The sequence below is a fragment of the Phytophthora infestans genome, genomic scaffold, assembly GCF_000142945.1.
Source record: "Phytophthora infestans T30-4 supercont1.5 genomic scaffold, whole genome shotgun sequence".
NCBI lineage: Eukaryota > Oomycota > Peronosporomycetes > Peronosporales > Peronosporaceae > Phytophthora > Phytophthora infestans.
In genome coordinates this window covers 3591012-3662073 of record NW_003303754.1, presented here as the reverse complement: position 1 = coordinate 3662073, position 71062 = coordinate 3591012, and the positions used below count along the sequence as shown (strand labels likewise).

Sequence of the window (71062 nt, the reverse complement as noted above, 5' to 3'; positions counted from 1 at the left end):
GATCTCGTTATATACTCTAGCACCCAAAATATTTATTAGGCGTTGCTTCACCAGACAGATTGCTGTAGCTTCAATGTCTACGAGCGTACCGAATATTGACGTGGCACTCTTCAGAACATGGTTTTTTAACCTGCTAGCAATTGGTAGCAACAGCTGAGGGCGTAAGCGATTAAATAGCTTCTTCCAAAGCCACGCTTTACAGCGAGCAGATGACGACATGCAAGCGGAGCTCGCGCTTGTCCACGGATACAGCTCCGCAACCAAGTGTCGATGGTGTGTGGCTTGCGTTACTGCAGCTCACTGTACGCGAGGGTGTTGCCACCCCGTGTGGAAGGAAATGGTCTATCCTAAACTGGCCTACATTTTGTTTTGATTTTACCACGGTTGACATAGGCAAGCATGTGCCGGCCAAGCGTGTCCAAACCCTCATCGCGGCAATCTTTTCTGGATATCTGCAGGAATGTCTTGGCGGGATTCGACTTCTTCGTGAATCTGGACGACGATATCCTCGAGATACACTTATTTGTCTTGGGTTTTACATCCTTGATTGAAAATTCCTTTGTCCTAAATTTATTGAATTAATCGCTGTCAAGGGAGTATCAACGACGCTCTGCGTTCTAGGCTTCCGAGCTCGCTAAGGTTGTGTGGCGCTTTGACGCTTTAGTACAAAAATACATCTTTCACTTGTGGGACTAGGATATGAGTTGCTTTCTTAAAAATACAAAATAATCGACTTGATTGATGTGAATAAAAGAAGATTACAATATCAGAATAAAAGGGCACTTCCTGGCGCTAGTCGCCATTTCTAGCTCCAATGATGGACATTAAGGGAGCTATTAAGCACAAAGGAGGCTTCGCCCGCACTTTGCAGCAGCTCAAACACATGTCCGCCTCGTAGCGTGCACTCACCATGCGGTTCGTCGAAGAAAACACAAGTCACTGCGAGCAATGAGTCACTAATCAAGTAATTTCTCACCGACGTTTGCCCACTTGCCACCTTCACTCTCACTCTTTAGGCCAGGAAATGCCATATCCAGCATCTTTTCTGTGATCATGAAACTACCTACCATGGATGCGACTACCGTGCTTCCCACTCCACGCTCTCTATAATAGCTCGATCGAATGGTCCTGCAGTTGCAGTGAGATGAGGCTCCAATCCTCCAATACCGTTTCGATACCGTATCCATTGCTCAAGAAATCGGGCACCGCAACAGTCTTGAAAAACGGCGTTTGTACATACGGAGGATTATTCTGAAGCGACGAAGCAGGGTTGCACCGCTCTGCAATGGGCGCATCTGGGTAAAAACCATTGCGAAACAGTCGAAAGTACTCCACCACCACCTTCAACGCGGCAGTCTTCGTCGGAACGTTCAACGGGATGGCATTTCTCTTTTTGTTGAAGTTGTTTGGCATCTTCCCGAAGCTGGATGACCTCGTTCTCGAGCGTTAACTGTTTTGCTCTGAATATTCTTCCGGTATCGCTGTTGCGCTCGTCGCCGACGTTGTCGGTGGAGGATCGCTGATCGCTCTGCAAAATATAAGACGTACCACGATTCCTGAGACACCGAAGAGGTTGTGTGGCGCTTTGGCTCTCTACGTGTCGTCGTGCGAGATGTGGGGATGCCCTGAAGGTGTTGATGCTCACTCAGTGTCTAACAGCGTGGCCTTAGAGCACCCTTAAGGTGCTTCCGCACCATTAGCACTGATCAGCGCCCTTAATTGTGGAAATAAATTGCCAACAGAGGCAGCCGACAGAGGCGAAGCTTCACGATAGTGCCGTCCATATTGTCAGCTTTTCATTTCATCACATTTAATTGCCACATTTGATTGTCTTGTTGTAGTAGCTCATCCATCAACAGCTTGTTTTTTTTCTGAAGCACCAGGTATTTAATAGTACCAGGTACATGTACGTGGTGCACGAGCTACGCTCTTGAGATGAGCGCGAGAGGCTCGACGTAGCGTTTGCATTTTAAGGAGAGACAATAAAGGACTTGCACGTGAAGCGAGCGAGGCAATGGCGCTACGCAACGCCCAATGTAGAAGTGAATTGTCAAACGTAGGCGGAAATGCTAAACACACATGTGGTTTGTTATATTGATCAGGAACAAAGTAGTAGCGCGCTCCTGAATGTAGCATGATGTTTATGCTGATGCGGAGAACCTGCTGATTTCTTCATCCGTCTTCTGCATTTCAGCTAAATTCTCGGTGCTTGTCGGTACCCGCTTTGTTGTACACAGCAACATCCATGCGAGTCTCAATCGCATAAGCCGTAAATATGCGTCAGTGACACGATGACGCCCAAATGTGCGAGCGTTGAGCATATATGAGTAAGCCATTCCGATGATCATCACTCCACAGCAGATACCATCGAGCTGAGTCGGCTTACGGATCCAGCTCGTAATTACTTCTTTTGGAAACGATTCTTTTGAACCACTATCAGTATGCCACTTGGCAAGTACGGCAGTAACTCATTTTTCCATGCGCTCAAAACTTCTTTGCGATAGCATTGCTGATGAAGCGGCTCGTAAAAGTTCACTCTTAGCGTTGTTGGGGACAAAACTTCCACGACGATAACTCCCCAGTGATTCGTACTCAAGTGAAGCGGCAGAATCACAAAATGCGTCTGAGATAACCATTGTTCTGGTGGCTTTGGAATCGCAATGCCAGAGTCAGCGATGAAAAGGCAACACATCCTCGTGCACTCTCTGCTATTAAAGTGATTGCCATGTCGATGGCAGCGTCGTTTAACCTGCCGCATGCAATATCGTTGAACTTTACAACGCAGGTTCCCGACTTAGTCTTCAGCTCTGTCATCAGCGATAGTGTCAAAAACTTCTTGATTACATCGTCGGACAGTGCTTCGTGCATTTTTGCAGATTCGGGATGTAACAACCCATTCGTTTTGGTCTCCATAGCAAATAAATTAACTGGGTGGGCTTGAACAAAGCGCCATTCCTGTTTCACCCGCTTCAGGCATTTAAGGAAACCCTTCGATTTCGCCTTTATGTCGTAAAAACTCTTCATTCTGTACAAGAAAGAGATACATAGACATCACCAGTGTTAGTAGCAAGCACATTACTTAAGTAACTGTGCTGTGGCGCCCTTAGTACTCGTCGAGCATCCTTACTACTCTTGTAGCACCCTTGGTACTGCAGAGAAGAAACTGTTGACGTACCTGTGCAGAGCGATCTCCCTTGAGCCGAATGATATCATGAGACCCCATGGTGCGTCTTCCTTATTGGCAGCAAGACGGGCCCTCTTGTTCACCATCGGAGCCTCCGCTTTTTTTCAAAAGGGAGTCTGGAATAACAAATGAATGTTTCTTGTGGCTGTTCGCGCTGGTTTCCGTTGCAATTTCACATCTAACGGGACGAGCTTGGATGAATTTGTCAGACATCCGCACTGAGTACTGGTCGAGCACATTCAAGACCTTCTTTGTGTTTGGATGATAGTTAGACCACTGAATAATTTCTGTCATCGTTGTCGTCACCTTAGAAGAAAGCAAAAAAGAGCAAACTTCGGTTGTGGGGTGCTCCATCCTTGCTTCTTCTTTTTCTTGTTCGATGTTTGGGGAAAGGGAGCTAAAGAAATTTTAGATCTCGAGCTTTGGGAAGAATGTCCGATGACACGGTAGCCTCAACAGGCAGGACTTTGGCTTGGTTTGTTTTGATGTCAGGTGTATCCACGTCCTCGTCGTCTGGAGAGAGTTGTAATGCAGGTTGTTCAGAAGGATGCGCAGGTTGTGTCGGTTCTACAACCAATTTATCGGACGGCACTGTATCTTTTTTCTGAAAGAGAAACGTCGTGCATCGAAATGCTCCTCTTTCGAGCGAGGTCAGCTAGAGATTCAGCCTTCATGGCCTGTTCTTGCTTAACTTCCATTTCGGCCATCACATCTACGTAATCAAGTTGGTCCAGGTAGCTTCCCGTATCACTCTCGAAGCTATCGTCAATGGATCCACAGTCACCCCCTACTTCTTCCTCGAGCACTGTCTCCCACTTGCTCATCTGCTGGTAAAAGTCAAGTGTCCGTAATGCACCAAGGTTTTCAATGATTGGTTCAAACATTGCTTGAGTTCTTGCATATTTCTCAGCGTCGGATAAGACAGCCATATTTGCCTGTTCTTTTCGTCGTAGACGCACGTACTTAACAGAACGTTTTCCCATGCTCAGCGCCACAGCAGAAATATTCTTTAAGGGTGCTGCAACGACTTGGGGTGCCATAGCCGGAGGTGGTCGTGCCTTCACCATGTTAGCCACTTCATGAAGCGGGAGCAGCCCATTTTTTCAAACGTCGCGTACAATTCTTCAGTCTTTGTCATGCTTCATCGAGCTGGTACTGATTCTGCCGGAAGTGATTCGAATCCATGAATTTTGCTGGCAACAATCATTAGAGAACCGGCTGCGTGCTCTGAAGCGCACGTATGTACGTGATCTATCAAGATTTCCACCGTGTTTTTTCTCCACGTCGACGCCAATATTATCTCACAAGCAGCATCTTCGTCTTCTGGAGCCGAGTCAAGCCGAAAGCGCTATCCGCGATATCTTCAGCAACGTTTCGGCCGCGGACGTTCGTCAACAAGCGGGAAAGACGGTGACACAGACTGTGTAAAACTGCCAATTTTTAAAGACTATGGGCGCAATTATCTGTCGATTGGGCGTACATGTATCTATCTATCAATCGCTCTACCGTAATCGACAGTTTCCTTCCTATCCATTCGACAAGCTGAGAACGCAGGTGAGATGCTGCCTGCCGCTATATCAAGCGTGATTCAAATGATTTGAGCTGTGCATCGAGACGACGTCTTTCTTGACATTGGTGCTGGCCTGGAAAATGTTGCGGCGCAGTTTGCGATTCAGACGATAGCACGCCAATGCTTGGGAATCAAGAAACGACCGGAGGTTTTTCTTCGAGGTGTTCACTGTTTGCGAGAGCATGCACCAAGGCTGCTATTACTCCACAAAGTGTTTTTGAGCCAAGGAGACGTTCTTGATACGCCACTTTCGTCGCGTTTACCATTTCAGCGTGCATCAATAGTTTTTCTAAACGATTTCCTGTTTGATGAATAGCAAAGCTGGCCGCACAAGAGCATCTGTATATGATGCCGAGAGTACGTTTGATCGTTTCTACGTCTCGCTATTGTCCTCGCCATCGCGATTCCTGCCGAAGAAGATTTTGCTCCAAGTGGAGGCTCGCATAAATCACGTATGGACGGGGTAGCTGGAAGTCTCCTTCAATCCCAATTTACATGTACACGACTGTCCAGTGACTGGAGATTATAGTGCGTTGATGCTGAGACGGTCATTGAGGCAAGTATCACGGGGACAAGGCAGGCAAGTGGCCGAAGACGAGCGAGGGCGTGGTCTTCTTCACGATGTCGGTCAAGTTTAACAAGGCACTGGACAACAAGGGCAAGGACATGTTCCTGTCGTATCTAGCCTAGCATGAGAAGAAGGTGTCCTATGGCAGCTCGTACGTGAACCCGATTTCTGCGAACGTGGGCAACGTGTATCCCAAGCTGCCACCCGCGCGCGTGGACCACGCGTACACCTAGCGGCTGCCTGCGGCGAGTCGCCGTAGGTGGTCACGTTCGAGCTGGTCATCCGCGGCAGCAACAAGCGCCTGCACTCGCTCGTGCTCAGGAAGGTCAGCGCGCACGTGTTCAAGACCGACGACAAGAGAGTCAATGAATGAGTGCCAGTCAAGCAAGGCCTAACGGAGAAGCAAGTCAAGAACCTCACCCAGCTCGAGGCCAACGACAGGGTGGACGCCAGACCCGCAGGACAAGAAGCCCGCGGACTACGACGACACCCCAAGGCCATCTCGGCACCACGCCACGACGATATCATTGGGGAGCGAAATATCACAGAAGTTGTCATAATACAGAGTATCTAGAACAGAGACAACGGCGGCAATAGTTTAATCAAGATATATTCACGTTTACGCAAAATTTTGCCGTGTGACTCTACCCTGTTGGTTCGGTGGGCTCTGCTGAGGTTGTTATCTGCTTTCACTTTGTTGCCCTGGTGACCAGTGCTAATACAGGGTATTTAGTACAGAGACAACGGCGGCAATAGTTTAATCAAGATATATACACGTTTACTCGAAAATTCGTCGTGCGACTCTAGTCTGTTGGATCGGTGGGCTCTGCTGAGGTTGTTGTCTGCTTTCACTTTGTTGCCCTGGTGAACGGTTCTCATCTAATAGGCTGCGTTGACTCGCTAGATCGTCTCCGACTAGTTGGGTAACGCATTTGCATTGAACCTTGAGCTTGGCCAACGTTGAGGACCTACGCAGATTCCATTTTTCGTTGAAAAGGCCACTTTGAAAAAAGAAGCGGTGAAACTTGTCCCAGCAGGTCCAAGTGCTCTGTGGGCAGGTGAATGGAGTTTCAGCGTCACCGTGCACAACTCGGCAAAGACACGCGGTGTGAGTTAGACAGTAATCGGTTACCTCAGTCGCGTATCTTCCTTCATAGCGACCGACAACGCACTCGCGCTTTCTCCTGCTCTTATTCTTGTACATTTGCTTTGACGATATCGCCTCACACTGCGCCGACTGAGTCGGTGTCGGGACCATCGATAGGCCTGTGCTTGGAGGGGTAGCACTGGGGGTGGCTGTTGCTTCTGTGGCAACGCTGCCGCCGAACGGCATTCGTTTGTCACTGGGCGCTTCTCGCCAACGACCCGAAATGAGCTCTGATACTAAATCCGTAACAAACGTCCTGTGGGGGTCCCGATCTCTTGACGTATCGATTGCCATCCGCCGAGTCAAGTACGCGTTGGAACGTGCGATATCCACGAGTGCTAAGACCAATTTTTTGTGCCAACGTTTGTAGGAATGACCATCAGCGATTGAGAATCTAGCACGTATCTGGTCCAAACGGTCAACACCTTGCATGTGTCGATTGTATTTTAAAATACAGGTGGGGGCAGGAAATGCACAAACTTGAAGCTCCAATTCGTCGTGTCACCATAGTGGTGGTAGATGGATCAGCATTGGTGACCATGGTGACAATGTTGCCGTCGCACCATGACGCCGCCAGCATGTTATGTTCGACAGCCACTGACTGCTGATAATCACCTCGAGAGCACTCCTCTATGTTATGTTCGACAGCTACTGACTGCTGATAATCACCCCGAGAGCACTCCTCTTTCTGCAGAACGGTGTGCTTAGGATAATGTTTGCTTCTGCCTCGCCCTGTTCCTCGCGCGTACAATCCCTTCAGCTCTAAATCCAGCAGCAGTTGGACGCTTGTGTAGTAGTTATCCATGTTGATAATCCGTCGAGAAAAAAAGTATGGCCGCACCACTTCAAGTACATGTTTGCGTACTTGATGGGCATCCTCTAGCTCTTCACGGAGCTGTTGCATCTCCTCTTGGCTCACCACGTTCTGCAAACGATCGGCAATATCGCTATTGCTGCAATGCAGACGGTAATTTAAAGCAATCCATGTGGTCGAGCAGCAAACTGCATACATTCGAAAGTGATACTTTCCACCAGGCTTCTGTGGATTGAACACAATGAGGTGACGGCCGTGGCGTGACCGGCAATCAATACTGGCTTCATCCAATGCAAGTCCACGGCCTACTTCGACGTAGCGGCCTCCGGTACACTTAAGCAAATTCAGCAAGGGTCGGATACGGGCGGCTGGATCTCTATCCACGGGCGACCCCGGCTCAGCGCGAAAGCTAAAACACCGACGAATCAACTTGTACCGACGTAAGCTCATCACGTTGTCCAAACTTGTAGATGCTCCGCCAAAAATCGCGTCTTCAGTCTGGGCTCCCCAATAGTTAGAGTATTCACCTTTGTCCGTGAGCGTCATGTAGAACATGATGCCCAAAAAGACCATGAGCTCGTCCATAGTGATGGGTGTGGTGATCAGAATCTCCTTGACAGCGGCATACCTGTTTGACTCCAGGACTACTTGTTTCCAAAAGTAGACGGGAATGTAGGCAAAGAAGCTCGAACTAGCGGAATGGGCAAACAGATGATCATAAGCTGGCAATAATCGTGTCTCAGCAGTACTTTCATCTGGGTGCTCGTACAGATCAGCCGGTGCTTCCATTTCCGTGTCGGGCTCGAAACGCATATTCTTCACTGCTTCCACCTCTGCAAGACTCACTGGCAAAACCTGCTCGGGATCGTACGACTCGTACTCTCCTTCGGCCGACGCCACTTCAAGTTCATCAAGTGGTGCGTCCAAATTCAACTTCTCTTCAGTCCCCTTGTCGGTCAAATCTTGCCATGCCGGCTGATTAGGTACACGCACTAGAGCTTGATGGTTCTCGATACCCCGTTGCACAGCCGCCACAGTGACGGCTTCCACCGCGTTTTGAAACTGACTATCAAGCCACATCAATTGGAGAATAGCTCCATTTTTTGGTTTCTTGATACGACGGCATACTCGACCAACGATGTAGGCCGTTCCTACACATCTGTATACCTTATCTGTCATCCACGGCTCTTTCGACGGCGAAAAGGCCACCAATTTCTTGACATAAAGCTGCTCAACCGTAGGTGTACCTAGGGTACGACTGCGGGAAGTGCTGGTTCTTGAGGTGTTGGTGCCTTCTTCCGGAGTCGCGATACTTTGATTGATGCGGCCGAGATCCTGCCGACTTGATTCATCAGCTACACGGCTTAGGCGGGCAAGACGCGCAGGGGATCGTCGCCGTTTGCCACCTCCACTGCCCGATCCACCGTCTTGGCTACTCACAATGTCCACAGCATCAGCGCTGCCAGGCTGTCGTCTTTGTGGAGTGGCAATCTGCCCACGTCCACCACAACCTTCTGTGACTGCAACGCCACCATTGCCTTCACCACAGCTTGCTTCCACATCCACACCACACCTTACCACGCCACAACCATCGTGATCTGCAGCTTGGCGGTGGCCAACACCAGCTCCAGGAGCAGATAGTTCAGCGACAGAGTACTGCATGGTAGTAACGGCTTGGTTGAGGTCACGAGAAGCTCCGGACTGTACACCGTCAGCACCACCGCCATCGTCATTCACACCAACGCCACCATCTTGTATGGCTACTCGCTCTTCGCAGCCGCGCAACCCCCGGCGCGCTCGAAGACCACCTCTAGTTTGGAATTCCTTCCGGCCGCTTGTTGTGGACTTACCACGGTCACTATAAGCACCATCGGCACGACGGGCGTGGTCTCTTGGAGCTACAGATAAAATATTTTGAGTACACATATCAACCCAGCGTACTCTGCAGAGTTACTAGTCATACTCATACCACGAGTGAGGGATGCACCACTAATGTTGTTGCGTTCCGAGCGTGCGACTAAGTCCTGTGCATTGTCAGCTACAGCCGCTACTCCAGCTCCATCTCTGCACCATTCGTCGTGGTCGGCATTGAATGCAGTCACTTGAGCAGTGTGAGAAGCATGATCATCTGCATGTTCGTGTCCGCCGACATCTTGTACGACACTAGGGCTACCTACAACAACGGTAGTTATATGGTTTGAGGCAACAGCATTGTTGTAAACGCTGGATAGTAGGTATTACTCACAATGTTGTACGAAGTGCCACAATACTTCTTCTTCCCCAAGCCGGTAATCAACGCCAGCTCTTCCGCTACCAGTACAACCGGGGAGGACATACCGGTATCGATCGTCGAGGCCACTTGGAAGCTTGGACGTCCATCCAGCTGCCTTTAGCTCTCTCCACACACCGTTAAAGTCCAGAGTCGATGACAATTTGGTAGCGTCGTCGCTGAGGGCTTGGCCCCACCGAAGCCGCTGCTTTCTTGCAGGTTGATCTTCTGCGAGCGCGCGTTTTCGCGGCATGGGCTCAAGGCGTCAAATCAGGAAATGAACGGCTCTTGTATCTCTTATAATAGTATTTTTTATTGAAATGAAAAAACGTTTTGTTTGCAACCTAATCCGGCATCTTATTTGCATGTTATTTTGATGAATAAAGATTTCTGTGATGGGATGAGTCTCAGCTGCAACTGGCTATCACTGGCTCCGAGAGCAGACTGTTCGACGGCTCGATCAGAACGATGTATACTGAGGCCAAGATAGATACTCGGCTCGCGGATCTCGTACAAATCACATATCGGATATCAATGGTGCGAAAACGCATGAGATGGGAATTAAACGTTAGGAACTTGCAATTTTTGACCGCTCGGATTGGCCGGGCTCAGCCAATTGGTGGAGCGACGCGGCTGCTGTGGCTGCAAAACGCGGCAAAATGCCACGTTCTATAAGCAATCTATCGTGTTTTGAAACAGTCTGTTTTGAACGGAGTGCGCATCCCCACCTCAAAACGCGGCATTTTGCCGCGTTTTACAAACGTTTAGCATAGTCGCCAAGATTTGCGATTACGAAAGGGTTAAGGCAGATAAATAAACTAAAGGCGGTCTAACTACTATATGCTTGAGTTATTAAAAGAAAGAAAAATAATAATTAGTGAAATAATCCGGTCCTCGGTAGTATTTGAAGGTCAGTAGATGCGAACGAGTCTACCGAAGTACAGCAACATATATACTGCTTTTTGAGCCTAATCAGTACCATACCGACCGCGGCATGCTCAAAGAGAGGGGTCGATGGCTATTACAGAGCAGCTTTTTAAAAAAAGAAAATGACGAGGGTAAAAAACCTATTATTTTCGTCTCCTTCAAACACATTTAGCTTTGATTTCCGAATGTGAAACCTACCCGTCGAGCGAAGCGAGGCGCTCATGCTGCTGCTCGGCTTAAAGTTGCATAAAGAGCTCCGCTTGCGGGCTCCATTCGGCTTGTCACATTTGATAATGATGCTTAAATACGGTAATCAAAACCGAAAGCACATGTTGTAGCTCTTTTCATTTGCTATAAATAATGATAAGTAATGCCAATGCTAAGCGATTTTAAATTTAAATGTTTGAGCAAGTAAACACAAATAGTCGAATAGACCCTGTCTACCCAGTCGTGACACTTCACGGTCCCTGCACGTCTCTCAGATCTGCGACCACATCTTTTCGGAGCACCAATCCACATTGTTTTTAATCGAAACCTCTCGAGTCTGTAATCATCAAACAGTTTGCCCTTCGCCACGAATAGTGCCATTAGACAAGAAGAGAAAAGTGCAGAATGGAGAAAAAGAACCATTTAAGCCCCTGCGAGATACGCGGACCGAATCTCGAAATCTACAGCTGCAAGGTGGACTCTACCACCGACGCCTCGACCATTGGGTTAATAAATCTGGCTACCGATGATAAATGGTTCGTGCTCGAGAAGTATTCATGAAGAGAGTATTGGCTGTCAGAACCCAACTACTATGCTGGTGTTACTCGTGGTGGTTGCATTACAGGAGCTGCTGCGTTACCTCTGCAAATATTAATTCGTTCCAGACCAAGAAAAACGGAGAGCTTCGTCTTGCTGGGCTACACCTCGTGGTCATCGGTAGACAGTTCAATGAAATTCAGAAAGTAAGCATCAGTGATAGCATCGTTTACTAACACCGACAGTGTCTTTGTAGGAGGCTCTGAAGGGAACGCTTGGGCCGCTGACGAGCAGCTACGTTCCCACTTTGGACTGGTGCACATTGACGCTGAGTCAGAAACATTCTACGTATTTCATGAAGCTCAAGCTCGATTGTCAAATTGGTTGTATGCGCGGGTGCTGGTCATTCCCTATGAATCCGGACGACCCTGGATCGATTCAGAAGCGAGCATTGGACAATGCGACCGCCAGATAAGTGGAGTTCCTCTTTATGGACCGATCCCACCCTTTTAAACGTGAAATGTAAGAAGGTTCTATTCCGAGAGAAGATGCTTCAATCGGTTCGGGATATGCTAAGCATTAATGTACCGTATTCCTTATGTGATTGGCGACGCTCGGTCATTAACGACAAATCCAGCAGCCAATCAAATTAATTTAAATTTCGTGTCGTCGCGCTTTATGTGCTTGGCGACCCATATAATTTTGAACATGTAATATATTTTTTTCTAAGCAGGTTTCTTTTATGCTGGCAGAAAGGACCACCTCAAGAATTTGACTGTCGCCAATCACATAAGGAATACGGTAGTCCAAAACAAACTTCCTCTGTGGAGTATCAATTGCCGTTCCCTTCGCCCCCAGCCAATTATCGAATAGCCCTTTTTGCAAAACTGCGGAGCATAGCTGTTGTTAGTTTCGCGGTTGTGAGTCGTCAATGTCGTCGCCACCATCGCGTACATTGAAAGCTTTTACGTGTTGTGTTCCTTTTTTTCGAGGTTGTACAGGCTGAAAACTTCATCAATGGTTTCCCCCGGGTGGCCCATATAAAAGCTGCTCGGCTTGCATCTTGCCGGCAATATCGTGCTGTGCATTCATTCTGACAGGGTTATTGTCGCTGTTATCATCAACAAACTTGAGCCAAGAAATTAATTGGGGCTCAGGTTTTGTGACTTCGTTTTGAGGCTCAAAAGAGTCATTAGCCACTCTCTGATGAGTCGGTTTCTAATCTTTGACGAACTCGGATCGTCAATAATAATATGGTACTATAATACTGTAGTACCATGCAATGAGTAGATAATAATATAATTAAGCTAATAATATTTTAAAAAAATTAAAAACAATAGCACGAGATGCTCTAACGTGGCATGTATTATTTGTTGTTGGTCTTAATAAAGTAGGATGACCACTTCATAGCGTCGTGTCGATTAGCTGTGGATTTCTTGGCGAATCGACAGTTTTGGACAAAATTGACAATACCGGTTATGGGAAATGTGACTGGAACTGATTCTCGTCTTGCCTCGCTTACCGCCGGTACATCTAAGCTACCGGTACTTGGTACGAGGTATCGGGGACGCACCTGCATTAACCGAGTAGCAATGTCACTCAGACCAGGCCTTACACCTGGTTGTGGGGCGGTCCGTCGGCTACGTCACGACTGACCAATTTGCCGTTTTGGTCCAATTCAATGAGTCAATCCCACACGTGTAGACGTTTCCCGTACTTTTGAAACGGTCCGGATCGCAGAATAATGTATCTCGCCTCTCCCTTGTACTAATAACATGCTCTATAAATCACTATAATTTCCTATTCTGAGGTGCTTCATAATTGTGAAGCTGGCAAGCAAGGACACGTGCTGCTTCCGCTTTTCCTTCTTGCTAAACTCCTCTCTCAGCTCTCTCTGCCTAATTCAAAGCTCTTACATATTTCTATCCGACACATCCGTTGAATGTGCTCGACTTAGCAGTCTTGCCATCAACTTGAAATGTTCCTTAAGCGGTTAGTTGAGCAGGATCAATCTCAACATCATAAGGCCTCGATATTAGTGGGAAAGGGACCCACCGTCCCATTACGATTTTCATGGCTATGTTCCTAGAGAAAATTACAGCTGGTGCTTCTTGTTGTACGCAGCAACATAGTCCTTCACGAACAGTCTCTGCGGACTACCTCGTGGAGTTCCCTTCGCTCCCACCATGGCACTAACATCGTAGAATTGGACATTGTTAGCCAACCAGTTGTCGAACTGTCCTCTTTGCAAGTCTGCGGCCAGCTGCTTATTCTTGGACGCACTGAGCATATCGTACACGCCCTTGTGTGTTTTCTTGTTGTAAGTTGTCAACGTCTTTACCACCATCATGTTTGTCTTCTTGGGATCTCCTTTGTTAAGAGCAGTCACGTAGGTGACCCAAGGGGCGAATTGACCGTCACTGACGAGATCATCCAAGCTCGTTGCCTTTCCCTTGAGGTTAAATAGGTTGAAAACGTCGTCCGCGGTTTTCCCCTTCTTCATCCACCCCCGAAGCTGCTGGATTTGCAGGTTAGTGGCAATAGTCTTCGTATCAGGAGCCTTCTTTGCTGCTATAAGCATGCCTGACAGAACGTCGTCGCTATAGCGTGTCATCAGTGCGGACAGCATGGCCGCCTCGGCGTTCTGCGGATTCCGTTTTGTCATAAAGGAGACCCAGTCGGCGAATTTAGCTTTTGTGAAAAGGTCTTTTCCTGCATTGTCAAGGTCCAAGCGAATCAGAGCGTGTTGGGGGGACTTCTTGTTGGCTGCCCAGCGCTGTAGCGTCTTGTCGGTCACCTTCGTCGAAAACAAAGTCTTGGTTTTCTCAATTACGGTCGGAAGCCCTCTCTCTTCATCGACGGAGCGACGATCCCTCAAGAGCCGCTGGGCATGAATATGGGCGTCGAATGATCGGTGCACGAAAGAGTTTAGTCGAAGCTCCTTGGCTGCGGCAGCTTGCTCACCCGCTACTACCGCTGAACATGCCAGCAGCATATAGAAAAGAAACCGCATGAGTGAAAGTGTGCGCTGGAAGGTAAATCTGGAACTGAATCCGAAGTTATTGAAACGACTGGACGACTTCGAGTTTGAAGTTTCCAAGAAGCACGTGGCGGTATGACGTTCTGGAGTGTCCGTAATACAGTCGTGTCGCTGATGGTATTGCCAGTTTAGTAAAACACGCACGAGCTCGCTGTATCGTAAGATTGAGTTCTCCATTTGTTTTTGCATTCGTGGACAGAGCATAAGATATGCTTGTTTTCTGTCCGGCAGATCCCATTTTTTAATCAAACTTGTTAATGCCAGTAGCAAGTTAGATTAAAATATGGGATCTGTGCTAACAGACCTGTTAATAAATAACCTTTAGTCGATTGTTAGCGATCTTCATGCTTTATACAGTACATGTAGATGATGTGCGTTTTAGTACTCTTAGACTTCAAATGTACGCTTCAATATGAAGTGCTACTATTAATACGTGAAGCGACAAGTAAAAAAAAAGATTTCATTGAAAGTGCTGTCAGTTTCTCTACAGTAGAGGTTGTGGAAGAAGATTTTGCAAAAACACATGTTTACTGTATCATGTAAAATCATGCCGTGGACTGAAGTTAAGTCACTGAACGTCTCAAACAAAAGCATTGAAAGGGTGGCTTAGCTGCACACGTAAACTCATTTAGAATTCCACTGTGTAATACCTCAGAGTGTGAATCTACTGGAAATTGAGAAGTAGTTACTTCGAGCTAGAATGTAAGTTAGCGTACCGGTTTCTTCTGTGCAGTACCTACTCTTAAGCGGTTAATGCCATGCAACTTGCATGGCATAAATCGCTTTGCAAGAAATTGCATTGCAAGAGTTACAGTATCTTCTTATTTTAGTACCTCGTACCAGTTTTATTAGCAATTGGCGTCTCCGATAATCTGAGGTTGATTGATCATCAACCTCAACGTGATGGTCGTTAAATCGTTGAAGATAAGTTTGCAAATCTTGCATGTGCGATCATCTGCCTGCATTTGGAGTCCAAATTGGACAGCCTATTATACCAGGATCATACACGTACCGGTAAGCATAAACTTTATGCCATCATCGCCCAAAATTCAAAGTGGTTGGAGCACCCTAAGCTTTTTGCATAAAAAGTTACGTTAGGGGCGCTTAGCGCGTTTTGGCGCCCTAATAATTTTCGTCATTTTTAAAGAGTTTCAAAGATTACACGTAAAATATTAAATTTCCGTGATATTTTAAATAACTCAGTAGTACAATACATTCTCAATTAGGTACGATAAATACTGACCGTCGAATTTGAAGAGATCATTTTAGAGAACGCGCAGCGCGGGAAAAGGGGGCTCCGCGCGCGATACTTCCAGACGATCGCCAACTGAAGTATCTTTCGCCGGGAATCGCTGCGCTCACGTGCACTTCGCTGAGGGTAAAGTCAATGCGGAAGGGTACGTGCGTTTATCTACGGCTTGACCTTGTTTGGTACATGACGTGTATTTCTCCGTAGACGAGATTTCGATGAATAGTCATTATTCTAGTGACGCCCTAGACGACGACCGCGACAAGGATTTTAAGCACATGAGCGATTCAAACGAGGAGTTGCAGGAGCTTCTTGAGGAGATCGGTGAGAACAATCGGTTGCTAGACATCTTTCTTCGTTTGTTTACTATTATTATTATTGGCATGCGCAGAATCGAAGCCAAAGCACTCTCATCGACAAGGTTTGTATTGCTGCTACTTTGAGCTCGGCTGAACCACAAAAATAATAACTGGGTATTATTAACGAAATAATGTAGGTGTTACAAAATCACTTTGGCCGGAGAGACAAGCTCTCAAGCGGAATATTTTTTGCCGTCGGCGTACAGCAAGATCCGGGAAGCGGCGGCGGCGGCGATCAAGTGGAACGAGCAGCAGCACTGCCAAAGAAAGTGGAGCAGAGACGCTGTCGATGCATTCATATGACGAACCAACAGCCGATTTCCATGACGATCCACTCGAACGGTATGCTCAAGACCCACAAGCCGACCGCACGTCCCGCGCCAGGCGTACCGAAACGTATCCAGCTCGTATGGCGATGGAATCATCCCGTGAAGGCGTTTGCAACAATATACCTCCACCACCTACGCTGTTTTTTCGTCGTGGAATGAGGCTAACCCCGTTTTAGAGAGGTACAGCAGCGATGTTTTCCTTTTATCCCAGCCCGAGATACTCAGACCGTGAAAACGCACAACTTGTAAGTTCAAAGAATGTGTCATCATATTATTGAATGCTGATAAAATGCTGATATGATTTACCAGATTGAACGCTTTGCAGACACCAACGAGTATGGCCACAGCTACAGGGTGTTCCGCTGCACACATGGGTACTCGCTAAAGTATCGCAAAAGTATCGCAGCAAAGGTCGGCGCAGTACGCCAAGTCTATACACTGGATGTCAAGCCCGGTTCCCAGCTGCAGTAAGAAATGTTGCCGCACAATAAAAAAAGCAGGGTGAAAAAAATGTTTTACGGAACTGGGTACGTGGCCGTACAATTATTGAAGGATTTTATGAAGTATTAACAAGATGATGTCGCTGATTGTAGATATGGACACATAATTACCGCACGAACGCAACGATTTACGCGAGTTACTTTGGAGCCGGGTCAATACCAGAAGATAGCCTGGTTCTCGAACAAGTGGGTCCTCTTGCCGATGCAAACACAGACTCGCGTCTCATTCAAGAGTTTTTATCCGGCGCCTTGGACCGTCAGGTAACACCCCAGCAAGCGCGTAATATCGTGCAAAGGGTACTGAAAATACTTCCGCTGATAAACAGCTAACGCGCATGCTTGATACCCTCGCGTAGTTCAAGAATCATGAGGTACTTGTGACCCACGATCAAAACGACGTGACCTAAGGCGTTGTGATGCAAAGTGCCACTCAAAAGGTAGCTTTTGAGCAATGGGGTGACACTCTATGCATGGACTGGACTTACGGCACGAACAATTTGGGGTTTCATCTCGGTAAGATTACTCATTAATTGTGTGAAATCATACAAAAATCCTTCAATTTTTTTCGTTCGGCACCCTTTACGCTGGGCACTTTTATCTCTAGGGCGCCCTTATCTCTGTTGTAGCACCCTTACTAATTGTCTATTATCTTTATGTAAATGCAGGTGGCCTACTGGTGACTAGTGCTACTGGTGACTAGTGCAACCGTACGTGGCGTGCCTGTACTAGACTTTATCGCTCTAAACGAAAAGATGGAGACAATGGAGACTATTTTGGAATTGTTTAAAGACGCATAACAATTCGTGGTGAAACATCGAGACCTTTAAGATATACAAATACTTCAAGGAGTGGAAAGTGCTAGAGAGATGGTTTCCCCAAGCCACAGTGCTACTCTGCCAGTTTCACACCATGGCGAACTGGTAAAAGTTATAAAGCGGGCAGAGTAGGGGCTTAATGGCGTTCAGCGAGATGAAGTGGAGATCTCGATCAAGCAGATGATGTATAGTACTACCAGAAACCTTTTGAGCGAGCAAGAGATGGATTCAAGAAACTCTGTAAGGGAAAGTATCCCGATATTTGTAGTAAGCCGTGCCCAAAGATTATTTGTACTTTCAAGACAACTCGGAGTGGTGTAGCGATATGTGGTCGAACCATGGTCATGGGAATTACTTTACAGCGGGCAGTACGACGACGAACAGGATTGAAAGCAATTGGATCCAGCTTAAACGGCTTCTTGAAAAAAATCACGGATTGATCGAACAATCGCGGGATTACTACAAAACCAAATAAATGGTGTCAACCACGTCCTGACATCGTTGCGCAAGCTTTCAGTTCAGTCGCGCCCGCCAGATGATATTCCTCAGTTCTTGCAACGCGTTGCTGCGAAGCTATCTAACGACACATTTGTGAAGGTTTCGATTCAGTGGAACTTGTTCATGGTGCATTGGAGTGAAGCTACATGTCGGCGCGTTGGGTTGGCCCAATCTGAATGGAAGGTGTGTTTGCATGGTCAAGAATGGTGTGCTGACGATCTACTATGGCCGTACACTTGTTTGTTTTATAAAAGCCGCCGACTTCCTTGCCAGCACGTAAGCGCTTGGACAGAATGTTTACCCCTCATGGCCCGCGCCACCTCCTTCCACTCTACTCGCTTGTGTTGGGATTCATACTCGAGTGCAAGCGCTACAATTCGTTTGTCTTGTGCGTCGGTGAAGTTGGTCCGCATAGCAAAAAAATACTGAGAGAGAAGGCATGCATCTAACCTAGGAATACTATAGTTGATACCAGCACGATTGGTGGCTCTGGGGCTGAAGCCTCGACCAAATTTTTATGATAGGTTTTAGGATCTGCTAGCCTTGTTTACAACACGTTTTCTCCTTGCGCTTCATGCGGCTACCAGCCGAACCGCAAATATGACGCTAGGCTGGCCGAAAAAGATACGCGCTCTCGCGATATTCACAACTCAGTCTCGCCAGTCGGCACAGAAAGGATCTATCAGAAGCCGTAATCCGAAGATCTGATTGGTAAAAACAAATCAAGGTGTGGATTTTGTAGAACGCGGCAAAATGCCGCGTTTAAAGTGTCGTTTTCCCACCCTCTTTTGAAAATCATGTCAAACGCGGCAAAATGCCGCGTTTGACCACGAAAGGGTTAATCGATTAAAAATGAATCTAGCATATTCCCAGTTGCTGCTTTTTTATTTGCGATCGCGCTGGACTTCTTACTCACGTCATACCGCAGAAATACAGTGTCTTTCTGATGTCATGTACACTACAGAGCACCAATCGATTAGTCAGTGATAGCCACATACATCGTGCCGACGTGCTGATATGGTGTGTAACTAAACTGAGTAGACGCAACATTAATAATAGGTCTTCATGTATCTGAGATCTCCGAATGTGTTGAATCTCAACTATAAATTTGAGTTAAAAACAGTCATAACCTACCCGAACGGCGTCTGGCTCTGGGGTCCGTTCGTACGTGACCCCTCCGGTGTACGATCTCGACCGCAGTCTCACTGTTGAGCCCGAGATTTGGATGCCTGCTCCGGCACCCTCGTCGACGTCTGTGGTCGGACCTCGCCTCGCGGAGTTGGGCCAAGGTGGGTCTGCGAGTCAGCAACCCCCTGCGGATCATGGTACCGCTTAAGCCATCCAACGTAGAACGTCGGGTGCGTCGTCATTGACTTGTGTAGGTCGATTACGACGCACCATGCCTGGCCAGGGCTGCGAACGGTCCAATGAAGTGGTGTTTTAGCTTGATGCCGATAGAGCTTACAGTGTCTAATAGTAGGTTCCTCGTGTCGAATAACACTAATTCACCAACCTTCAACACACTTAAGTTTCCTCTTCCATGTTTGCCAGAGTACCTCGTCTGTCTGTCCTGGACCGCTGCCATGGCATCGCGGACCCTGCTGATCACGCTCAGCTTGGTATTCACAAAGGATTCCACTTGTTTCCGCAACGAAACCAGTCTCACATCTGAGACCTAAAAGGAAAAGCTTTTCCGAGCCTCTCTGCCCGATACTTAGAATAGAGGATGCAGTTTCTCCTCGAAGAGTGAGAGGCCCTCTGGGGTGATGGAAGCCATTTAATTAGAATGGCGTGAGCCCGTGGACGCGTGCACCGCGTTGTTGAGCGCAAACTCAACAACTGGGAGCTGCATCGACCACGTAAGTGGGTCTCCCGCGCAAGCACTGCGCAAAGTGTCCTCGAGCACTCGATTGACGCGCTCCTTCTGGCCGTCTGTCTGTGGATGGTTCGCATGGGACATCTGCAGACAAGCTCCCAGTAAAGGAAACAGCGTTTTCCAGAACGCAGCCGTGAGCCGCGGGTCTCGGTCCGAGACAATCGTCTCCGGGAGACCGTGATAGCGGAACACGCCATCGACGAGCAACCTTGCGGTTTGTTCGCCCGTTACAGTGACGGGAACCGGAGCAAGATGTACCAGCTTGCTCAGCCGACACACGAACACCGAGATTCCTGTGTTGCCGTGTCCGTCGGCGGGAAGCCCAAAGATGAAGTCAAGACTCATCGACTTCCAACAGCCAGCCGGAGCGGGCAGGATCTGTAACGGAGGTGCCCTGCGGGTTTAGCCCGCTGACATGTTTCGCATGCCTACACGTGCCGGGTGACCAACTTGTACATGTCGGTCCACCAGAAAGCATGAGAGACCGACAAGAAGGTCTTCTCGCGGCCCAAGTGGCCGCTGGAGGGCGCATCGTGCGCCTCCGCGAGGATGTCAAACTTCATATCCTCGTCGTTAGGTACGACCGCCTGTGGAGGTTCTCTTAGCTCGGTCCGGTAATAGAGGAGGCCATCATTCAACTCATATCGGTAGAGCTGGGAACGCTCTCGCTACGAAAGCCAGTCGGGCTTCGCGTTCGCTCCTGCTGCTAGGAACTTGACGATAGGCGCGTCAGCCTCATCGTTTCGATACGCCACGCGTATCCAATCATATAGATCCGCTATCACCCGTGTGATCTGGGCCAACTCGTAATCTGGACGCCGATAGGGGGCGTCCGAGCGTATCTTATCTGTATATGATCGTTAGAGCAGATACGGTAAAAATTCAAAAGCATTACCAGCCCAATTCTCTCGTAAAAGAAATAAGTTGAAGTTGAAGTTGAAAAGCGATCTGGAATAAACGATCCGTATCAGCAGCATCGTACGCTCTTATTCAAGGGAAGCCGGAAAGAGCAGTACTTCACGGAGCGCCAATGGGGTCAATTTGGGCCTAGTGCAGCATTCAGGATATACTGCTCCATCCATTCAGCATTGGTGAGATAGCTTTGAGCGTCCTCAGCTACGTCTACCGTGTTTCCGTCGATCGTATCCCCTCCGATATACTCAGCAACCATCCGCTTCTCAAAGCGCTGCCGCTTTTCGTTCGGCTTAAGATTCGCGACTGCGGTGTTGTGCCCCACCGCGACTTGTTCTGGAGCTTCGCCTTCGCGCGATTTCTTACAGCAGTATGAGCTCGCTTTGCGAGTTTGTGTTGGCGCTCGACCCGTGCGGTTAATGCCGGCGCTGTATACACTTTCAGAAGCGACCAAGGCTGGTTGGCAGGACGATGCAAATGCTTAACTGCGGCTTCATGTTTTTCGGTGTGACTAAAACATCCTTGTTTCAGTAATAGCACTTGGCGCGATCCGTCCTGAAGGTGCCATTGGAGCACTTTTCGAAATATGGATTCCGTCTTCCGTGGCATCCTTGGCGAAATGAAGAATAAGAACTCACTACCTGGAGTAGGCAGAGGGCGAAAATGTTGGCATCCTTCAAACCAATCATTATCATCGAATGGGAGGCCACAGTCTGAGATATGGAAGTGTTGAACAATTTTGAAGTGCGCGATCAAAATGACCGGGTTTTAGACCAATATTTTTTCTTTAAAAGTTTTTAGTTTGATTCGCGAAAATTTAAAGCCAGCCAATCAATACTTTTGATTGATACAAGCGACAAAAACTGTGAATGTCTCTCAAACGTAAAAAAAAACAGTTTGGGTACAAATCACAATTTTCTTTTACTGCTCTTAAATCAATGTGCATCGTAAAAAAGGGGGCCAACAACAGCTTAAACTGCTATACCTTCTCCGATTTTACTTGTTGGATTGAAACATCGCGCCGTTACTGTAACGCAGCCAATTGTTCAATGTGGGTGGCAAACAAAAATCGTGGCGCCTGTGTAGACCGTAATGGGGGGGGGTGAATGCTGCATCCCATTAAGACAAACTGAGTCGATAATTTTCGCGAAGTGTATGTATCAAAGCATGTACACATGCACTGTCTACTCACCTGCCATATTCGATATACAGGATATATCGCTCTTGGTCGATTTCACCTGTCATATGTTTTACAGGTTATAATATAGAATATGAAGACGATATTATCGTAGATTTTCAGCTGAAGTTGAAAACCTGTACTACAGTAAACTACTTAGTACTACTATCACATCAGCTAACTATGCCGAGCCATGGTTACTAACCGAAAAAGAGGGTAATCGTACACTGTAAAAAGTAAAAAAAGAAACGAAATTCTGGGAAGATGATAGTCTTCGTTTTCTGTTGCTACTGATTCAATAGGCAACGTGCTGAACGGAAGGATGATGTCACGCTCATTTGCTATATACGCATCGATAAAAAAAACTTAAAAATCACACTTAATGGAGGATATTAGACTATAAAACAGCGTCATTGAAGTTCTTTGTACTCTAGGCCCGGTGGAGCTAGGAGCCTTTTCCCCAGACTCACCAATATAGCTCTTTTTGTTCTCACTCTACACATCGGATCCTCCACTAAAAACTTCGGTAAATTCACATAATCGATTTTGTCTGCGCATAAGTATTGAGACCAGCAGCCTTCTCTACTTCATCTACAGCGTTCTACAGAGTCCAGCCAATTGAAGATCGCCGAACAGCTCCTTAGGAGCCAGTCCATTACATGAAAAATGACTATTTTATTCATTATCCCCTTGGTTCCCGGCGAAGTGTATCGAAAACGAGATAAATAATGTCGTAACTTACGACATGTCCATGTCACTACTTGTTTGTATGTGGCATATGTTCGACGTGCGTATAGGTGTATAAGTTTTTGACAGGTTGCTCTCTCAGAAGTCGTAAGTTATACTACTTAGTAGCTAGCAGAAAACACTGTATGTCGTAAGTTGCCCCACATTAGTAAGTACAGCGGGAAGATCTGCTACATATCGGGGAAAAAGTGGTGCATAGAGCTGTTTTATGAATCCAGATCAGTAGAATAGACAGAACAAAAAGTACAGATGCTCGAGGAAATGTGTATTACGACATGACAAGCGCCCACACTCTTTTGATGTCACGCTGGCAAGCCTACTCTTGTTCACTCTCATGTTCATCACCGCCGTCTTCCTCATCTTCACGAAGTCGCAACTCTCGACGGGTCTTCTTGTGCACACCTGCCTTCTTCCCCGGGCGTCGCAAGACAACTCTCTTTCCCAGTGTTGCAGGAATGTTTTGGCCGCAGTCGAAGTCGTCGTGCCAGATCTCAAAGCACGTTTTAGCTACACCCTTGTACTGACGTCGTATCTTGCTGCACAGCCAGCACTTTGCATCGTCAATAGAACAGCGTTCGCAAAAGTAAGTTGTAGCAAACGACTTCTTCTTTCGATCCGTGCGCAACAGGGCACACACCTTGCAAGATCGCTGGCGACGCTTCTGAATGCCCGTAACGGTCACCCAGTCGTCGGCCTGTTCGACAGCATGTGTCAGACGTAGTTGGGGGCGCTTCCGCTTCTGGCTGCTAGGTGTCGGTGTTGCAACAATACCAGCGAAGTCCTCCACTTTCAGCTGCAGTAATTGGTTTTGCAGGACTCCGAACCATTCTCCTCGCTTCATCACCGGTGTTCCAGCGATACGTGCAGCCTCTTTGTGCGAAATAAACGCATTTACAAGTGCCAAATTTACGAAGCCTAAAAAAGGCTTTTGTAGTATTTCTTGAACTTCGTAGACTTCTGCAAAGAGTACTTTTGTAGGCGGAGTTGATCATGGACATCAACTCCGCCCATCCAACGTTGAAAGTCGGTTACAGCCGCCGGGCAGGGCACGGTAATTGTACCAACGCGCTTGATGTTTCGTGTAATAGTCGTCTCTGTCATTGCCGAGCCTGTGCACAGGTAATGCACAGGTTTCCGGTCCCACCAGTGAAATGCAACCATATTTAGAATGGCGACAGAACGAGAGAACGTGAACATGCCGCGGGGAACGCTTGCTGGACGTGACCTGCGCTTCTCTTTGACATTTGCATCATATCCAAGCCGGTTGGTCATTATCGTGCCTATCACGTACACCTGCATGCCCAGTAGCTCGATAGCAAGTAGAATTGACGAATAGAAGCGGTCGATAACTACTGCGTGCCAGGGGAGCCGGGTGTTGGGGCCAAGCACTGTCTTCAAATTTCTAACGACTGCAGCCGCACCGGTCTTATGGTCAAATGTTGAATGCTCTCCATCTCTTCTTTTGCCCGCATACAGCTCAAATCTAGTAACATACGACATAATTGGTGAGAAACCAATCTAATGTCATAACTTATGACGTAAGTAGAAAAAACCAAACCTGTGACTGTACGCGGTCCTTGAATCACACACCATGAACATTTTCGAGCCATACCGATGAGGCTTATCGGGCATGAACATTCTAGTCGTGTTTCTTTTAGAAGTAGAAGGCAGAACACCCTCGTCAAACGCGAACACTGCCGGGAGGGTCCACGCAATCAAGAAACGATTCTGCATTGTCTCGACTACCATTCGCAACTTCCAGAGCCTGTCTCGCGTACGCTCCGCCTCGTTGTCCATAAAGTGCAAGTCGCGCAACATGTCTTGACATCGATTACGGCCCATGAACCTTCCAAAATTACCTGCAGGAACGGCCCCGTCCTCCACCATCGACCAGTGAGCGGCAAAACGTCGCTTTTGCGGGCAGAGCATGCGCGCAATCAGGAGACCTATCATGTGTAAGATCTCGTGCGTCTCGTATCCCGGCTTTGCCTTCAAACGCCGACTAATCTGCTTAACCGTCTCCTTTCTCCGATCGTGTTGCTTTGCATGAATTCTTTCTGCACGTCTGGTGACTTGCTGAAGACCATACCGATTCGTCTCTGCAGCTATCTTGACCCATAGCGACTTGGGCATAAAGTAAAAGAATGTAAGTAGTGGAGAGTGGCAAACGTTTAGTAGCTCAGCGACCGGTCGTGCCTCGTCCATATTCAGACCAGAGTACGCTTCGACACCCTCCTCAAACTCGTGAGTGACTGGAGACCACTCCATTGAACGTAACGCGTCCTCACGTTGCTGCTTGGCTTGACTGTTGAGGGCATCGCTGCCTACTTGAAGTGAGTCAATGAACGCTGCGTCCATTGGCACAGCGTCATCTTCTGACAGCTCATCCAATTCTTCAGGTACTTCACAATAGTTGCCATCATCGTCATCATTGTCTTCTTCAATGTCGTCATCACTGTCTCCAGAGCTAAAGCTCTCGTAGTCACTCAGGTCTTCGTCGTCAGCAACAAAATTTACAATCTTCTTGACAGGATGACGGGGGCGTAGGACAGGACAGGTCGGCGTAGCTGGCACACGAACAGATTGGGAAGCGTGCTCGCGTACGGGTTGGGCGTCAGGCTCACGTGTAGGTTGGGCGACGGGCACAGTTACAGGTAGGGCGGTCGGCACAGTTATAGGCTGTGCGGGCACTGGACTGTCAGGCGGAGAAGCAGCGCCAGCATCCGACTGAGCGTCACCCTCGGGTCCAGATGACAGAAACTGCAGGTTTGTCGCTGCGTCTCGAAGCTCTCCGGGCGACAAATTAAAAGCCCGAGTAACTGCTGCCTGTGAAAGCTCGACTTCAGAGCTATTGCAGCTGCTTGGGGTGCCAAACAGATCATTCATGGTCTGCTGTGACAGCTCAGCACTTGTATCGATCTGCGACGCACGTACGTCCTCTAAACAGTTATCTACGGCGTCTTTACTGGAAGTGACGGCGTCTTCAGTAGCAGAGGCAGCGGCGCTCTCGTCATCGTCGGCTACTACGTCAACAGCGACCTCATCGTCTGCAGCGTTGGCTTCCTCTGCGCTCTCCTGTTCATCCAATATTCCTGTCTCTAATGCATACGCCACCACAGCCTCCTCTCCAACTAACATCTTCGAACCATCTGCACTTACGTACTTCCCTTTAGTTTGTATCCCGGTTGGTCGCTTGTACTTCCATCCCACAGCTCGAAGTTGTCGCCAAAAGTGGCCAAAGTCAATGTTGCGCGCCACCGCAGCAACGGCGGCTGTTTTGGTTCGTTTTCCAGGCCGGATGCGAGCCATCGAGCAAATTCTGTAATGGGCTGTGGGCCACTGAGTGGCAACTGGATACTTTCCCGCGTATCCCATCTTTTCCGCGCGCTCCTGATCCCTGGCTCGTTTTTGGATTTTTCTCATTTACCGGTTGAGCTTTATCGATTTTAAATGACTTGATTAAAGTAGGATTTCCATTTTTGAGCCATTTTCTAATGTTTTTCCAGTTATGTCGTAAGTTACGACATAAAAAAAGAGTCATGTCGTAAGTTACGATATCGGGAACCAAGGGGTTATAGTAGCTAAAAAATTAAAAGCGCCTTTTAATAGGTTAAAACGTGCCTTTTCAAATCTCTTCCTGTCATCCCCCATGGACAGGACAAATGGCACGAGCAGCAAGGGCCGACGCCTTCAAGTCCAGAGGTCCAGAGAGAGAATAATAAGCTCGTGGTGGGTGGGTAGGTGGGTTCCTAGAATGCGGATTAAAAAATGCGTCAGATATTGACCGACACGCACAGTATAGATACACCAATTATACGATAAGTGTGCCATAGCGTGGAATATGCGTCGCAATGTGAAACGTACTCGGGGTAGTGTATACATACAGGCAAGGGCTTCACAGGGACACGATGCGTATTAAATACGCCGATCCAGTGTTATTAATAGGCGGGGAATAAATTTGCGAACTCTTTTTGCCATTTTAAATTCCTTGGTGTTAGGGTCGTTCAAAATTTGGAGGACGCAAAAACATCAACAAAATGTTTTTTTTTTCAAAACTAGGAAATTGGGCTGGAGGGAATGTTCAACTCGGTAGAGCAATACAACATTTGAGGGAAGGCCAATCCTGTACCGGTAGTGAAAAGGAAAAAAAAAGTGGCGTGATTCTACAATTAAAGGCCCAATAATTTCATGTTTCGCGAGCTAAGCGTCCAGCACCAACCGGGGACTGACGATCCGTCTATTCAAAAACACAATTAACACCCGTTATTATACGCTTCCATCATATCAATCACCGACGACTGCCCCCCTCCCCCGGCGACTGCCTGTATACCTCTTCCATTCATGTTACGCGAGCTAAGCGTCCAGCACCAACCGGAAAAAAAGATCTGTCATTTCAAATACGAAAGTAATATCGGTTAATACACGCTAACATCTTATCATTGTTGCTGCAGCTTGCAAGCCAACTCTTCCACATTCATGTTACGCGAGCTAAGCGTCCGGCTTCTTATCCTACCACCGAGGTCTCTGTGCCTGTTTGGCCGACTGTAACTCCTCCAACCCTGATTCAATAAATGCCCTATAATAGTAAAAGCGATCGACGATTACACTGATGCAAACCGCTCTTTTATAAGCTGTCTAACTTAAACCTTAGCGTGGTGTTCGCCACACATTTTTCTTAACGATACGAAATTATTTGGTCTGTACCGTACGTAACAGTCCTCATTCTGAAGCGGTTTTCACGGTCGAATAGAATCAACCGGAAGCGAGGGTATGGAACGGGGTCGAAGTTTGCTAGAGTATTATTGGTCGTAGTGGTTACGATAAATGCTGGGTTACCTTTAAAAATACTTTTTTTAAGTTTCTACGCATAGTAAAGCTTGCAATACGCATATGATGCGTCCATCGGGTGGGTATGGCTAAATTGTATGGCTACCCGAAAACCTTTGTGCTTATGTTACGGCCAGGGCACCCAGGTGGTCACCCGCAAGCACCTCTGGATATAAATATCCAGAGGCGCTTTGCGGAATAGCAGCAACCAGCAGGTTATCTTGTTTGGTGGGAGACGTTCTCATTCACCAATTTCTTGGCTACACATTAACTCCTCATCTCTTCTCAAGAACTATGTCTGGACGTGGTAAAGGCGGCAAGGGACTTGGTAAAGGAGGCGCTAAGCGTCATCGTAAGGTTCTTCGTGACAACATCCAAGGTATCACCAAACCGGCAATCCGTCGTCTTGCTCGCCGTGGCGGTGTCAAGCGTATCTCCGGCCTTATCTACGAGGAGACTCGCGGTGTTTTAAAAGTATTCCTCGAAAACGTCATCCGCGACTCGGTCACGTACACAGAACACGCACGTCGCAAGACCGTGACGGCCATGGACGTTGTGTACGCCCTCAAGCGCCAGGGACGCACCCTGTACGGCTTCGGCGGCTAACTTAGCCATGCTAAGCGCATTCTCTGTATATCGGTTTTTGGTGTATAGATCTATCTCTCTTCTCTTGGTGTTTTAAACACCACCCGTCACTAAAAAAGATTTATACCCGACTTTGCTAAAGCAGGCATGGACCTCATCGTATTAAATCAAAGTTCCTCAGTTGCATCCTAGCGGTGCTATCGTTAACGCTTTAGCAGCTGGTAAAACTGTAGTGAGGGCTCGCGATAAACCCCCAATTGTAATGCCTAAGTACAACAATTAATGTATATTATTTTATGTTTGGGAACAAAATTTATGCCGTCATACTTTAATACTAGTTTTTGTAAGTAAAGTTCATCACAATTGGCTTCCATTAATGGTCAATATGCATGGACAGGTTTCTCAGATTCAAATGCATAATCTCGAAATTTGAAATGCGATTAATGCCATTATCGGGAGCCCAGGTCAGTATACTGTACTCCAGGAGGATGTTTGTTGGATGATGTTAAATTGTGTATATCGTGGGTGTGATGGCTGCCATTTTGTTTTCCTTCGTTATAGTTGGCGTGTTGCTCATGCTGAAAGGAATGGTTCTCTGTCTAATTTAACTTCGGATTGCTTCAAAGTATGAATCAGCGTACCAACACGGGCTTGCATCGATACACGAGTCAATTATCGCTACAGCCGTGGCTAGAAAAATAAAGCTAACAAATCGGTTACATTAGCATGACACTGACGGTATTTGGCTTAAAGGCTCCAAAATCTACCTAACATTAAGCTTACCGTCGCTTAAGCTCTGTAGTACTACTACAGTAATACAAGTATGTAGTAGCCCGAGTCGGGCCCCGACGTAGTAGCACCGAAGTTGTTTAGTAATACTAATATCTAAATTTCACTACTACTTGTCAAGTGATGCCAGTGATTGGAAAAAAATCGGTAACGGAAAAAAAAGTGTGTTCTTATTAACAGAAGCAACTATACCCCACCTAAATTTGCTCTTCAACAAGGCAATCGGCTTACAAGAAGTAAGCACCAACAGCCATGATGGTTGCGCAGGCAGCACCCATGGTGATCTGCGAGGCGCCGCTCGAGCCTGAGGCGCTGGCGGAAGCGTCAGTCGAGCTTCCAGAGCTGCTCGAGGCAGTCTCGGACGACGATGAATCGGTCGTGGGCGTCGACGAGCTGTCAGTTGAGGTGGTGGCACTGGCGTCCGTCGTCGGGTTGGAGGAGCCGACAGTCGTGTCGGCCGTAGCGCTGCCGGCACCAACAGCGGGGTCAACGGCACCCGAAGCAGCCGTAGTGGCATCGGTGGTGGCGCCGGTGGCCGGGGCGGTCGTGGCGGTCGCAGCCGAACCCGTGGCGGTCGCAGCCGAACCCGTGGCCGTCTCAGCAGAGCCCGTCGTCGTCGGTCCGGTAGCGGGGGTGGCAACTGGAGCGGTGTTGGCGGCAGATTGGCCGTTGGCAGCGGCGATGGCGATGGCGGCGATGACGAGGACCTGGACGAACTTCATAGTTGTAGGTAGTTTAGGTAGAGTCGGTTGGGACTTGAGCGCTTGAGAGTGAAAATCGGAATGAGGAGCTCGTCGGGCATCGCTCGAACGTCGAGCGAAGTAGGCGACGCTGTAGGATACGGAGCTCTTGTGCGCCTCTCTCTTGTGTGCCATACGAACCACATCAACTTGTGGCTTTGTGGCTGCGCAGATCCTCTTGACACCTGAAGAACAGGAAAAGCGAGGGGGCACGTGGATAGGACCAAGCGAAACACGTGGGAGATGCCGCATGCCCAACTTGCCATTGGCAAGTCGGTGTCTCTCTCGTCATTAAAGGGCAACATGGTTTCCTGGTGTAGAGGCGATCCGTGTGGACACACCAGGGTGGCACCAAGCCGGGATAGGTCTCGCCTTCGTGCATTTCAGGTGTTCCGAGCGGCGAAATGATTCGCTCTACAGTAGAACTTCTACTAGAAGTACCCGTAAAGGATTCTGAAAACATATATTATATGTTCTTTAAGTAAAACTTGCATTGTTCTACGTGAGGTCTTTTTATGGATAGCGCGCTACATGTATTGTAGAGAGGCAGCCTACATACTACTCCTAGTACTGTACTGTAGTAATGAAAAGGGTATGGGAAAAACTATGGAGCTCGAGCTTAGGGAGCTCTTGAATGCGAGCTAGACCAACAAATCGTACGCTGACACATGAAAACTTAATCGTGTAGTGTTGAGTTTCGCTGACTTACAAGTAGCCATGGGCCTTTAATAGTGCGCTTCCTAGATTTTTCGGCGGAGCGCCTTAGGATATCCTGCACCGTAGCAAGCATTTATAAGGCGCTTCGCTCTTGTATACCTATAGCTCTGTAGGAAATCTGGAGCTTTCCTTGATTTTCTTTTGTAAATGGTGTTTGTCTAAGGGTTAATGGTGTTTGTCATCAGCCACAGCAGCCCTGGTAGAAACTTAAGTAGTATTATCCCGTTCATCCACTAACCTCTATAGAAGAATGGTCTGACCTCTCCAACGACGCAAAGTGCTCATCGACTACGTAACAAATGCTGCATACCCTCATAGACTGCTAAGATACACAAATACCACAAGAAAGAATAATAGACTACTCTAGTGCTATCTAAACCTACGAAGTGGTCCGTGGACGAGGAGAGGCACTTATGCGGAGAACAGGTCTGGTATACAGCAATGCCGCAGCATCGAGTCGAAGCGTATTGCATTTTATAGAACAGTCTACCTCCCAAGCTCATTAAATAAATGAATGGAATTCATGCAGCCAAAAAAAGTTTTAAAAAAATGTCCTGCTTTGACTAGTATTAATGTGGTCGTTAGGACAGCTAAATGACTGTAATTAAACCTGACTTTGAAGAAGAGAAGTGATAAGTATATTTTTTTAATCCCGAAGCTTCCCCAATGGAGAACTTCTTGTAATCATCACTGTCATCTCGGACGTGCTGCAAATGTAGCTGTGCTGATATTGTGGCAGCTCAATTAAAGTCCAACCTGACAACTATGTTTAAAACACAAAATGCATTTGAGTACATCAAATAGCACTATTTCTAAATTTGGGTATCTCGAGCTCCCTAAGCTCGAGCTCCATAGTTTTTCCCGTTCCCTATGATAGAGTCTATGATAGAGTCTATGACCCTCTTGGCAAGATCTAGGCAAGATGCCACAAAGCTTGTGCATGTTCAACCGCGCGAAAGTTTCCCATCGTCACAACGATCACAGCCAAGCTCATCAAATTTTGATCGGACTATAGAACTTGCGTTTATCTCGATCGGCACAGCGGTGCATTGTAAAAGTGTGAAATTGTCAATGAGAATCGCAAATAAACGTCTATTGCTTGCGCTTTACAGTGCTGCAGCTAGAAAACCAAAAACTTCGTTGAAGCAGCCACTCGGCCACTTCGCTGAGCTCAATTCAACAGTTTACAGAAAGTAGGCGCCGACAGCCATGACGGTCGCGCAGGCCGCGCCCATGGTGACCTGAGCAGCACCGCTGGAGCCCGAAGCCGAAGCCGAAGCGCTCGAGGCCGTGGAGCCCGACGTGGTGCTGTCCGTGGTGGACGACGAGTCCGTGGTGCTCGACGAGGTCGTGTCCGTCGTGCTGGAGCCCACCGTGCCGGCAGAGCCCGTGGTGCTGGAGGCGCCCACAGTGGAGTCCACAGCGCCCGAAGCCGCGGTGGTGGCGTCAGCGCCCGGAGCAGTCGTGGCGGAGGCGGCGGCGTCGGCACCCGAAGCAGCCGTGGTAGCAGCGGCGCCAGTGGTCGAAGCGGCCGTCGAGGTGGCAGCGGCATCCTGGCCGTTTACGGCAGCGAAAGCGAGGGCGGCAATGACGAGGACCTGGAACACCTTCATGGTTATGGATTGGGGTGGGGGGGTGGTAGTGGAGGGGACTTTGGGACTTGGAGGTAAAAGTGAGAATGAACTATTGCTGCCAGCGCATTAGAACTAGGAAGACGTGGTGACGTGGTGAGACCACGTTCCATACGCCATGCTGGTATGCAGCATGGCGTGCGCGCCGCTGTTGTTCCAGGTGTCGAGCGACGTAGGACAACTTGCATTGGATTCCGAATAGGGTTCGCTTTTCGTCGGGTTGAATTCATTATATGCATGTGATTGGACGAAAGCTCGGGAGGGGAAGCGCGTGGATTGGTGGAAATGTAATCTGCGACGTTTTGCGTTAATTCGTAGAGTTGTTGAAGTTGCCTGTTCTGACCCTGCTTGCTTGCTCTTTTTGGTGTGGCATTGTTGTTGTGTGGTGCCTGCCGCCATGTTTGCCAAACATCGTTTGGACGCCTTTGCTGTCGCTCGACGTGCGGGCACCAGACTCTGGTGCCCGCACGCCGAGAAAAAAAAGCATTGTGCCTCAAGATCGGGCCCAAACGGGACCTCAAAACTGCCTTTTGTCTCTGCTTGACTGGGGAGCACCGCGTGTTATTGGGCGCTTACAGTTTAAAACCGAAGGAGCGATTCGGTTGATTACGTAGACGGCACGTCAGCGAAGCACTGCCCTTTGAAAGAGTTTACCCATTGCCTTCATTAAAGCTTCTCTTTTGCGGGTTCATGACATTTGCACAGTTGCCGTCAAGGTTAAGGAAACGAAGACGAGTTTTTTGCCTGGAAAGCAAATCAGAGCATCTTGTGCGGAATTGAGTGAAAGGCGACCACTGAAAATAAGTATCTTTGCAAAGAATTGCAAGCGGAAGACAAGAATCTATTTGACCGACGTTAGAGTTGTGGCCTGTTTTGTTATCTACAATATACACGTCGATTTGTCGGCGCCGCGTGAGACGCGGACGTTGTTGTAGTACTCGAGGTCGATGGTAATACGCGTCGAGTTCGACTTCCAGTCTGTTGGTTTACAGGAAGTAAGTGCCCACGGCCAGCACGGCGGCGGTGGCTGCACCCATGGCGCCTGAGATCTGAGAAGCACCGCTGGAGCCTGAGGCCGAGGCGCTCGCATCCGCCGAGCCCGAGGACTCCTTGGTGCTCGAAGACTCCGTGGCCGAGTCCTCCGAACCGACAGCAGCCGAGCCAGCGGTGCTTGTGGCCTCGGTCGAGTCGGTCGTGCCGCTGGACGTCATGTTCATGCTGCTGTCCATGCCTGAAGCGGCCGTCGAGGTGGCAGCGGCCGTGTCCGCAGCAGCGGAAGACGCGGTCGAAGTCGCAGCAGACGTCGTAGCCGCAGCGGCGGAGGCGGCGGTGGAGGCACCAGCTGAAGTCTGACCGTTGACAGCAGCGACGGCGAGAGCGGCGATGGCGAGGAGCTGGAAGACCTTCATACTGGAGAATGGAGAGAGGAGGAGTGGCGACTTATGAGCTCAAAGGTAAAAGTGAGAATGAGACTTGAGAGCATGTGCGGGGAGCCCCACCGAGGCAAAGATACTGTTTCGTGATGTTGAAGTGACATCTCGCGTCCGTTTGACAAGGAAAAGTACAGCTATAAAATGTAGTCATCGCAATTCCGGCTCGAATAGTTTTTCGCTGGCTACATTCACGTTCAATGCGTCGACAACAGGTACAGTACTGCTTACAGTACAGGCCTATTACATGCACTTTTACAGTACTAAAAGTCTTTTAGAAGGTCGTGAAGGTTTCATACAGCATAACTGAAAAAGTAAAACTGTACTAATACAAATATTGTATTGTTGAGAGGAAGAGCATACGGTTACTGAACCACCAAATGAGCCCAGGAGGGACCTGCAGCAGAGGACCTCTCGATTCACGACACCTTCAAGGACTCAGCTCAGCAAGCAGCGAAAGCGGAAGAACCGCGGCGACTGTCCTACTGCAGGATGTCACAAATGAGGGGGGGGGGTCGTAAATGGAGGCCGCTCATCAAAACTTAGCACGTCAGGTAATTCGTAACGTTAGCCGTCGCTCTTTTCGCTACAGTTTTCCACGACGGTCAGCCCCATCCTGCATTCCAGGTCGGTATAACTAAGATACCGCGGAAATCAACGCGAAACGTTGAGCTTAAGTTTAAAATGTTCAAAGTAACGAGTTGGATGTGAATTCATCGGCTGCACTAAAGCTACCAGCCAGCAGCAACAGTAGGCTGTTATTTCAACTATTATTATCAGCGCTTTATCCCAGGACGGCAGCAGCTACTATGACGGCCGTAGAAGACAGTCGTGGCAGCATTGGAGGCGTTGTTGGGGCCAGAAGCGGAGTCAGTTTTCATCGCGATAGAGGTCATGTTGGTTGCGCCATGGATAACTTTAAACGCGTCATGCGAGTCCTCCTCGGATGTACTTAAGTAGTCCTCTTGACGGGTGCTCACAGCTGAATCGAATGTGATAGCAGCGAGGGTGGCTGCTGTGACGAGGATTCGCGAGACTTCCATCTTTTGTTGACGTAAATTGTTTCACGAAGAATTGGACAACTACGAGGCTATCTACCAGGAAAAATCTATGGACTATCCGAGCGGTGGAGGCGTCTCTCACTCACTCGTTTCCACATGTAGTATTTGGGTCGGTATTGAGCAACCTCAGTTTTAGCTAGGGACAGTCTGAATGAATGATTTACACTACAAGTAGGCCAGTGTTTGGAAAATTGGCCTTTTACGGCGTAAGAGATTTTTTCTTACAGTGTAAAATAAAACTGCCAATGCGCTGAATGCGAGGAAAATTGTTGATATGCACCGACTCTGCACGGTTTGGCTAACCGGCGTGACGTTTCAAAAATGGACCGGTCCCAAACCGGTTAATCTGGTGGATGGCCAGGAGCACTGAAGTTTAGAGGACAGATTTAATTGACTTTAATCTACTCACTTCGGCATTTGCCTTTAACAACAACAACAGGTTAACAGCCGCACTCAACTCTACCGGAACATTCCAAAACATGACGACGACCAAGCGCGCCGAAGTCCTCCTCGGGAGTGGGAACTACTTTCACTGGGAGTACAATATGCGCATGACGCTAGCCAGGAAGGGCCTGCTTGCGCATATTCAAGCCGTCAAGCCGGAGAACGAGATCACCGAGGCGTGGCTCGTCAATGATGCCAAGGCGCTCGGCATCATCGCTCAGGGTGTGGAACTCCAGCATCAGACCAAGATTCGGTCGGCCACTCGTTCCATAGAAGCTTGAGGAACGCTGCGAGAGTTCTATAGCCGCACCACGCTCCACAACCACGTGACGATGACGCGTCGCCTCTACGAGTTCAAGATGGAGAGTGGATCGACTATGGCCAAGCATCTGGATGCGTTTAAGGAGCTGATCGTCGGGTTGCAGACGCTAAGAGAGCCCATGGACGAGGCACGCCAGCTGGTGGTGCTGCTGAGCAGCCTCCCCGTTGAGTACGAGCTCATTTCGTCTATCGTGGAGAGCGCCAAGGGTGTGACGCTCACCGAGGCCAAGGAAAAGCTGTTGAAGGAGTACGAGCGACTTGAGAAGAAGGAAACCACGGAGAAGGCGTTCCAAGTGAATGGGAGCGCAGGCAAGTTCCGGAACGGCCGAGGGACCGGTCAAAAATGGAACGATTGAAAATGGAACGGTCCGAAACGGAACGTTCGTTTCAAGGGCAAGTGTTTCAGCTGTGACCAAGTGGGTCACATGAAACGGGACTGTCCTGCTGCGAAGAAGAGCAGTCAAGACGATGCAGTGTTTGCAGTTGGTGGGGAACGCTCGGCCGGGTGGCTGATTGATAGTGGTGCGACGGCGCACATGACCCCTCACCGGAACGACCTATTTGGGTACGAGGCACTAGACAGTGGCATCAGCGTGACGATTGCAGTTGGTAAGAAACTGCGCGTCGCAGGAGCTGGAACAGTCAAGTTGACTGGTTTGGACGGTAAACGAATCCGAATGGTGGACGTGCTCCACATTCCGGGGCTCCATAGACGATTATTGTCGGTCGGGAGGCTCGCGGAACGAGGCATGAGCGTGGAGTTCCAGCGTTCCAGTTGTGTAATTTGGGGACGGAACGCTGCGATAGCGTCAGGGAAGAAGGTCGGTAGGGCGTTCCTGCTGGATTGTCAACAGGAGGAGACACACTTTGTGCAATACGCCGGTCCTGACAGCGAGTGGGAGCTTTGGCATGCTCGTATGGGTCACCCTAACAAGGACGCGCTGACGAAGACTCAACGTTCCACAATTGGTATTCCACATGTGAAATATGGGAACGAGACTCTGTGCGGTGGATGTATGAAGGGAAAGCAGACCGTGACGACGTTCCCGTCACGATCGCTAACGAGAACGACGCGTGTGATGGAACTAGTACACACGGACGTAATGGGCCCAATGAGAACGATCTCAAAGGGTGGTGCCAAATATGCTCTGACGTTCGTAGACGACTACTCAAGGTTTGTCGTTGCGTACTTTATGAAGAGCAAGAGCGAGGTGGGCAGTAAACTGAAGGAGTTCAAAGCATTGTACGAAACCCAGTGGGGGGAACGTCTAAAATGTCTTCGTTCCGATAATGGAACGATGTTCGTGAACAAGACAGTTTTGGAACTATGCAAACGGAACGGTATCGTGCATCAGCGTAGCGTTCCATACAGCCCTCAGCAGAATGGAGTGACGGAACGCATGAACCGTACCATCATGGAGAAGGCAAGAAGCATGCTGCACTACAGGTCTATGTCGATGCAGTGGTGGGCGGAAGCGGTTAGTACTGCAGTGTATCTCATCAGCCGTTCCACGAACACATCAAACTCTGGTGTCACGCCGTACGAGCTGTCGTTCCAGGTGAAGCCACGGATGGAACACCTACGTGTATTTGGATCACAAGGGTACGCTCATGTGAACGACGGGATGAGAACGAAGCTGGAACCCAAGAGCTTCAAGTGCACGTTCCTTGGGTACGCTGAGAACGTAAAAGGATATCGTGTGTACGACATGGATGCGTCGAAGGTCAAGGCGACACGGTCGGCCAAGCTGGACGAGCGTGAGGTAGGCGGAATCTATGACACGCAGTCGCCAGCTTCAGGAACGGTCGTCCATGTGACGAGGAACGATGATACGATCGTTCCAATATCTGAAGTGGAACGTCAGCCTGCTCAGGATGAACCGATGGAAGAAGCAGAGGAGCCTGCTCAAGACATTGAGATGGACGACCTTGAACCGGAACGGAACGCAGAAATACAGCAGCTACCCGCGCCGGAGGAACCCAGGTTAAATGGGTTGGATTTGGCAACGTTCCATTCGCAGCCTCCATCGTTCCATAAGGATCGGATGATCTTCCATCCTGAAACGGAACGATCTACGCGCCCTCGTGAGCCGTTACTTCTACTTGGGAACGGTGACGATGAAAATGTGGAAGTGGAAGTGATAGACCGCCATCTCCTAAGCGCGCCAGAATCGACGAAGATGGTTTGCTTGCAGAGGCAGTGTTGGCGTACGCGGCCAGCATTGCTGGCGTTCCAGATACGCCTAACACATACGCAGAGGCTATTGTCAGTGACGAAGCAGGAGAGTGGCGTCGAGCTATGCAGTCAGATCTGAGTTCGCATTCCCGGAACGAAACATGGACGCTCGTTCCGACAACTGGTTCCATTAGATGTCGCTGAGTGTTCACGAAGAAGCGTGACGAGAACGGCCGGGTTATCCGTTACAAGGCACGCCTAGTAGCGCAGAGGTTGAAGCAGAAGCTCGGAATAGACTTCTTTGAGACGTACTCTCCGGTTGCGAATATGAACTCGATTCGAGTTGTACTCGCTGTTTGCGTTACGTGCGGCTACATTGTGGAGCAACTGGATGCCGACACAGCGTTCCTAAACAGTGGTTCGAAGGATTTGGTTTATATGGACGTTCCATTTGGTCTCGAGAATGCTGAAGGCATGAAGTGCAAGCTGCTAAAGGCCACCTACGGCTTGAAGCAAGCTGCAAGTGCATGGAACAAGACTATTCATCGCGTGTTCCTGCAAAACGGTTTCAAATGTTGCGGAGCCGACCAGTGTGTCTACGTCAAGCGTTCCAAAAACGCATTCGTGTACGTATGTCAATATGTGGACGACATGATCAATGCGGCCAAGACGCGCGACGAAATTCGCGAGGTCAAGAACGCCCTGAAGAGCGCATTCAAGAAGAAGGAGCTTGGCGAGGCCAAATTCATTTTGAGAATGGAGATTGACCACGATAGAGAATGTGGAACGTTGATGATCAAGCAAACTCGGTACATTGACGACATTATGGAACGATTCAATCAACGGAACGCCAAGATGGTGGAGAACCCTTGTGCAGCAAACCTGAAATTGTCCAAGATGATGTCGCCGACTACGGAAAAGGAACGTGCCGAAATACGGTCACGACCGCATCGTTCCTTAATCGGGTGCCTCATGTACATCACAACCTGTACTCGGCCGGACATTGCCTACGTTGTCACGCAGCTGTCACGCTTTCTAGAGAATCCTGGAACGCAACACTGGAAGGCAGCGATTCGTGTTCTGCAATATTTGAAGTCCACTTGCCATCATGGTATCGTTTACAAAGTGGAGCGAGTGGATTTGGAACGCAAGCTGTCAAGGCAGAAGCGTTTACGGACGCAGCCTGGGGAAGCAACATTGACGACAGACGTTCAGTGTCTGGCGTCATGGTCATGATTGGGAACGCTCCGGCGGTGTTTAAGTCCAAGTACCAGAGATCGGTTGCGCTTAGCTCAGCGGAAGCAGAGTACATGGCACTAAGCCTTTGTACTCAAGGGGTACTGTGGACACGTGCCATGCTGAAGGACATGGGTCACGAGCAAGTGGGAGCGACGCAGATCTGGGAAGACAATCAAGGTGCTATTGCACTTGCAAGCAACGCTGGATATCACGCGAGGACCAAGCACGTGGATATCCGTCACCACTTTATTCGAGAGAATGTAACCCGTTCCACAATCAAGGTGGCCTACACCGACACAGCAGCAGTTAGCTGACATGCTTACGAAAGCACTGGGAACGAAGTCGCTAGCGTTCCTTCGCGAAGCAAGTGAAATCAAGAAGAGGAACGACGTGCAGTAGCGGTGAGTGGGAGTGTTGATATTCACCGACTCTGCTCGGTTCGGCTAACCGGCGTGACGTTCCAAAATGGACCGTTCCCAAACCGGTTAATCTGGTGGAAAGCCAGGAGCACTAAAGTTTGGAGGACATATTAATTGAGTTTAATCTACTCACTTCGGTATTTGCTTTTAACAACAACAACACTTTAAGGTCTGGGTCCCCGATTTGTACTTGGAAGCAGCCTGATAATAATTCCATATATCAACATTTATGTCCACAAACTCAACACGAAATTTCCACATCTTATGGATTTTTTTCATAAACATTTGTACGTGTCGAGACGACGCCACGGAAACGTCACTTGATACCGGTATTAATAGCATACCGGTATCAAGGAGACCTAACTTCATCAAGTACAAGTCGAGCGGTGACTTGGCTGCACTTGACTTCGAAATAAAGAGTCTGTCAGTGCTCAAGACACTTGGTAAAAGTAAAGACAATAGAAATGTGATTGATCTGTATTTCTTTATGCCAAAAGCGTCCGCGTAGTGGACGTGCGGCGCTAGATCTCATTTACAAAACTAAAGTATTTCACACGCCATTGGTTAAATAATGATCTGACTGCTTTTACCTGTAAGAGAAAGAGTTGATACCACCGCACGCGGTGGGCTCTCAAGGAGAACGTTCAATTGATAAAGGTATTCACATGACTCCATATCAGTAGCAGAAAGCGTTTGCAAGCTTAGCGATGCAAAGAGAACATTGCCCGCTAAATCGCAAGAAAAATACTGCGAAACGAAGGCACCCTCCATCCGAGATCAGACGACCCCTTAACTGATGTGATGGCTCACATCCACGATATGCTGAGGTAGATTCCACCTTTTGAGACGTATAGATGCGTGCTGTAGCTTCGTTAAAAAATACGTGGATACTTGGAAAATTGTAATTGCGTTGAAGAGTTGGTGAAGCAAAAAACGGCTCCACGAAATGGCTTAATGGATTTGAAAGCGGCGATGTTTCTATTTAGAAGCAGGGTCTAAAAATAAAAGCCAAATGTTTTTAAGTGAGCGCTGTAAGCGCAATCAAGTTCCATTGCAGGGTGGGCGAATTCACATGTCTTTAGCACTTTAATTTCGTATTCTCCATTGCGTAGCTTACGAGCTAGCACTTTCTACTAACAAGTACACAAGCTGAGCAGCTCTTTTCACGCCACTACCTGCAGTCAACGTAGGGGGACGTTCTACAGCCGAACAGAGTCAGTAGATGGAGGCGGTAGAGAATCCATGACGTCGCTTGGCGGCGTAATTACTGGATGAGTTGGGCGAGCCGAAGGTAAGTCCGCGCTGTCTAACCACTCATCCATCGTGGGGGGATCGGTCGTGAAGCGAAAAATCTGGCCATTGACGGCAGCGAGAGCGGCGGCGGCAATGACGAGGAGCTGGAAAACCTTCATTCTGAGGGGGGGGGGCTTAAGCTCTTGGAAGTAAAAGTAGAAATGATACTAGAGCTCGGTGTCAATGGTGAGGAGACAACCCACCCATGAAACCTTGTGATAGGCTGGATAAAGATACGCTAGAGTGATGTTGAAGTGATCATTTAAAGTAGATAAAAGTACTGTAGTCGTCGCAATTCTGACTCGAAGTTGTCGCTGTATTTCCATATTTGTATTCATTTTGTTCGGACGTAAAGTCGGAAGAGTCACGCGCAGCTGAGCGCTCTAATAGAGGGTAGAGAAAAGAGGGCCTCTATTCACTACGCGAGCAGAGAAAAAAATGATATCATCTACTTTGAATGAGTTTACCGAGAAGTTTCAGCGTCGCCTGTCCCTTCGCATGACATTGATAATCGGCACAATTATTTTTTGGTACGATTACTTCCTTGTCGCAGTTGAAGAAACAGACTCGCCAACACAAACTTAACTATAGGCGTTTAAGCTTAACAGCAAGTTTCAACAACAAACTTGAGGGATTATGGAGCCAGCTTTTGGTACGTATCGACGGAACCACATGTTGAAAAGAAAACGGTAACATTGTTGTCAAGCTTGTGCTATCTACATCCTATCAGCACACTAATAGGAGTGCTTTATACGAGGACAATAGCCATTAGAGCCATGGTTGTAGTGAAGACACCCGCCGCTGCAACACTGGAAGCGCTGTTGGATCCGGTGGCCGAGTCGGCGGCCCCTGCAATTGCGGAGCCGGTTGTGCTGGTTGCGCCGAGGATCACGTCTAGTGCGTCATTCGAGACTTCTTCGGCCGTGTTGGAGTCCGCTAGCGGGGTGCTTGCAGCCGAGTCGAGTGTCATAGCGGCCAAGGCGAGGACGGCCACGACTCGAAGGACTTGCATTGTTGTGAGTTTAATTATCGATGTCCCGGTAGACTGCAACTCGTAGTCGCTCGAAGAAATTCGGAATGGCGAGACCAGCGATCGATGCGCGGGTTTCTAGGTGAGCGCATCGGCATCACTCGCTCGTTCACTTCCATTTGCAAATCCGATTACGTGGAAGCGCCGTGGTCTATCCGACTGTTGAAGCGTCTTTGACTCACGTTTGTTTGTATCGTCAATGGGTCTTGCAGTTGCTGGATGGGGACAGGCTGATCGAAACGAGTGGCAAATGAAAGCTGTATTTGTCTTGATAGACCACTCTCGTGAACGCTGGATGTGTTGTGTGAAGTGTCCGATGTGCTGGTCGTTGTCAGCCGCACGCCGCAGGAAGAGTCAGAGGAAGTGGAAACAAGGTCTTTCCATTGCTGACGGCGCGACGGCATGTTTGCTTGCTGCAGACGCTAATCACGATTGCAGATTCCATAGTTGCGTCGTATCCGACGAATGCCAAGCAGCGAAATGCAGAGAGGCTCGTGGATCACGGCACCATCGCGATCTCGTAGAGACATTGCTGCGTCGGCATTTCCTGCAGGAGACATTGCTTCACCAGCACGACGCTGTAGGAAACGGTACAGTACATGTACAGCAAGCAGTGGGTCTTGTCCGTAGCGATGAGAAATGTGCTTCGTCCATGTTGAAAGTAGCATTTTCATCCACTTTTTCATTTTCTAACGCTCGTTAGAGCTTTCCCAGGTGTGCTGCCACACTGCGCTCTAAGATTTTTCTTTCTCAGAGCTGCATTCTAGGTTACCACTCCGACACCACATCCACTGCGATACGCACATCGTCTGGAGCGCGTTGGACATGATAGCTGCAGTTTTTATTCTGGGCAATTATTGCAGCGGGCTCACTGCGAGCACGTAACAGAAAACAAGTCGTGTACAATATATATTATGGACAATGCAAGTGGCCACATTTTGCCATCGAAGAATAGCAGTTCTTGGCACTTAATTCAACGCATCTTTGCCAGCCAGCAGATTATTTTAGCTTTTATTTTTAAAATATGAAATAATAAAAAGCTTTTAAATAATCTGTGACATCTAAAACTCTGAACAAAAAAATGTACTTATTTTAGCTTAAAAGAAAAAAGAAAAAATCCTCTCACCCCTCCCTCGGAATATGGAATATAAAAAATACGAATCTGAGGCGTTTAACTACAGGAAAGTCACTATTGCGCAGCATGTCCAAAGTAGGCAAGCAAGGCCACTTGCTGCTTGCACCCTTCCTTCCTGCTTAGCTCGTCTCTGCAGCGTTCTAAGTCCCTGTACACCTCATCCGACAAACACTGTCGCTGACTACAGTTGTTGTATTTGTCGGTAGGAACGTCACTTCGACATTTGTAGTTCTATCAGCGTCGTAGCCTCCATGGACGCTTGCATTGTCGATGATCAGCAAGCACTTGCGGTGCTGTGTCCTGAACTGGCAATCTTAGTGGCACTAGCTTAGAATATGAAGAATGAGAGAGGACCGCAAACGCAAGGAATAATTCGGATGATATTAATAGTGTGTGCGAATTCTGTAAACGTACCCTTTCGAAGGTACACCTGGCTGAGCCACCCCACAACAAGAATACCCTTATGTAGGCATAAACTGTTGGTTTCCGACGCTATGACTATCGAAGGGCTCAGCTGTACACAAAGTGGACGGATATCAAAATGTCCACATCAATTCAAGCCTTTTATTGGCTAAAACGAAATTCTCAATAACCGCCAATAAACTCAGTTCTTTCATTGGTTGAAAACCCCTCACCAACCAAAAAAGAACTTTTGCCTGTTGCGCTCCACCCAGTCCATCCATCAATCAATTCGAAAGTCGTCATGGTGGTCAAGGCGTCAGAGATCGCGCCTGCTGCGTACGCTGAAAGGCAGCACCAGCAACGTGCAGAAGGAGGACGATCTGACGTACGATCTGGGCAACTTGGCGGCGTTCGACACGCACCCGTTCGCCTACCAGAACGAAAAGGAGCTCGCTCTCCATGCTCGTGAGAATGTGCAACTGCTGATCAACCACATCTTCGAGTTGCCTCGCCAAATGTCGGATATGGGTCCTCTGGCCCAATTGCCGGTCCCTGAGACGGTAATTCCGCGCGAAAAGCCTCTGCCGAAGCCCAAGGTGGAGACGAAATGGGAGAAATTCGCCAAGGAGAAGGGCATCGACAAGCGCAAGAAGAGCCGCAAGGTCTTCGACGAGGCCACTGGAGAGTGGAGCCACACGTGGGGATACCAACGTGCTGGAGACGATATGAAGGATTGGGCTGTGGAGATGAAGGAGGGCGACCGGGAGGACCCTTGGACCAAGCGCAAACAGGATAAGCGCGCCCGTGTGGATAAGAATCTGCGTGCACAGGCTAACAACCTGAAGCAGGGACGTGGCAAACAACTGGCCGGTATTGCCGGTCGTACCCCTACGGGTATCCCAGTGGAGCTCATGAACACGGAAGACACGAAGGCCAAGCAACGCGGCAAGGAAGGCACCAGTAAGACCTTGGAAAAAGTGCAGTTTTCTACGGCGTCGATGGGCAAATTTGACAAGATGCGCGAGGGAGAATCCGAGCGGAAGGTCAAGGGCAAACGCAACAATTTCTTGCCTACCACGGGCGCTGAGACGACCGAGAAGGAACGGAGCATGAACGCTCTGAAGCGAGTGCTGGGGCGGGAGGAGAATGCCGGCAAGAACAAGGGCAAAACGCTCGATGAGGAGGAAGAGGAAGGTGGCAAACGCAAGAAAAAGGGCAAGAAACTTAAGAACTTTACCAAGGGAGCCACCAAGAAGCGACGGACCAAGTGAACGGGATGGATGATGCAGTAGGGAAAAGCTTCACTCGTTCGTAGAGATCACGTAATATATACTGCATGTCGAGCTAAGGATTGTCGTTCTTATGCTGCATACTGCAGGATATGACCTTGGCAACAAGTTGGCTGCAACAGCTTTAACAGGTTTAGCCACAGCAACCTCCGCCCACTGCATTGAGCATAACAAGTCAGTATTTCAGGTTTAATGCGTCTCGACACAGTATTAGACGCACTTGGCTGGTTAATGGTGCCGCGGTGGTTTATCCCTCCCATTCGACGCGGACCTCCACGTCCGTTGCCGCCCAAGCCGCGATTAGATGTCGAACTTTGACCGATGTTGCTGTTAGGACGCGTTGCAGTCGACGGGTCCTGATATTTGCAATACATGAACAGTCAGAGCAAAAGCTGCAGCATCAATACGCAACAGAGGCAACAAACTTTGTTGCCTCTGTTGCGTATTGTTTGTTGAACAAACTCACCGAGAAAATCGACGTCACGCTTCAGTAGCAACGCAAGCACACAGAACGTCAGGTCAGCTCACTTTGGGTCTCAAGCAAACAGTAGATAATTCCGCCACGTACAAGAGGCCTACGAAGTTAATGGCACCCCAGAACATGTCCGTCACGATGGACAGGCGCCACGGTGAGCGCTTGGCCACCACGTCGCCTCCGCACACGTACGTCATGGCAACCGATTTCTTACTGTTGCAATTAAAACCCGACGCTTCACGACATAGACCAGTTTCTGTATCTTTAGTAGTAAAATATGGTCCTTTCGGGGCCTCTAGCCAATCGACCATCACTCCAGATTTTATCCTTTTTTGTGTGGCCAAAACGCAAGGAAACCGAGGCAAACATGTCGATGGCAATGGGCATGGCGCGCGTCTTCGGATGCAGCGCCGCAATGACAGCGCGCGTGGGGACTGCGACCGAGGAAGTGTACACACTTTCGCGTCGCTGGGCTAGTAAGAAGGCTGGCGGTTCCACCAAGAACGGCCGCGACTCGGAGTCCAAGCGCTTGGGCGTCAAGAAGTTCGGCGGTCAGAGCGTCCTGGCCGGCAACATCATCATTCGTCAGCGCGGCACTAAATACCACGCGGGAACGGGTGTCGGTCTCGGCAAGGACCACACCATCTTCGCCAAACGCGACGGCTTTGTGCGCTTCTGGTACAACGTACCCAAGAAACGTCAGGAGGTGTCGGTCAAGGCCACACGTGAGGTGCAGCGCGCGGTGGCCATGGGCAGCGCGTAGAGGACAGAAGGAGGATAAGAAATAGACAGACGGTGGAATTTTAACAGTGCTGAGAAGTTCTTCGACTGTACTGATAACAAGCTTCCGTGTTGAGATACATGTATTACACTGGCCAACGTAGTTCTTGCAACTCCACCGCCTGCTCGATGATGATTGGTTGCTCTTGGTTGTCTGAGCTTGGAGCTGCTGGTTGGCCATACTGAACGTCGTGAGGACGGCGAGGGTCGCTGTCGTAGCTCTGCGTGCTCGAGACAAGGCGAGCTGCGAGCTGGTCGTGCACGCATGAGGAGGTCACTGTGGTGATCCAGAGTGCTAGGCACACAAGCACACCGGCGCTCACGGAGGATTGCATGTTCATTTTCTTCAGAAGACACTGGCAAAGATTTTCAGCTAAGTCTTTGTCGAAACCGCTTCTGCGAGTTTTTTGTTTGTTTTGCAAAGACGGAAAACGGCGAAAATGGCAAAACCTAGATCAGAGGGCTAGTATACCGGTAATTAAAACCGAATGATATCGCCCAAAGTTCAAGGGAATCGCTTGATTTGCGGTAGACTTTGGTGGATGCTGTTTTGCTAAAACGTCGGGCGGTTACTGTACTGAACCAAAAACACTTTTTTCAGTACAATTTAAACCGATTATGAAAAAACAGCCGGAACAGTAAAAGCGACCACGAATGGCAAACTGTGCACAAGTGGTGATCCCCGTCGGGAGTGCACTGCATTTGCGAACTTCCAACCAACGCGTTACTCTCAGGGAATGGTGCGGCTCGTAGTTATAGTTCTGTCCGTGGCCCTCACGGTGACCCCCTCGACGGTGCAGGGCTACGCCAAGTACGTGAAGCTCGTCCCGAACGGTGGCAACGTGCCAGACAACTCAAACATCGGACACCTGGACCCAGCTGGCGAGACTGGACTTAGCAAATTCGGTGAAGCGTTCTCCACGGCTGGGAATGCCTGGGCTGCTGCGCTTTGTCAGGAAGACACCGACGGAGATGGATTCACGAACGGACAGGAGCTGGGAGACCCATGTTGCACGTGGACGTCGGGCACAGCTGGGCTAGTAACGGATGGCGTTAGTGACCCGTCGGACGCCTCCAAGACCCCAACAAGCAGCGAACTTAAGGCAGGTTGCTCTAGTGGCGGCACATCGACCTCTGCAAATTTCACAGGTAGTGGCGACTCGGTGGGCGACGTGGTGGGCACAGTGTCCCCCGCAGGGCCTACCACGGGCGGCCTGCCTCCTGATGACGACGAGGACGACTCGTCCGAGAGCGCCGTACTAACTGCTGGGGCCTCGATGACGACTATTAACAGTGTGGTGATGGGCCTTGCAACGGCGGTGGCTCTTGCCGTGGTATTGTAGTCTTAAACTGAGAGCTGCTGCATGTCGGCTCGGTGTTGGTGCCGCGTTTTAACGTTAACAAAAGTATTTTCTGAAGTTTTGTGAATTCGTTGCATTATGTGTACAATTGCCAGACAAATTGCCGCTTCGTGTTGCGGCACGTTGCGGCACCTTTTGCTGATACGATTTTTCGTGGTCAACACAGGAAATCAACATTGTTGGCAAACTGACAATTGCACCCAGTGCTTAGTTCGGCGACGGAATCACAAACACGATGATCAGAATCACCACCAATACTGCGATAATACCGTATAACTTGCACGCCTGCAACAAGTAAAACGTCAGTCACCTAAACTTCGAATATAGCACTTTTTCTCTAAGGAATACAAACTTACCTTCTTTTTGCGGGCGTTTACCTCCCGAGCCGCTTGCTCTTCTCTTGAAATGTCCCGAGTGGCATTGTCCATTCGCTGGCAAAGGCAACACGAGTGCAATAGTATCGTTAGTTTCCTTCGTCTCTGCCAACGGAAAAAATGTCTTCAGCTGTCGAGCGTACGTTGCCGATGTCGTCGATCATGATGTTCTGCTCCACAACTTCACCGTTAATAGCATGCGCCTGGTTCTTGAGGCCCACGACGCCGCCATGGATTTGGTCCAGCAGAGCGTCTTGCCGTGCCTGGTCGTCTTCGCGCCGTTGGTCGAACTGCTGCTGTGCGTCCATGTTACGGTAATTCTCCTCACCACGCGGCATGATTCAGTCGCTTGTACTTTACGCGTCGAGGGTATGAAGGAAGGGCTCTCGAGTCTGAGAGAAGGCGAGTTTCGCTTTATACTTGTCGGCGTCGAGATGACGGCAGAGATCGGCAGCTGGCTGGCTTCTTTTGTGTGCGACACAAAATGGCGTGTCCAACACAAATGCTAAGGTTGTCAACTCGAACGATAAGTTGCTCAGGCTATTAATTTTACGGCATTCAAGTATTAATACCAGAGCTTTTAAGCTTACAATATTTATCATGCGGCAATGGAGCTGGGATTGTGATTGGGCTGGGTTGACGTGCCAACAACAACGAGAGCACTGAACGAGTCCTTACTGCGTTTGTCCCGTTGCCGATGGAAATCAGTGCTCGAGAAGTCACTCGTACAGGTGCGTCGTACTGTAGTTCGATGCATACATGTAATTCGAAGAATCAGATCTTGCCGAGATGGCAGCTCGCTATTAAAACTGTTGCGCGATGTACAAATTCGACTATGGAGCTCTTCACTTTATTATAATAAGCTGTTGCCGACCATGTGGCCTTTTCCGAGCATAAACTCCTCGATTGTCCGCCCTCGCCACCACAGGTTGTCCTGTCGTGCTTGGTACATGTACGCTAATGATAGGTTTGAGTGAATGTCGACTTGTTGAAGCCTTGTGCCGCTCCGGCACCGCCATTTTGCATCTCGCGTCAGAGCACTGACTTGACTCTCGAGCGCAGCCAGCAATTCCTTCCTCACCAGAAGACTCGACCCACCGATAAATATGCAGGTTTCCCGCTTTGCCGTCGCTTGCCCACTGGCCATCAGTGCCGCCTGCGCGCAGGACACGCTCATTTTAGCGTCGACAAGCGCCTCCGCATCCGCAAGTGCCGTGAGCTCGGGCTCGGGCTCAAACGTCAATGACAACGTTGACAACTCGGACGTCCTCCTATCCAGCAACGCCGCCAGCGCTGCCTCCACAGGCGACACTTCGTTCGACAGCAGCACGGGTAGCACAGTCGACGCCGGCAGTGCGTCAAGCGACATCTCCCTTGGCAACTCGTTCGCCGGCAGTGCCGGGTCTGGAGATGACACCAATGTCGGTTCGGTGGACTCGGCCAACACTACGGTCGGCAGCTCCAGCTTGGACACCGAGGCGACTATTACTAGCACCTCGGCTTCTGCCGATAGTGTCACTCAGTCGTCAGCCACGTCCACGAGCTCCAGCTCGGACAGTGACTCGAAGTCGTCGTCATCGGAATCAGCTTCCTCGGAATCGGCATCTTCGTCCTCCGGCTCTAGTAGCGCTTCGTCGATTGCCGCCTCGTTCAGCGTCGCTGTGACCAGTGTCCTCGTTGCTGGCGCTTACTTCATGTAGAGACAAAAAGGGTTGGAAATTCCAACTTGGAACACTAGCGGCGTTGATAATAAACGTGTAAGTTCACTTTGCATTCCGTCCGATCTGCTTACGGGGTGGGCAGCACCTTCTTCGCCGACATGGGCAAGAGGTCGCAAATCTCGCAACATCTCTTCAACATGAGCTTTTTTTAAGAGTTTAGCAAAACGACCAAGCAATCAGCGAATCCACTACATGTACTATTAATACCGTATGCGCGGCGATAGGAATCCTATTGCCGCGCTTCTTGACCGAAGTATTAATACATGTAGAGTAGCTAATAATTTGCACTGGTGGTGAGTCACCAGGTGACCGCGGCGGTCCGCTGAACGTTTGCATCAAACCGTGCAGAGTGCTGTCTTCGAAAGGCCCGGTCCTGTAGACGTCCCTGGGAAATTCCGCATTAGAGAGATTCCCTCTACCTGGAAAATTCCGCATTAGAGGGATTCCCTCTTCTGGGAAATTCCGCATTAGAGGGATTCCCTCTACCTGGGAAATTCCGCATTAGAGGGATTCCCTCTACCTGGGAAATTCCGCATTAGAGGGATTCCCTCTACCTGGGAAATTCCGCATTAGAGGGATTCCCTCTACCTGGGAAATTCCGCATTAGAGGGATTCCCTCTACCTGGGAAATTCCGCATTAGAGGGATTCCCTCTACCTGGGAAATTCCGCATTAGAGGGATTTTCCCAGGGACGTCTACAGGACCGGGCGGTCTGTGTTGTACAGTACACTGTACAGTACTGTGTGACAACACTCTCTCTTTGCATTGCAGACTGCAGCTTGTCCTACACTCCAAGCCTGGACAATTCAAATTGAATCGCGTAACGATGTCACTGCAATTCCTGTTGACAAGTGATATTAGAGTCTCACGTGTCCAGCAGGGGAATGAAGGCAGTTGAGTTTTCGATCTTTTTTAAGTTTTTTAGAAAAGCTCTTGTCAAAAAAGAAAAAAAGAAGAGTTCAATTGTGATTTGGGAAATCAAAATACATGTACTATTCATCGCGGATCACTTCTACTGATTATTGGTACTACATGTACTAGTTTAATTCTACTATTAAACACAATAGAGACCACCAAAGCTCTCCTGGAGCTCCACTTTGGCGTGCAGTATTACAAGTAATGACGCTAACAGCGTGCAGACTTGCCCATACAGTATTAGGTAAGTGCTGTAAAAAAGGGTATTTGTTCGATTCTACAGTACAGAAGATTACTAACTACTGAGCCAATTCTCAGTACTATAAATCAAAGTTTATAATGCCGCACATGTATCGGTACAGTACATGTAGTAATTGCTGATGTTGAAGACTGTGGCGATTTCGGTGCAAGTGACACGTCTGGTGACCAGTTTGAAATAGGACTTGCAATTTGATGGACAAGCGTTGCAAAGTACATGAACATGTAATGCTACAAAAGTGCACTGGTGCGCTCGGCGCACTGCGCGGTGCCCAGCTTAAGTCCATGTTCAGTGAATATGGACTTTGGTTCACCATTTATGTTTCAAACCTTTCTTCAGAAGGTTTTCGGAAGTCTCGTGGCGCCCACTGTTTTGATTGGCAAGGGTGATGAGATGACATGTTGCAGTTGTGAATACCCGCCCCATTCTCGAACACCATGTATCGGGTTCCCTCTGGGCCCGACGTGCACGTTGACCTCATCAATCAGCTACTTCATTCTGCAATTTGCCTCCTCAGCGGTAGACCCACCAACAGCTCAAGCTCCAGTCTCTCCCTTTACGATGTCTACGTCTGGATCTATCACCACGTGCGGCTCAACTTCCCTTGCCGGTCTGCTCACGAACCAGTACATCACCCAGTGCGCGACGGACTCTGGCTACTCGTTCACGGCAGCCTCCGTCCCTACTCAGGATGTCATCGACCTCATGTGTGCATCCTCGGCTTGTCGTGGTCTGCTGGCCGACGCACAGGCCTTGGACCTGCCCGAATGCATCCTGCCCGTGGGCGACAACATCCGCCTCCGTGCCGACCTGATCGACTATGTGCCTGCTCGCTGTCCGTCGGTTGCGGGCAGCGCTGCCACCGGATCTGCTGCCACCACCACGGGCAGCGCAGCCACGGCCAGCTCTACGGCCGGTAACAACACGGCCAGCTCCGCCGACACCATCACGGCGCCGTCTACGGCCTCGTCCACGACGTCTGATGAGACGAGTAGTACCGCGACCAGCGCGGAGTCGTCAGGATCTGCGGCCTCCGCTTCGGCCTCGGCCTCAGCTGCGTCCGCGTCGTCTGGATCTAGTGCTGCTGCGTCGCCCGTTGGCCGGGCGCTGAGTGTCGTGTCCCTCGGTGCTCTTGCAGTCGTCTCGTACTTCTTGTAGACGATCGGGGAATTTGCTTCTCGCCTCTGAAGTAGCAACACCTTTTTGATGACCAAATACATGTTAACCGAACATGTTGATGTCTTTTTATTTTGGTCACGGTGCTCGGCAGCCGAGCAGGCCACAACCGAACCGACTCGGCTCGGTTGTGGCCTGATCTACCGACACACTTGAGAAAAATGGCAATTGCAGCGCTCGCGATGGAAAATATGACAGTCTCACCTCGTTTGAAGCCATGTATCCCTTGCAGTTGCTACGGTCGCGGCCGCGTAAGCCGGTTGACAATTGCGCTAAGAACCATTTCAGTATTTGCAGTCCCCAAGACTTAACCGCAAAAGAAAAATGCGAAAGCGAGAGTTGCTCTCAACTGTGCGAGGGCTTTTGCCTACCGGAACGTCCTGGCCCAGTGATCAAGAAGAGACTCAACTTCAAGATGGAAAGACTGTGTTGATGCTGGTGACGAGAGTGCCGGACTTCCGGGTGGCATTGAAACTTATCGACTTTGTGTATCCTCTTACTGCCAATTTCTGGGCGAGAGACTCTCACGGACGTCATGTGATCATGGACGCTTGCCTTCATGGCGTCCATCCTTTGGTGTTGCAGCGCTTGATGAAGTGGGCTCGGAAATGTACACTCAACGTGATCGTCCCGATGTCCAGACTCGACGTCGATGGCCTCGACGCCATGGAACTCGCCATCAAAGAAGGACACGGAGAACTGGCCTCTTGTCTGCTGGGCACGCGAGATGTGACGTCATACTACGACTCGTTCTGCAACCATTATCCACTAGAGGTGCTGGAGCTTGCCATCCACTCCCACAACGAACAGTGTGTGCGCGCTGTCCTCACTAACAAGCGAGTTCTACGCGGTTTACAACCCGGAGCGGCGGCGAGTCTCAACTTGACGATGCGGTGGATGCAACCAAGAAGAGACTTTTCAACATTTTCACATGCGTGGGCGCCGCTGTACGCTGCAAAATGCCACGGATCGTGAAAGTTTTGTAAAAGATTAATCCAGAGGAGACGCACCAAGCTGTGTGGTATGCCATTTGCACGTTGCGACCGGGCTCGACTTCTTCAGAGTTGCAGCAATGGGCAAATTCGTATCGTCTTGACAAAGTTTGGCCACAAATTAGTGTGATTATTTTGCTTCGAAATTGATAACAATTGGCACGGACCAGTGGCGAGCATCCACATTCATTGTGGCAAAGAACTCGCCATTTGTGGCATCATGAGAGTCACGACTGGGGAGCTATAGCTTCTCACCCATGGACAACACTTCCACACGAGCTGTTTTCGCATATTCTAAGCTTCCTCCTCCTGTCCAAAACGACCGAGATGAAGAAGGTAGCGTCCTTGGTCATGTTCTAAGAGTCACACCTTTGTTGCTGGGGAGTTGTACCTTATGGCGAAAAAAGTACTTGCATAAGCTGACATCTCTCTCTCAGTCGAAGAGTGCTCAAATGACACAGACTACGGCCACTTGCACTGTGAAGCCGTGAACCCCTGCACTCGTGCGTTGTTGTGGCCGGCAGGGCTCCCGATTATGGCATTGTTATAGATCGGGAACCCTCTCTTACATGTATCATAAATAATGGCATTGGGCAGCTAGTGCCAATACATCTTCATACATTATGGCATGTACAGTACAGTGATCAAACAATAAATATGAGCGGAATGTGGAGCGCAGCATCATTTTTAAAAATGCACATCACGTCGAAATCACACCATTTCCGTGGAGTAGTGTCAATATTTTGCCTACTTTGTCCGAAATGAAGAGTAAGCTTCAGCAACCGTGATACTTAGCGTTCGCGAGTTAATTTCCAATGAAATGCCGTGGTTTGCATAACAAGAAAGATTTTTTTCATAAATTATGGTAGATTGGTGCTTTGCAAATAGATTATTTATTGCATTCGTAAAGCTCACAAAATAAATATTTTATGATTTCAAATGAAATTATTGACAAGATCTTCCCGCCTTTTTTACCGCTCCCTAACCTTGTAGCCTTTACCGCTCCCTAACCTTGTAGCCTCTGTCCGTCCGTCCGTCTGTCAATCCGTCCGTCGCACTCCCTGTCTTCCTGCTTTGACCTGCCTTTCCGCATGGCTACACCCGGCCTGTCTAATACAGTTTCATCCCATCTTACCGACCGCGCCTACCTTTCTGACTCGACCTAACTATGCTAAAACTACAATTATATCCAAAAGCGGACACAATTAACTCGCGCCCTGATTGGGCAATACCTGCCGACCTGTGACACTGACTGGATCTGTCGCAAGATCAGACCGTCTGTCGCCCTCGCGATTACGTAAGGTAAACATTTCTGCCGAGCACGAAACGCATCGATTGGTTGCAAACAGCCAGGGGAGCTGCGCTGATGATTGATTTCATATATTTAGCTACGCAAAACCTGTCGTATGTACTGCAAATCGGGCACAGTAACCACTTGATTTTTAGAGATATTTATTATTATTAATGTAGACTTCACAGACCAGTATTTTGTAAGAGCTCTGGGACACACTTTTCAAAGTAAAGACGATATTAATATAAGCTTCACAGACCGCATTCGGCGATGCTATTTTCCACACACTATCTAAAGTAGAGACGATATTTTTTTATATATTAAAGAAGGCTTCACGACCAGCGCTTTTTGTAGGACTTTGCGAATATATATCTTTTTTACTTCACCTGGCACTCACCACTGCCACCGTGCAATGAAGGCGCGCGGCGGCACGGTAATTGTGCTATCTGCTCCCGTGCACCCCACCCGACGAATGCATGCGCGCACGATAGATAGTTGTTTTAGTCAATTTATATTGCATGTAAAGTATGTATTTGTTTGGAAATGTGATAAAAGTATTATTATAACAAAGCCAAATAGTAATATTTTAAAACATTTTACTGTTTTGCCTAATAATAAATACCAGCCTTACAGTACCGTGCTATTGGCTAATATTTAACGCAAGTAATTGGTTAAAACAATATAATTTGCAAACATACTCACAGTTTGCAAAATGGTGGGCCCTACGTGCAAGCAATGCGAGGCGAAATTTGACCCGCTTCTGCTGAGCCCGCAGCGGTCTACGACGGATGCACGGGCGCGCTGCGTCTGCTGCGGGAAGCTGCAGTACGGCTACGCATTCCGTACAATCAGCGGGCGGGACATCGTGCGGCGCTGTATTGCCGGCAAGAACGGCCCAAAAGCGGTTGGGTTCTGGGAGGAATAGCCCCCACCACCTGATTCGGCCGATGTGCGCCGCCAGGAAAGCCTGGCAAACGTCAAGAAGGTGATGGGCCCTGACTGGTACCCCAAGAGTAAATAAAGAAACAGCCACCCTCGCAAGCTGACCGCCCGAAACGCCAAGTACATCGAGCAAAAGAAGCAGCAGAAGAGCAAGTAATGGTAAATATACCCTTTTAGGCCCCCATTTTCCTACCTATATTCGTATTTAGTATACTGGTTGACGGTACGAGGCTTGGAGCCGCACAAACGGTAAACTGACTATGGCGCTGGCAATAGTGTTGACGCACCTACAGAGGGTAGCGCGTTTCAAATAATAATTAACGCACGGTATCTACTGTGAACCCTTGCAAGCTGTCTGTCCCTATCTGCTTCCGCGTAACAATAGATCGAGAGTACACTCGCTCACTTGGATACATGCAAACCATGCTATCTGTGCCATCAGCGCTCACAGCGTATGTTCCATTAATGTGCGCTCACAAATTGAAACTACAGCCTCGAGTGAGCACTACACGCGGCGATTAAGTTGCGGTCTACATAGATGCGAGCACGTGTGCGGTAGCGCAAACAATACCGGTGGGTGTGGTCAGTCTGACTGTCTGTACGCAGTACTATGCTTTAGTGCCCTGTCCATAATGGTCGAGATAAGAGCTCGGCTCAGTCGCGGGTGGCTATAAGGTGTACCCGCCGCGCGCGTAGATACTGCGTTGAATACAGGTGACAGACGCGCGGTCAGCTTGCCAGTATCGCTGCAGTATGGCCTGTGACCGGTTAGTGACCTGCTGGGTCATATAGACTGATACATCAGAAGCGTAAGCACAGTAAGCCAGCACGACGACGCAAGTGTACCGAGAAAGCGACAGTGATCCTATACATAGGTTTTAAATATCACGAGCGCGTGATATACACTCATTAACGACCTCGCAATATATGCACGGATACATCAAATAGCACGCCGAGTTGATAAGTAGGCAGCAAAAGTACTTCATATAATGTACATGAGCGACGATTCAATCAAGTCTAAGATATCTACGATCTGATAATCTACCTACAGTTATGTGACTTCGTATGTTCGTCATACATATCGGAGCCAGTAAATGTCACTCGAAAGGGTCTACGCCACTATATCAGTCAGAATCTATGCAAATAAGTCAGTATGTGCATCAGCTATGCAAGTAGAATCAATACATGCGAAAGATAGTGGAAAAACCCTTCAGTAAAATCATAAAGAGCTCAGCAGAACAATTACAACGCATAATATTGGTGTTTGTCGCGACTATCGGCAAAATCTACCTGTTCTAAAAGATACTTCGCGCGAGGAGCTGACTAAACCTTTCTCTAATAGACCGTCGCAATCAATGAGACGGCGTCGACTGCCTCACGGCGATGACGTGACAGATGATATTATGTTTGAGTAGACGTATTTACTCCAGCTAAACTGGAATTCCTCACCGGCCTGTGCCAATTTTGGATCATCACTGATACTGGCATGTCTTCCGTACAGCATATATTACATTTGCAGCCACGCACGCCTCCGATTTGGGAGCTATGCGCTCAAATGCGATTATAGACAAAACCTTCCCGGGTAAGATGGTGCTCATCTTGCAGATCACGTTAAACCCTGGTCGTGTCTACCATAACATGTGAGCACTAAGGATACTGTGTGCGGTGTTGTTTTGAGCCGTAATATACGTAGCTCACAGTATACATGTACTATATGTTGCTTCGCTTTGAGTAGAAATTCTAAGCCCACTGCAGCGCAGCGGAGGTGGTCGGCCCTCTCTACACCAACCAACTATGCCCTAGCGTCCGCGGAGCGGGCGCCCAGAGCGCTAGTCTCTCCGCTTCTAACCTTGTAACCTGTCCGTCCGTCTGTCAATTAGTCCGTCCGGTTCCTTTCTTGCTGCTTTTTCCTGCCTTTTCGCATGGCTACACTCGGCCTGTCTAATACAGTTTCCTCCCATCCTACCGACCGCGCCTACCTTTCTGACTCGACTATACTATGCCTAAATTACAAAAATATCCAAAAGCGTGACACAATTAACTCGCGCCCTGATTGGGCAATACCTGCCGACCTGCGACCCTGGCTGGATCTGTCGCACGATCAGACCGCCTCTATCCCTCGCGATTGGACGTAAGGTAAACATTTCTGCCGAGCACGAAACGCATCGATTGGCTGCAAACAGCCAGCAGATACTTGATTATTGCATTCAGCAGCGCAAAACCTGTCCTATGTATTGCAAATCGGGCACAGTAACCACTTTATTTTCTAAGAGCTCTGCACACTTCTCAAATAGAGATATGTAATATTATTTATGTAGACTTCACAGACCAGTATTTTGTAAGAGCTCTGGGATGTTATTTTCCACACACTTTTCGAAGTAAAGACAATATTAATAGTATTGATATTATAAATTATAAGCTCCACAGGCCGCATTTGTAAGACCTCGGCGATGCTTTTTTCCACACACTTTCTAAAGTAGAGACGATAGTATTTTTTAATATTAAAGTAGGCTTCACAACCAGCGCTTTTTGTAGGGACTTTGCGAATATAAATATATTATACTTCACCTGGCACTTAACACTGCCACCGTGCAATGAAGGCGCGCGGCTGCACGGTCATTGCGGTATCTGCTACCGTGCACCGCACACGACGAATGCATGCGCGCACGATAGATAATTGATTTAGTCAATTTATATTGCATGTAAAGTATGTATTTGTTTGGAAATCTGATAATATTATTATTAAGGCAAAGCCAAATAGTAATAGTATATTTTGTTTTAATATTTTGCCTAATAATAAATACCAGCCTTACAGTACCGTGCTATTGGCTAATATTTGGACGCAAGTATTGGTTGAAACAATATAATTTTGTATAAGTTGCTAACTTACTCACAGTTGTGGGCCCTACGTGCAAGCAATGCGAGGCGAAGATTGACCCGCTTCTGCTGAACCCGCAGCGGTCTACGATTCCCGGGCGCGCTGCGTCTGCTGCGGGAAGCTGCAGTACGGTTATGCGCTCCGTACGATCCGTACAATCAGCGGGCGGGACATCGTGCGGCGCTGTATTGCCGGCAAGAACGGCCCAAAAGCGGTTAAGTTCTGGGAGAAAAAGCTTCCACCACCTAATTCGGCCGAAGTGCGCCGCCAGGAAAGCCTGCCAAACGTCGAGAAGGTGATGGGTACCTCAAGAAGAAAAATAGACACAGCCGCCCTCGCAAGCTGACCGCCCGAAACGTCAGGTACATTGAGCAAAAGAAGCAGCAGAAGAAGTAATTGGTAAGTATACCCTTTTAGCCCCTTACCCCGCATAGGTTTGTATACTGGCTGACGGTGCGAGGCTTGGGGCCGCACACACGGTAAGCTGACTATGGTGTTGACGCACCTACAGAGCGTAGCGCGCTTCATAAAATAATTAGCACATGGAATCAACTGTGCACCGCCGCAAGTTGGTGGTTCCTATCCACATACGCGTCACCGTAGATGGCACGTACACTCGCTCACGTGGGCACACGCACAACCATGCTATCTGTACCATCAGCTCTTATAGCGTATATTTCACTAATTGGCGCTCACAAATTTAAACTACAGTATTGAGTGGGAACTACGTGCGACGAATAAGCTGCTGTTGACATAGATACTACCACTGCGTGACAGTGCAGACCGTACAGATGGACGTGGCAAGTCGATGTGTCTAAACGCAATATTGTACTTTAGTGTCCTGTTCATAATGGCCGAGATGGGAGCTCGGTTGAGTCGCGGATGACTATAAGGTGTACCCGCCTCGCGCGTATAAATCGCGTTGGCTACTGCTAAGGGACGCGCGTTCAGTATACCTGTGTCGCTGCGGAATGGCCTGTGCCCAGTTAGTGACGCGCTTGATTATTCAGACTGATACATCAATTGCGTAAGCACAGAAAGCTAGCACGACGACGCTAAAGTCCCGATAAAGGAACAGTGACCCCATACATAGGTTGGACTATCACGAGCGCGTGGCAAATACACTCATTAACGACCTTGCGATATATGCACGGACACATCAAATAGCACGCCGAGCTGATAAGTAAGCAGCAGAAGTACTCCATCTAATGTACATGAGCTACTTTTCAGATTAAGTCTAAACATCACTACAATTTGATACTCAGCATACAGCCATGTGGCTTTGTGTGTTTGGCATACATTTAGGATCCAGTAAATGCCAGTCGGAAAGGATCTACGCCACTATGTCGGCCCGTATCTATGCACATACGTCGATAAGTGCGTCAGCTATGCAAGTATGATCAATGCATGCAAAAGATAGTGAAAATATCCTTCAGTAATATCATAAAGAGCCCAGCGGAACGATTTCAAGGCATAATAGTTTGTGACGACCATCGACAAAACTACCTGTCCTAAAATGTAGCTCGTGCGAGGCGATGACCAAACTTTGCTCTATTAGATCGTTGCAATCAAAGTTATGGTTTTGACTGCCTCACGGCGATGACGTGACAGATGGTATTATTTTGAGTAGGCGTATTTAGAACACCAAACTAGGATTCCTCACCGATGTATGCCAATTCCGTAGCATCATGGATACCGACCCGTCTTCTGAACAACATAAATTATATTTGCAACCACGCGCGCCTCCGATTGGCGTCATTGTGGGAGCTATGCGCTCAAATAAATTATAGCCAAATCCTTCTCGGGTAAGATGGTGCTCATCTTGCAGATCACGTTAAACCCTGCTCATGTACCATAACACGGGAACACTAAGGATATTGTATGCGGAGTTGTTTTAAAACGTACCATAAGTAGATCACAGTATTCATATATTATGTGTAGCTTCGCTCTAGGTAGAAGCTCTAAGCACACCGCAGCATAGCGGAGGCGGTCAGCCCACACTACACCTACCACCCATGCCCTAGCGTCCGCGGAGCGGGCGCCCAGAGCGCTAGTTTACCGCTCCCTAACCTTGTAGCCTGTCGGTCTGTCTGTCCGTCCGTCCGTCTGTCAATCCGTCCGTCGCACTCCCTGTCTTCCTGCTTTGACCTGCCTTTCCGCATGGCTACACCCGGCCTGTCTTATACAGGTTTCTCCCATCCTACCGACCGCGCCTATCTTTCTGACTCGACTTAACTATGCCTAAATTACAAATATGGCCAAAAAGCGGACACAATTAACTCGCGCCCTGATTGGGCAATACCGACCGACCTGCGACACTGACTGGATCTGTCGCACGATCAGACCGCCTCTCTCCCTCGCGATTGGACGTAAGGTAAACATTTCTGCTGAGCACGAAACGCATCGATTTGTTGCAAACAGCCTGGCGAGCTGCGCAGATACTTGATTATTGCGCAAAACCTGTCGTATGTACTGCAAATCGGGCACAGTAACCCCTTTATTTTCTAAGAGCTCTGCAAGTAGAGATATTTATTATTATTAATGTAGACTTCACAGACCGGTATTCTGTAAGAGCTCTGGGATGTTATTTTCCACACACTTTAAACGACGATATTAATAGTATTAATATTATTAATATAAGCTTCACAGGCCGCATTTGTAAGAGCTCGGCGATGCTATTTTTCTAAAGTAGAGACGATAGTATTTTTTAATATTAAAGTAGGCCTCACAGCCAGCGCTTTTTGTAGGGACTTTGCGAATATATATATTTTTTACTTCACCTGGCACTCAACACTGCCACCGTGCAATGAAGGCGCGCGGCTGCACGGTCATTGCGGTATCTGCTCCCGTGCACCGTACCCGACGAATGCATGTGCGCACGATAGATAATTGTTTTAGTCAATTTATATTGCATGTAAAGTATGTATTTGTTTAAAAATCTGATAATAATATATTCTAGCTAAGCCAAATAGTAATATTTTAAAACATTATAGTATTTTGCCTAATAATAAATACCAGACTTACAGTATGCGCCACCAGGAAAGCCTGCCAAACGTCGAGAAGGTGTTGGGCCCTGACCGGTACCTCAAGAAGAAAAATAGACACAGCCGCCCTCGCAAGCTGACCGCCCGAAACGTCAGGTACATTGAGCAAAAGAAGCAGCAGAAGAGCAGGTGGTTTGGATATACATCCTTATATCCCCTTACCCCGCATAGTTTTGTATACTGGCTGACGGTACGAGGCTTGGAGACGCACATACGGTAAACTGACTATGGCGCTGCCAATAGTGTTGACGCACCTACAGAGGGTAGCGCGTTTCATATAATAATTAGCGCCTGGTATCTACTGTGTACCCTTGCAAGTTGGCCGTCCCTATCTGCTTCCGCGTAACAATAGATCGAGAGTACACTCGCTCACTTGGATACATGCAAACCATGCTATCTGTGACATCAGCGCTCACAGCGTATGTTCCATTAATGTGCGCTCATAAATTGAAACTACAGCATCGAGTGAGCACTACACGCGACGATTAAGTTGCTGTCTAAATAGATACGAGCACGTGTGCGGTAGCGCAAACAATACCGGTGGGTGTGGTAAGTCGAGCTGTCTGTACGCAGTACTATACTTTAGTGCCCTGTCCATAATGGTCGAATTAAGAGCTCGGCTTAGTCGCGGGTGGCTATAAGGTGTACCCGCCGCGCGCGTAGATACTGCGCTGAATACAGGTAACAGACGCGCGGTCAGCTTGCCAGTATCGCTGCAGTATGGCATGTGACCGTTTGTGACCTGCTTGGTCATATAGACTGATACATCAGAAGCGTAGGCACAGTAAGCCAGCACGACGACGCAAATGTACCGAGAAAGCGACAGTGATCCTATACATAGGTTTTAGATATCACGAGCGCGTGATATACACTCATTAACGACCTCGCAATATATGCACGGATACATCACACCGAGCTGATAAGTTGGCAGCGGAAGTACGTCACCTAATGTACATGAACTACTATTCGATTCACGTCTAAACACCACTACGATATGATAATCTGCCTACCTCCATGTGGCTTCGTATGTTTTTCTTACATATCGGAACCAGTAAATGCCACTCAGAAAAGCGTTACACCACTCTGTCAGTTAGTAGCTATGCAAATAAGTCAGTAAGTGTGTCAGCTATGCAAGTAAGATCAATGCATGCGGAAAATAGTGGAAAGACGCTACAGTATTATCATAAAGAGCTCAGCGGAACTGTTGCAAAGCATAATATTATTGTTTGTGGCGATCATTAGCAAAAAAAACTGTCTTAAAAGATACTTCGCGCGGAAGGCTGACCAAACCTTGCTCTAATAGACCGTCGCAATCAAAGATATGGTGTCGACTGCCTCACCGCGATGACGTGACATATGGTATTATGTTTGAGTAGGCGTATTTAGACCCCCAAACTAGGATTCCTCACCGATCTATGCCAATTCCGTAGCATCATGGATACTGACCCGTCTTCTGAACAGCATATATTACATTTGCAACCACGCGCGCCTCCGATTGGCGTCATTGTGGGAGCTATGCGCTCAAATGAGACTATAGACGAAACCTCCCGGGTAAGATGGTGCTCTTCTTGCAGATCACGTTAAACCCTACCATAATATGTGAGCACTCAGGATATTGTGTGCGGTGTTGTTTTGGATCATAACATAAGTAGAACACGGAATATATATTTTATGTTGCTTTGAGTTAAACAAGCTAAGCCCACCGCAGCGCAGCGGAGGTGGTCAGCCCTCTCTACACCAACCAACCATGCCCTAGCGTCCGCGGAGCGGGCGCCCAGAGCGCTAGTCTCTCCGCTTCTAACCTTGCAGCCTGTCCGTCCGTCCGTCCGTCCGTCTGTCAATAAGTCCGTCGCTTTCCTCTCTTGCTGCTTTTACCTGCCTTTTCGCATGGCTACACTCGCCCTTTCTAATACCGTTTCGTCCCATATTACCGACCGCACCTATCTTTCTGACTCGACCTAACTATGCCAAAATTACAAATATATCCAAAAGCGTGACACAATTAACTCGCGCCCTGATTGGGCAATACCGACCGACCTGCGACACTGACTGGATCTGTCGCACGATCAGATCGCCTCTCTCCCTCGCGATTGGACGTAAGGTAAACATTTCTGCCGAGCACGAAACGCACCGATTGGATGCAAACGGCCAGGCGAGCTGCGCAGATACTTGATTATTGCGCTAAACCTGTCGTATGTACTGCAAATTGGGCACAGGAACCACTTTAGCTTCTAAGAGCTCTGCACACTTCTCAAATAGAGAGATTTATTATTATTAATGTAGACTTCACAGACCAGTATTTTGTAAGAGCTCTGGGATGTTATTTTCCACACACTTTTCAAAGTAAAGACGATATTAATAGTATAAGCTTCACAGACCGCATTTGTAAGAGCTCGGCGATGCTATTTCCACAGACTTTCTAAAGTAGAGACGATATTTTTTTATATATTAAAGTAGGCTTCACGACCAGCGCTTTTTCTAGGGACTTTGCGATTATATATCTTTTTACTTCACTTGGCACTCACCACTGCCACCGTGCAATGAAGGCGCGCGGCTGCACGGGCATTTCGCTATCTGCTCCCGTGCAACACACCTGATGAATGCATGCGCACACGGCACTTAGTCTTTTAGTCACTTTTATTGCATGTAAAGTATGTATTTGTTTAAAAATCTGATAATAATATTATATTAGCAAAACAAAATAGGTATATTTAAAACATTTAATATTTTGTTTTTAATAAATACCAGCCTTATATTTCCAAGCTATTGGCTAATATTTAACGCAAGTAATTGGTTAAAACAATATAATTTGCTAACATACTCACAGTTTGCAAAATGGTGGGGTGCATCCGCAAGCAATGCGAGGCGAAGATTGACCCGCTTCTGCTGAACCCGCAGCGGTCTACGACGGATGCACGGGCGCGCTGCGTCGGCTGCGGGAAGCTTGCAGTACGGCTACGCATTCCGTACAATCAGCGGGCGGGACATCGTGCGGCGCTGTATTGCCTGCGAGAACCGCCCAAAAGCGATTGGGTTCTGGGAGGAAAAGCCACCACCACCTTATTCGGCCGAGGTGCGCCGCCAGGAAAGCCTGGCGAACGTCAAGAAGGCGATGTGCCTGACTGATACCCCAAGAAGAAAAAGCGGCGCAGCCGCCTCGCAAGCTGACCGCCCGAAACGTCAAGTACATCGAGCAAAAAAAAGCAGCAGGAGGAGCAAGTAATTGGTAAATATACCGTTTTAGGCCCCCATTTTCCTACCTATTTTTGTATTTAGTATACCCGACTACAGTGCGAGGTTTGGAGCCGCACATACGGTAAGCTGCCTTTGGCACTGCCAAACGTTTTGACGCACCTACAGAGCGTAGCGCGTTTAACACGTGCTATGAGCTGCAAACTGACCGTCCCTATCCACATAGGCGTCACCATAGTTGAAAAGTACACTCGCCTACTTGGACACACGCAAATACGTGCTATGTGTACCATCAACGCTTACGGTGTATATTCCAGTAGTGTGCGCTTATAAATTAACCTACAGTATGGAGTGAGCTCTACGCGCGACGAATAATTTGCTGTCTACACAGACACGAGCACGTGTGCGCTAATGCAATTCATACAAGTGAATGTGGCAAGTTGATGTGTCTGTACGCAGTACCGTACTTTAGTGCCCTGCTCAAATTGGTCGGGATCAGAGCTGGGGATGGTTATACGTGTACCCGCCGCGCGCGTATATATCTGCGAGCAGACGCGCGGTCAGCTATCATGTATCTCTGCGGTATGGCATGTGCCGAGTTAGTAAACCGCCTAGTCATATAGACTGGTACATCAGAAACGTAAGCACAGTAAGCCAGCACGACGACGCAAATGTACCAAGAGAGCGACAGTGACCCTATACGTAGGTTTTGGCTCTCACGAGCGCGTGGTATACACACTCATTAGCGACCTTGCGATATATGCACGGACATATCAAATAGCACGCCGAGTTGATTGGTATGCAGCAAAAGTACTTCATTAGTACCGGACCACTATCTTACCCCCCCAGTGGAGTCTGGTGTGCGTCCGTCCGTACGTCCGTCCGTAACGGGCTAGGGTTAATAAATGTAACGCAAATACGCGCGTTCTACTGGCTGCCGAGCGCAGCGAAGGCGGCGTCGATTTGCTAAAATTGCATTATGTGGTGTACACACTGTATGTGGTCTACACATCGTACTTAAAAGCGCCGCTTAAATTTCATTTTGCTCTCATTTTCAGCTGCGGTCTGCAAGGCCACGCAAGGGGCGCTGCCTGTGTGCGCGTTAGTTAGCATTAGTATAAGGCGCCGATGGGCACACACGTACTGTATCGTCGTAGGAGCTGTTGAATAAAATTGAAGGCTTTGGTGACGCATATTTCGGCCTCAATCGAAACTTTAGTACTTATTGGAAATAGAATCATGTTTTAGGCTCGTAGTACTGTTGTACTAATTTAACTTACATTAATATTCTGCTTAGTACTATTCTAAATAGCTCTCATATTTTTGATTGCAATTATTTGTAGTAGTAGTAACACACATAATTTTTTTCAGCGTTAGAAAATAATTCACAATTGTATTACTATTAATAATATTGCGAAATTTTAAATATGACTATTGTGGCTTACACCCCTGCACTGCCTCCGGGAGAAATATCACCTTCCTTTGTATTTGCGTGCGTAGTGTGTGACCTTAAGATATTATGTGAGCTTTCCGACAATATATGTTGCGTACATAAAAATGGGAACAGCGTTTGTGATTAAGTTAGCGCGGAGGCACCTGACTAAGCAAGAGCACGAAGCACGAAGGAGCACCGACCCACATTATGTAGACGATGGGATAGAAGAGCAACACGAAGCACGGAAGGCCATGGACGATAATAGAAGACTTAGCCGATGCAAACCACGAAGTTTTATAAGTAGCGTGAAAGATGAAAGAGCACGCAGCCATGAAAAGAACAGATGGACAGAACATGTCAGGAACGTACGGGCCACGGAAGGGAACTAAATACATAGACACCCCAGCATGCTGAAAAGCACGGGCTACGGAAGAGCACGCACGCTCGAAGCCACGGTAGAACACGTAACGGCAAGAGTGCACGGACAGAAATTCTCCCATAGCACCACGGTTGAACACGGAGCACAGTCGACCGACCAAACATGAAGCCGCGATAGACCATTAACGGGAGGTTGTCGAGTATTGAAACACGATACCAGGGTAGAACCGGAGCTCACTGGGGAGCGCGATACTACTGTAGATAACGAAAGCTTAGGCGGCAGACCAACCGCGACATCAAGAGATAGCACGATAGCATGGACGATGGGACAGCCACTAAAACATGGGAGAACAAGCAGCCACAGGAAATCACCGAGCCACTCAGCACGATAGCACTGTAGAACCTTAGATCGCCTTGCCACTGAGGACGACACTTCAATAAAACACGTTTACCCGGACGGCCGGCCAGCCACAAAATCGCAGGGAAACGCTGTTAGAGACCACGATTGCACATCGCGGATCACGGAACCATCGTAGAAAGCGATAACATTGGCGAAACATCTATGCTATGCGATCACGATAGCATAGACAGCATAACCATATTGCGATTGCACGATAGCGCGATAACGCGGTAGATGGAGCCACCACTGGGGTGCGCGGCACACAGGTGACAGAAACTTCGGAAGATCACCCATTGGCGAGGGTACCAGAAATGGAACGCTATCGACCATGAATGATTATGGACACGAAGCCTGTGGAATCCACGTAAACCGTTGAGAACACGGAATATCTAGCTGCCACGAAAGAGGGTCGTCGTACGGGAGCGCATGAGACCAAAGGAGCTAGCACACAACCACGAAGCACTGTGAGAGAATGAGTTCACGAATCCAGGACAATCACTAAGCAGCCTGGGCCACGGGTGAGCAGGGAACCACGAAGCCAAAATATCACGGAAGAGCGCCGGCCACTGTAGAACATGACATCCAACCTGTAGTACGGGGTAACGAAAGCGTACCAAACAACGACATTATACGGGGCCGGATGAGACTCGGAAAGGTAAGTCGCTAAGTACACGAAGCTAAGATCTACTGGGCGAACGACGCTCACAAAACACGCGACACCACGAGGCACTTAAATTCGTGGCCACTACATCTACAACAAACCATGCCACTCCGCCGCGTAGCGGCGGCGAACGGCTAGTCTTACCCCCCTAGTGGAGTGTGTTGTCTGTCCGTCCGTACGTCCGTCCGCGGCTAGGGTTAATTAATGTAACGCAAATGCGGGCATTCTACTGGCTGCCGAGCGCAGCGAAGGCGGCCTCGATTCGCTAAAATTGCAATATGTGGTGTACACACTGTATGTGGTCTACACATCGTACTTAAATGCACCGTTCAAATTTCATTTTGCCCCCATTTTTAACGCTGGAGCGCCACCTCACGCAAAGGGCGCTGCGTGTGTGCGGGTTAATTTGCATTGGTAGGCTTCGCTGACGTGCACACCGGTACTATTATATCGTCGTAGGCGCTGTTGATTTTTTTTAGACCCTGGCGACACCACTGGATCGCATTTTAGCAAAGTAGTAATTCAACACTTCGAAATACTTAGTTTAATACTTAAAAAATAATATTACTAATTTTATAAAAACGTTTCTAATAAAACATTTCTCCAATGGAACGTTTACCTCCCATGTGCTCGACGTGCCAGGCGGTCATTGTGCACCCCCCGCTCGAGCCAGACGGTCTCGGGCTGCAGCTCCGGCTGTGCGCCTGTTGCGAACAATTCTTAGCATGGGATGCATTCGCACAGGGCCAGGCTCGAGCGGGTGCCCGCAGGTGCATCGCGTGCGCCTCTGGTCCATACAGCCAGGCGTTTTGGCACCGTTCACGCACACCAGAACCGAAGCCAGCCACTGATTCGCACCAACAAAGCCTGGCCTTAGTTGCCGCCGCTATGGGGCCCCCACAACCGCCGCGGCGTGTTGTCCAGGAGCGCATTAATCGCCGCCGTCGTCGCTGGAAACCTCGCCAGCGCAACAAACATCCGCGTAATCACCAGAGAAACTGATTGGCTAAAAATAAACGTTTTCCATTGGTCACAATTACTTTCGTGTTTAGGTGCGTTGTATGGGAGCTTAGGACAGGGCGTGAGTCTAGGAGAAGGTGCGAGCTTTTTGAACTGGATTTGTAGGGCAGAAAGAAACAGTATGTACGATGGAGGGGAAACAAATATGGACACAGAGCTACAAAGCACGGAAGCGCACCGATGCAATTAACATGTAAATCTATGAAAGCACTGAAAGTCACGGACTCTGTTAGACTTTCTACCTAAAACCGGGCTAGAACACGTAGCTGCTACAGAGCACGGAAATCACCTACGATACAACACGGTTGACCACGAAGCACGGTAAAATACGAAGCACAAACGGCAGATCAACCGGGACACCACAAGATAATAGATAGTATGGTCTGGGCCACTATGCCATGGGAGAACGCAGCCGCGGAGCTATAGTCAGAAAATCTTCGAGCCGCGGAGATCGATACAAGTGTAGAACCTGAGCTTACCGAGCCACGGAGAGCCGTAGTACATGGGAACACGATTTAACGGACGTCGGACCAGTCACAAAAAACACGAGGGGGGAGAGGGAGGGGGCACGTGTGGGGTGGCCATGATTGCACACCGTGGAGCACGATGCCATTGTAGAACACGATAACACGGGCAACGCAGATGCACTACGCGAGCACAATACCATAGACAGCATTACCACACCGTGATTGCACGATAGCGTGATACCGCTGTCGATGACACTTCATCAGGAGATCACGATGCACGGGCGACGGAACCACGACTGCATGGAGGCACCAAAGCACGGAATAGCACCCTTTGGTTAGAGCACCGGCGATGGACGACCAACGGTCACGAAATAGTATCTACCACGAAGCCAGTGCAACCCACGTAAGCGTTTGAGAACGGAAAACAGTTAGCTTTAACGAAAAGACCGTACTAAAGAGCATGAACCCACAAGAGAGAGGACAGAACCGCTGAGCAGCGTGGGCCATGGGTGAGCAGGAACCTCGAAGCCGGGAAGAGCACGAAAGAGCATGGACCATTGAAGAAAACAACACCCAACCTGTAGTACGGGGTAGCGGAAACGTTCCAAACCACGATATTATACGGGGCCGAATGAGACTACGGAAAGGCAAGTGGTTAAATACACGATGCCAAGATCTACGGTGTGAACCACGCTCTCAAAACACGCGACACCAAGAAGCACTAAGGTTGCGGCCACCTCATCTCCAACAACCCATGCCACTCCGCCGCGTAGCGGCGGTGAACGGCTCGTCTACCCCATCTAGTGGAGTGTGTTGTCCGTCAGTCCGTCCGCGGCTAGGGTTAATTAATGTAAAGCAAATGCGGGCGCTCTACTGGCTGCGGAGCGCAGCAAAGGCGGCGTCGATTGGCTAAATCGCATTATGTGGTCTACACGCTATATGTGGACTACGCATCGTACTTAAAAGCGCCACTTAAATTTCATTTTGCTCTCATTTTCAGCTGCGGTATGCAAGGCCCGCAAAGGGAGCTGCCTGTGTACGCGTTAGTTAGCACAGTTAAAAGGCGCCGATAACCACACACGTACTATATCGTCGTAGGAGCTGCTGAAAAACAGTGTAGGCTTTGGTGACCTATATTTCGGCCTCAATCGAAACTTTAGTACTTATTGGACATATAATGATGTTTTTTTTTAGGCTTCGTAGTACTGTCGTACTAATTTAACTTACAATATTATTTTTCTTAGTACTATTACCAAGGCATTTCATATTTTTGCTTGCTGTCATTTGTAGTAGTAGTACATATTATAATTATATCGGCGTTTAATAATAAATAGCAATTGTATTACTATTAATAATAATGTGAAAACTTTAAAATATGACTATTGTGGCTTACACCCCTGCACCCCACACCGCCTCCAGGAGAAATATCACCTTCCTTTGTATTTACGCGCGTAGTGTGTCCTTAAGATATTACGTGAGCTTTCCAACAATATATGTTGCGTACATCAAACAAAATGGGAACAGCGTTTGTGATCAAGTTTGCGCGTAGGCACGTGACTCAGCAAGAACACGAAACACGATGGGATAGAAGAGCAACACGAAGCACGGAAGGCCATGGACGATGATAGAAGACTTAGCCGATGCAAATTACGAAGTTTTATGCGTAGCGTGAAAGACGGAAGTGCACGCAGCTATGAAAAGGACAGAGGGACAAGAATATGACGGGAGCGTACAGACCACGGAAGGGAACTACATATAAAGACATCCTAGTCTGCTGAAAAGCACGGGTTACGGAAGAGCACGGACTTTCGAAGCCACAGTAGAACACGTACCGGTGAGCGTGCACAGAAACAATTCTCCAACAACACCACGGGTAAACATGGAGCACAGCCAACCGACCAAACCTGAGCCCGCGGAGGCCAGACACGGGAAATCAGAAATCATCAATCTTTGGAGCACGATGCCTGGGTAGAACAGGAGCTCACCGATCCACGGAGAGCTACACTACGGTAGCTAACGACAAGACAGACGAAAGACCAGCCCCGACACCAGAAATAACACGACATCATGGACGTTGGGCTAGCTACTAAGCCATCGGAGAGCACGCAGCCACGCGAAATCACCGAGTCACGGAAAACCATACCAGTGTACAACTTGAGCTTACCGAGCCACAAAGGACAGTAGTACATGAGAACACAATTGCACGGACGGCGGACCAGCCACGATATACACGGGGGGGGGTGTCCACGATTGCACACCGTGGAGCACGATGCCATTGTAAAAGCACGATAACACGGGCAACGCAGATGCACTACGCGAGCACAATACCATAAATATCATTACCACACCGCGATTGCTCGATAGCGTCGTAGCGCAGTCGATGGAATCTCACCAGGAGAGCGCGATACACGGGCGACGGAACAACACGACTTCGGGGAGGCACCAAACCACGGAATAGCACACTTCGGCTAGAACACCGGCGATGGAAGGCCAACGGCCATGAAATACTATGTACCACGAAGCCAGTGCCTATGTAAACGCTTGCATACAGGAAATTGTAAGCAGCCACGGAAGAGGCCGTACTAAAGAGCATGAGCTCAAGCGAGAGGACCCATAATCGCTAAACATCATGGACCACGGGTGATCACGGAAGAGCGCAGGCCATTGAAGAACATGACATTTAACCTGTAGTACGAGGTAACGTAAGCGGACGAGACCACGACATTATACGGGACTACGGAATGGTTAGTGGTTAAGTACACGAAGCCACCACATACTGGGGTGAACGACGCTCACAAAGCCCGCGACACCAAGAAGCACTTAAATTTGCGGCCACCTCATCTCCAACAAACCATGCCACTCCGCCGCGTAGCGGCGGCGAGCGGCTAGTCTTAGTTGTACTAATAATAGTACCGAGAAACAACTGGGTATTATTACTAATAATACTTGTAGTAATAGTCAAAGTACTAGTCTGCCACTTTTATAGCGTCACGCGACTTGCGCGCGTCTTTCTTCATCTTCACAATCCCGTCCCTGCTAAACCGGAGC

The 71062-nt window shown here is 48.6% G+C and overlaps 11 protein-coding genes across 11 annotated transcripts; 6 read left to right on the top strand and 5 right to left on the bottom strand.

Annotated features, from left to right (window-relative positions):
- Positions 1-13318: 13318 nt before the first annotated feature.
- PITG_04388 (secreted RxLR effector peptide protein, putative) lies at positions 13319-14236 on the bottom strand (the record flags this gene model as incomplete). Its single annotated transcript, XM_002905973.1, has 1 exon — positions 13319-14236. One exon carries the CDS (start codon positions 14234-14236, stop codon positions 13319-13321), a length of 918 nt encoding a protein of 305 aa, XP_002906019.1.
- Positions 14237-27831: 13595 nt separating this feature from the next.
- On the top strand, positions 27832-28255 carry PITG_04387 (histone H4; the record flags this gene model as incomplete). The annotated part of the gene is made up of 1 exon (XM_002905972.1): positions 27832-28255. The coding sequence occupies one exon, from the start codon at positions 27847-27849 to the stop codon at positions 28156-28158; it is 312 nt and encodes a 103-aa protein (XP_002906018.1).
- Positions 28256-28805: 550 nt separating this feature from the next.
- PITG_04386 (HAM34-like putative membrane protein) lies at positions 28806-29648 on the bottom strand (the record flags this gene model as incomplete). Its single annotated transcript, XM_002905971.1, has 2 exons — positions 28806-28827; positions 29158-29648. The coding sequence occupies 2 exons, from the start codon at positions 29646-29648 to the stop codon at positions 28806-28808; spliced, it is 513 nt and encodes a 170-aa protein (XP_002906017.1).
- A 3352-nt stretch (positions 29649-33000) lies between these two features.
- PITG_04385 (putative GPI-anchored acidic serine-threonine rich HAM34-like protein) lies at positions 33001-33423 on the bottom strand (the record flags this gene model as incomplete). Its single annotated transcript, XM_002905970.1, has 1 exon — positions 33001-33423. One exon carries the CDS (start codon positions 33421-33423, stop codon positions 33001-33003), a length of 423 nt encoding a protein of 140 aa, XP_002906016.1.
- A 9842-nt stretch (positions 33424-43265) lies between these two features.
- Positions 43266-44235, top strand: PITG_04384 (ribosome biogenesis regulatory protein; the record flags this gene model as incomplete). Its single annotated transcript, XM_002905969.1, has 2 exons — positions 43266-43279; positions 43323-44235. The coding sequence occupies 2 exons, from the start codon at positions 43266-43268 to the stop codon at positions 44233-44235; spliced, it is 927 nt and encodes a 308-aa protein (XP_002906015.1).
- A 265-nt stretch (positions 44236-44500) lies between these two features.
- On the bottom strand, positions 44501-44856 carry PITG_04383 (uncharacterized protein; the record flags this gene model as incomplete). The annotated part of the gene is made up of 2 exons (XM_002905968.1): positions 44501-44609; positions 44822-44856. The coding sequence occupies 2 exons, from the start codon at positions 44854-44856 to the stop codon at positions 44501-44503; spliced, it is 144 nt and encodes a 47-aa protein (XP_002906014.1).
- A 239-nt stretch (positions 44857-45095) lies between these two features.
- Positions 45096-45573, top strand: PITG_04382 (50S ribosomal protein L27; the record flags this gene model as incomplete). Its single annotated transcript, XM_002905967.1, has 1 exon — positions 45096-45573. The coding sequence occupies one exon, from the start codon at positions 45096-45098 to the stop codon at positions 45489-45491; it is 396 nt and encodes a 131-aa protein (XP_002906013.1).
- Positions 45574-46220: 647 nt separating this feature from the next.
- On the top strand, positions 46221-46851 carry PITG_04381 (uncharacterized protein; the record flags this gene model as incomplete). The annotated part of the gene is made up of 1 exon (XM_002905966.1): positions 46221-46851. The coding sequence occupies one exon, from the start codon at positions 46246-46248 to the stop codon at positions 46849-46851; it is 606 nt and encodes a 201-aa protein (XP_002906012.1).
- A 66-nt stretch (positions 46852-46917) lies between these two features.
- PITG_04380 (uncharacterized protein) lies at positions 46918-47657 on the bottom strand (the record flags this gene model as incomplete). Its single annotated transcript, XM_002905965.1, has 3 exons — positions 46918-47154; positions 47226-47300; positions 47387-47657. 3 exons carry the CDS (start codon positions 47579-47581, stop codon positions 47077-47079), a joined length of 348 nt encoding a protein of 115 aa, XP_002906011.1.
- A 692-nt stretch (positions 47658-48349) lies between these two features.
- PITG_04379 (putative GPI-anchored serine-rich hypothetical protein) lies at positions 48350-48943 on the top strand (the record flags this gene model as incomplete). Its single annotated transcript, XM_002905964.1, has 1 exon — positions 48350-48943. One exon carries the CDS (start codon positions 48350-48352, stop codon positions 48941-48943), a length of 594 nt encoding a protein of 197 aa, XP_002906010.1.
- A 1707-nt stretch (positions 48944-50650) lies between these two features.
- Positions 50651-51373, top strand: PITG_04378 (elicitin-like protein; the record flags this gene model as incomplete). Its single annotated transcript, XM_002905963.1, has 1 exon — positions 50651-51373. The coding sequence occupies one exon, from the start codon at positions 50700-50702 to the stop codon at positions 51294-51296; it is 597 nt and encodes a 198-aa protein (XP_002906009.1).
- Between the last annotated feature and the right edge of the window lie 19689 nt (positions 51374-71062).